This window comes from Pinus tabuliformis, chromosome 4_2 (assembly GCF_031772625.1).
Source record: "Pinus tabuliformis cultivar Carrire ecotype Pingquan chromosome 4_2, CPIR1, whole genome shotgun sequence".
Taxonomy (NCBI): Eukaryota; Viridiplantae; Streptophyta; class Pinopsida; order Pinales; family Pinaceae; genus Pinus; species Pinus tabuliformis.
The window spans coordinates 672,723,866-672,795,954 of record NC_142304.1 but is presented as its reverse complement, the minus strand read 5'-3'; the positions used below and the strand labels follow the sequence as shown (position 1 = coordinate 672,795,954).

The window sequence follows — 72,089 nt, the reverse complement described above, 5'->3', positions numbered from 1 at the left end:
TGAGGAGACAATGGCTCCCATGCAATAAATATAGTCTCGTCCAAGGAGTAGGTTATAATCCAAGGGTCCTTGAACTACCATTACATTCATGCGAACTGTCTTCCCTCTCAATGTTATGGGCACATCGGGAAGGATCCCTAAAGGTCAACAGGTTCCTTTATCAAAGCCTGTCATATTTCTCATCTCAGGCAAAAGCGATGGCGAACCAAGCGCTTTCCAAGCAGTAGAGGAAAGGATACTCACAGAAGCCCCCTCATCTATGATGGTACCAGCCATGACCATTCTATATATTTGAATGATAATTCGGAATGGTACACTCGCTGGTAAACGGGGTCTGCCTAGTTGATTCCAGTCGAAGGAGACAACTAGGTTGCTTGGAGGTGGGACCGAGTAGACGGCCGGGTATGGCTCTGACGAACTTCCTTCCTGCGGTAAAGGAACGGGTGGATTGCCCCCATGTTCGTCGGAGTCTGTGTTGATGAAGAGAATTTGGACGGTGTCATCCTTGTTCTCTTCAGTGACTGTATCATCCGAAGATAAAACCTCTGAAGGCAAGACCGAGTCAACTGCCGCCTCGACCTTTTGACTTTCGTCTGGTATGGATTCAGTTGGTTTATCTTCAATGATAGGCGCTTCAGCCGACCACCTGAGCGGGCCAGCTGGATTCTCAACTAGTGACGGACTCGACAAGAGTTTTTTATATCCAGGAGGGAGTCGTAACGGTGAAACCGGACGATCATCCAAAACTCTTTTAGCTTCGTCTAAGAAGGGACAATGGTGGAGGGCATGATTTCCTTCGCACAGTTTACAAGGAAATCTAGCTTTCCCTTTTTGTCCTGGGGTTTCACTTTCACTAGTTGACGTTGTGCTTTCAACATGATCACCAGAGGTTGATGACACCGGATTATGCAAACGAGGAGACCAATCCCTTAGTATCCGAGGGATGCAAGGACAATCTCTGTGAAAGTGGTCTCCTTTGCAAATGACACATGGCGATTTAGGCCTAGTCGGTGCTGTGTGTGGATTTTCATTAGACGACACTCGTTTTCCCCCATTCGCCTTTGGCTCCTTCTTCTTTTTCTCTTTCTTCTTATTTTCCTTCTTCTCCTTAGGAACTTGGCTTTTAGCTTTACCAGTTCCATCAAGCGAAGAGGAAGGAGGAGAGGAAGAATTAGAGGAAGTAGAAGGCTGGTGGGCAACTCTGGACTCGTCTAATTGTTGATTCGATTGTTCAGGAATAGTGGTGTTCTGAACGACATTGGTTGAGAAGAGCCATACTGGCAAGCCAATTGTTAGTCCTGGAAGCGACAATGTGGCTATATGGGGCGCACCAACATCTCCCCAAGAGGAGAAGGGACTAGGATTTCCACCAAGGGGAATTCCTTGGTTGGTAGGCTCCATTTTCTCAACCCAAAGATCAACATAGGAAAAGGGTATGAATATTCCGTTCAAAATAAATTTTAACACGCTTTGACACAACTTGTTTTTTCAGTTTTTAAGAGTCGAGAAAAAACAAAACATGACTCTAGTCTCCTTCGATTTTTAATGAGCCTAAAGTGACAAGTGCTCAGACGGACCTTTTCTGTTAAGGAGTCTGACAAGGAATGAAAGGGACTGCTCTGGAGGTCTAGGTAGAGGGAGTACCAAACCAATCGCAAAACTGCAGAATACTTTTTACGGTACAACAGTCAATCTTCCCGAATGCTGTGTTCGGTGCATTGCGATCAGTAGGGCAGCCGACACGGCTTCCTATGGATAAAGGTTTTAAGCCTATAGGGGTCTCCCAATATATACTCGACGGTACGTGGGAGCACAAGTCCGTACTGGAACTTATCGTCTCAAAGTGAAGGAATCACCCAACCATCAGTGAGGACAACAGTTACCAGGCTTTACGACGCCGGAATACGTCTCTAGCCTAGACCTCTAAATGTTGTGCGTTAAGTTCCAAAGCATTGTTAAGTTCATTGAGTTTATTTTAAGTTGATCTTTCTTATGAAGTTTGCCTTTTGGGATCAGCACGAGATGTAGATGTAATTCCTAAAATGCAATCTAAAGATGATAAACAAACTTTTATCTCTTTTCAGCAATGAAAATCCTAGCTACTAAGGGAAAAGAAAGACACAATCTTTTCGCAAAGAGCAAAGAGCACACTGTAAATGCACTTTTTCTAAATCAAGCCAAACAGACTGCCAATATGCAAATGCACATGCATGTGTTTTGTTTTTCACTTTCTTAATATTGATGCCTAAAAAGAAAGTTGTTGTACAAATCTGAATTTGCTTTCAAGTGACAAACACAAAGAAGCTTCTTTTCGAAATCAAAAGGTAGAGATGATTACGACACTTTATGATTTTGAAATAAATACTCGTTTCAACACTAGAAAGTCACAAATTCAAGCCAAAGGCAAAAGTAAAAGCATAATCGACTATCAACAGCAAATAAATTTTCTCCTATGATCAAAATCGACACTTGCAGCAGATCTAAATCAAAGGATGACAGTACGACTATTATACTTTTGCAATGGAAAACTGTAAACGACGCAACAAACACATAAAAAACATCTACAATTTCTTTTGTACAACTGAGGCAGAATATCAGTAAAGAAAAGGGGTTTGAAACAGTGAAATACTGATCACAGGCTGCAAAAATCAGAGACAAAAGTGAAAAATGAAGCAAAGAACCTCAGCTGCACAAGGCTAGGCTGATCAGCGCACCTGTTACACAGAGAAACTGCATTGCAGCGCAGGTAGCCCTCTCGAGAAGTGCGTTGAAATGCAGAACCTCTTCACAAAGCCTGCGCTGGGGCAGAAACGAGAATTCTATCCGGGTTCTGGGTCACAGTTTGCAGTTTAGTCTATGGTTTTTGGCCGGGTAAAAGCAATTAGAAATGCACAATCAGAGGTAGATCTAAGGGGGGTTCTAAGAGCTATCACAAGGGTGATTAGTTAGTTTATGAATCAGCTGTTCAAATCATAAACAGATCCAGTGAGTGGATTAAGGCAGCAAATGTCTACTTTGCATTTGTCAATGGCAAATGCAGTTCGATTGCTACTTCTAAGTTTATGAAACAAACAACAAGAGAAACACAAACAAACTAACTAGACACGTTCCCCAGTGGAGTCGCCAATTTGTTATCGGGAAAAGGGTCCATTTAGATCTACTCTATCCCACTAAGGTGTGACAGCTACCTTAGAAACAAATAGAGAAAACTACTTTTGTATTCTTCTTTATGAACTATAAACAAAGAGGAATTGGATGAACCAACCTGTGTCTTGCGCTAGTCCTTCGATCCAATCTCTCTCCTCTTTGACAGCTTCCAGCTACTTGCTCCCTTACTTGCCCAGCTTCACCAAGTACCTGCAAGATCACAGAAGAAGGAAACTATACAAAGACATGGGTTTATATTCATAAATAACTTAGGGTCAGATTTAAGTTAACCATACAAATGTAACAAGCATCAATGAAACACAAGCATGGAGAAGAAACTCAAATAGTTTTATTGATAAGAAGATCTAGGAGGAGTTACAACCGATGATTCCTGACCCAGCATCAACCTCCCAGCAAAGAAATCCCTTCTTCAACCCCAACAAAGCATAGATCACCCAATTCTCTGATATGTATCTCGAAACCAACAACAATTCCTTACAATGTGCAAAATTCCAGCCTCTGGATCTCTGGGATGAGGGATCCATATATAGATGTATGCAAGGAGGATGAGTCAGCTCATGAATTGATTAGTGGCTTCTCTCTGTCAGTTCTTGCTTCCACTTGGAGACTGAGGGCCTCTTACTCATCCTTGGTCGAATTCAGTGAGGCAAGTGTCATTGGAGAAGATTCTGGAAGCTTCCATTATCTCTCCACCTCGTGGAATGACTCTGCCACTTGTCATTTCCCGCTCAACGCACCCTGGTAGTGCATTTAGGTGCGTTGCAATGCACCTAGCTAGTGGACTTAGGTGCTATGCAACACACTTGGCTAGTGGAGCAGCTGAAATGATCCTGATTTGACTTATTCTGAGCAGTTTCTGGTGGAGAATTTCTGGGAGAAGCTGTATTTTGTTGACCTTGTTCCTTTAGGAGTTAGAACAACACTTTTAGGGACTTAGGAGCCCTTGGTTTATGGACATTTCATGCTTAGAGCTGTAAGGCACAAAAATGTCTATAACAGGCACCTACAAACAAGGCTTATGTTAGCCTATGATGTGAAAGAAGGAAAAATGCAAATGACATTTGTGAAACCTACCACTCAGCAACCAAGAATAGTAGCAGACTTCAAAAAGATAGATTTTGAAATACTGGAAAAGGACATACATCCTATTGACCAAATTGAGCTGCACAAGCAAATAGGGGAGATGATTTACTCCACCTTGACAGGGAAAGCCATTGTAGCTCACCAATTGCAAAATTGCCTAAATAACATATCAGCTCAATTCCAATTGGAGAAGGCCTCTTCCCAGGAAAAAGACACCAGAATCAAGTTCTTAGAGGACTTAATCATTGAGTTGGGACACGATCTCAAAGATGTAAAGGCCACCGAAAGACTGATAAAGAAGAAGAACGATGACATAGCTGCTTTGAAGAAGCAACTCAAGATTACACCCTACATCACCCACAAATAGCAAAAGTCCTGGAGACAAAAAAAGGACAAGAAGAGCGTATGGACTTGGTCCTTAAGCTAAATGACCAGTTCAAAGAAACAGAGAAGAAGCCGGACATATTGATTTAATCCAAACAAAGTGACTTGGCCACCACTTCTAGGAATGTCATTCCCACTGTTTCTACTGTAGTTCCTTCAACATTGGCAGCATCACTGGCACCCAGAGCTCCACCTACCACACCACTGCCTATTACTACTGAATCTACAACAACAGGTGCTTCAACATAAAAGACAACAGAGCTGGTAAAGGCCATGGAGGATATGTCAATCCAGGCAACAGAGCTTAAAAGGCTTAAGGAGAAAGTGGCAAGCTTAGAAACGAACTGTAAGCTTGCCCAAATACAGCAGAGAGAAGAAACACAGAAAGCCCTAAGGATGGGTGAGAAGATCAAGGTATTATAAAAAGATTTAACTCTGCAAAAGCCACTAGGACAGACCAAGGATATGCTCTGGGCCAATATCATTGACTCTGTCAATGATATTTTTCCATCAATTAAAGTAATATTTGAGCAAACTGAATTGGTAAAAGTGGCCACTGAAGCAATTCAAAAGGTAAAGGAAGACTTAGGAGACCAACCTGAGGATGCTAATCGACTCATCCACTTCTTGAACAACAAGAACAAACATGAGCTTAATGAGATGGGTGTAGAGGATAGAACTAAAGCTATCATAGAAGTTAAAAAGGTTCCTTCCAAAAGAAACCTTATGGTCAACTTAGAGGGAAAATGCCATAACATGCAAGTAGGCATTGACAGATTCATGGCCAAATTTCAAATTTTGAGGGATAAAGGCCTTCCCAGTCCTATGGCCATCCATGACAAAATTATGACCCAATTGGACTACACTGACAGATTAAGGAAGTTGGCCAAGGAACAAGCAAGCACCTCAAGTATCAAAGCCTTGCCAACAGGGAAAGTATTGTATGATACTTTAGAGAATCTGTTTTTCCTAGAGCATGAGGTGAAACATCTATTTGTCACTGAGCCTAATTTTTCCAAATACACAAAGGCAGACGATATCTATAGAATAATTCTTAAAGTAAAATTACCTGAGGATGAATGGTGGGAAAAAATTACAGATTTACTATAAGTTACCACAGTAAATCTGAAGGCAACCAGATGAAACAGGTGAGAGACAGATTAACAAGGTCAAAGAGTAGGAAGTTAAGAGTATCAGTAAAAGATTAAAGATAAAGATGACTCCATCGTACAAATATCAACCAGCTTAAAGGGCTCAAATTCAACTGCAATAGCCAGCACTACCACAATAAGAGGGATAGCATGATGCAGTTTTCCATCTATCTTTATCTTCATGCTTGAAGATATTTTTATTTCCTTAATTAAATCTCAAACTGTTATGAGATATTTTGTAATATTTTTTGTATAAATACTTCACATTTCTAAGTATTTAGTGTGGATTCAAAGAAATTTCTGTATACTTTTATCTAAAATCAAAGTGCTATTGTATCAAAACTGGATTGGCTTGCTGGATCATGGAATAAAGCCCAGATATTTTTCAGGATTCTTGTGTAAAGCGAAAATCAAATAAGTATTCTCTCATGTGTATTATTATTTTTCCTTATGTTTCTTAATAATCATGTGTTGCTATGAAATCTGAATGGTAAACTAGGAATGATATTTCAAAACTTGCTTTAATGCACTCTATCTTGACTGTTTACATTCTTAATGTTTTCTGCTAAACTATATTAGTTAGGGAATTCTTAAATGCTCCCTTACTTCCGTAGTTTCCCCTGTTGGTCTATAGCAAAAGATTCTTGATTGCCCTTTGTTCATGATCACCTATTTTCTTTCATTCTAATCTCGGTCTAAGGATTCTTCATTGCCCTTTCATCCTGGTTAGAACCATCTCATCCATCAAACCTAAAGATTTGCCTTTTGCTTTTCTAGCCTACCCTGTGAACATTCCCTTTAATGATCTGGTCCAGTTAAGCTATCCTTTGATTGACTCCATAGCCCAATGGCTTGAAGACCTAGCTCTATCCATCTATTCCAAGAATTCGACCACTCAACTTTCAGTCAAAATAAAAATCCTCATGAACACTAAGAACTAGCCTAAAATATAATAGAAACAAAGTTAAATTATAAAGAGAGAGCTCTCTCTAGACTTAGGTTGGCTAGAACCTGAGTCTAAAAGATTTGGTTTGTGGTTACCTCATATTTTTCCTTCTTTTGATAACTTCTAGGGAAAACTTTTGAGTGATAATAGTACGCACCAAGGAAGCTTTGAGGACTGGCGCGAATATAGGAGAATGATGCGCATGAACTTTGGGAAACTTTAGATGTGACTAACAGACAAGAATGATGGACGGGATGATCTGCGCACACATATGTCCAGGTGGGTACAGGCATATGGTAAACAACCTATGTGGATGCACATGGACTTCGCATTCGGGAACACAGTCAATAAGGAGGTGTTGGCGAGGAAATTGCGCGAACGGTCCCTCCAGTTGGGACGACGAAGTGTGGAAAGAATGAGTGTGTAGAAGGCTACCCACACAGAAGCCTTTAACGAAGTGTGTGAAACACTGAACAGGGTATATAGTGTGCAATGAAGTGATTGGGACCTACGCGTACCAGTAGTTCTATGGGCTTATAGGACAACGTGCAAAAAAATGATGGGGCACACGCCTTCTAGGGTGGCCTATGGAGAAAACATTGTAGTCCCAATAGAGTATAGTATGCCTAGTCCGCGCATAGCAGCGCCGGTAGATATAATGGTTCATGGAGCCTTGGAAGAAGGGATCAGGTAGCTGAACGAAGCAGAACACTTGGGACCTGAGGAAGAAATCCAACATGGCGATCTTAGGCTCCAAGAACTCATGAAAGAAAGGGTACGGTTAAGGGAGAAAAGTGCTCTGGTGGAAGCGGAAGTCAAGAAGCTTGAGGAAGAAATAAAGAAGGATTTTCTCGATAAGAAAACTGGGGTGATAAAACAAGGTGCGCACGATTTCATTGACAAAATTTGGGACTACCTCCGAAAGTTGATTAGCTTTATGCCTTGGATTGAACCGTATATTACTAGAGGGATCACCCATGGTGGTGTGATGCTAATGGTAAAGTGCACGACGCAGATAGTAAAAATAAAAGGCGTATTTTTTCCAGTAAAAGTGATGGATGACCAGTTCAAACCCTATACAGGTGGCGCAGCCACCTAAATAGCCATTGGAAGTACAGTCTTAGCACTCCAAGCAATTGAGAGGAGGCACAAGACTATAAACTACTTTTCTCGAGAGTTGTGCGATGTCGGGGTTGCATGTAGGAGAAAACTGTCACAAGGTCCGCGACCGCACAAGGGGGGCTGCGTTGCCACGTGAGTTGGCTGGAAAGTGACCGTTGTAGTTACTATTCACGATGTGATGCTTGACTTGAGACCAAATGGAGTGGGTGGCAAGAATTTAAGACAAGCTTTATGGGCAAGATTTGGGAAAATCTTCCGCCAAGGGAGCATTAATGGACCGGATTTGGGGGGAATGGTCGAATTCATATTCAAAAGGCGCTATAAATTACAAAGGGTTGCCCAGTAAACAACACTTGGTCATTTGTGAATTGAGCTATCATGAGCCCTGAGTATTCTGAACCGAGACCTGTTTGTCCTATGGACAGTGTTGGTTGAGCACCTAATTGAACAGTTGAGATATTTCTAGACGAACAAGAAGGCGGCATCTGAAGAAGCTCGGGAAATCGTAGAGATGACCGTTGAAGAAGCCACGCAAGCCATGACCATAGAATATGCCCCTAAGAGTGTCGTGATTGTTGCAGAAATCCCTAAATCATCATGCACGCCGAGACCAAAGAAAGATAAACAACCCATGATTCCCATGTGTGTGTCCCCTCGAAACCCGCTGCGAACCAGATTAATAATGGATGAAAAAGGGAAAGCGATTAACTTGGAAACTAATGAGGAGGAAGAAGACCTTGAGGATATCATAATTGAAGAGGATGAGGATGAGGGCATGGAGGAAGAAATCGAGGGCGCGGTCCCTCTAACTAAGCTACTCGTGTATGTCCCTCCGCAGAAGGGGAAGGCGAAGGTGCCCAAGGACCTCGATGATAGTAAGAGCTCTCTGCAGACTCCGCTCCTCTTGGACAATATCATCTTTGATGGAACACACTTGGGAAGGGTGCCAAGCTTAAAATTTGAAGACTAGGATTTCACTGACCATGATAAATTCCCTCACTTGGCGACCGTGCACCTCATGAAGCCAAAGAAACACACCGTGGCGAGAGTTATAGAGTTGGAGCCACGCAAGTGGTTACGCGAAATCGAAAAGACAGTGTTTTTGAACCTGCTCTGGGTGCCGCATTACCATCGCACCCCAGTGACTATCTTCATCATCAGGCAGCTGCTCTTCATTTTGCATGGTGGGTGTTTGTGGCTGGAGGAGCCCTTCCCCATCACAGACCACCTAATCCATCGAATTACCTGACTCTCGTGTAAAGGAGAAGACCCCGCAGACATTTCGGAGGGTAAAAGCAGTGATTTTGCCATCGTGGAGGCCATGAAAAAGAAATACAAGATGGAGAAGAAAAAGAGGGGCTACGCAATCTCTAGTATCAACAACAAGGCAGTCAAAGTTGCGACCTAGATACTGGCAAGTAAGGTCACGCAGAAGTGTCGCGCAGATGAGGTGCCTGCACTGGTAGTGGCACTTGCTAAACAGTGCGTAGAGGGGGTCCAGTTTAACTAGTCTGAATTCTTGTTCAAGGAGTTCCTGGAGAATTGCCGCGAGGCATAGGAACAAGGGAAAACCTTCCATTATGCATGGCTCCTATTGTCCATAGTGCTGGTGGCTGGGGAATTGCCTAAGGATAGCTAGTTACCCACAATTGCAAGGGATCTCCCGGAGGCCGCGAAGCACACTTCGTTGTGGGCCACTAAATACACGAATCAGATCCGCGACAGTAAAATATTATGGGTGTTCATGGAGATGAACATTAGAATGGGGATTAACCACAAGTCGTTGTTATCACCCACTGTCTACAATAGCCTGCAATGTTTTGCAGAGTTTAAAGTGGACTTTCATCACATCTACCTCAGGGCGTGCAAGGACCCTACAAACAAGTGGAATGAACTACCTTATATAGCCACAAATGATGTGATCCTCAATGTACTTCAGACGTGGCCGCCAGAATGGTGTGCTCCAGAAATATCTGCAGTGGAAAAGTTTGCTGCGCAGAAGAAGGAGGAGGAGGAAAAATTGTGCGTGGCATAGTTGGTGGAAAAAAGAATGAAAGAAGCAGCAACAGTAAAGGTGCAGGAGGCGTGAGATGCTGTGCAGATAGCAGCAGAACAACAAAAGGCCACAGGAGCAACACAGAAGGTGTGCGACGGCCATAAGTCACCTTCGCCTAAGCAGGAGCAAGAGATGGAAACAGAGGTAGAGGAGCACGGTGCAGAATCACAGACAACGTCCAAACAATTGAAGTGCCAACACCCGAGAGAGTAGATGGGGTCACGAAAGAAGGTAAAAGCGTCTAAGCTGTCTATCGACCCGATCACACTTACTGAGGGGGATATGCATGATATAGGAGAGACAGTGCAAGACATCACCACAGAGGTCCTCCAGAACTTTGCGGAGGAGATTCAGATTGAGTTGGGGGCCATCCAAGCACAGATTCAGGAGTTTCAAGTGTGCACTCCTTAGGCTGGTACTCTCTCGACCAGCCTCGCAATAGGAACAACCGCAGCTAAGTAAATGTTGCACGCTCGAACGACCAACACAATAGTGTTGCCAGAAGGGGTACTAGTTACAGAAAATGAGGCCGACAGGCCTACGATCAGTACATTGAAAGGCATAGCGATCAACACGGCTGTGCTCAATCAGGAGACGCTCTATGTTCTATAGGATGGGATTACTGCAGAACTACGGGCTAGGGAGAGTCGCGCACTGCAGGTATTTAGTGAACAGAGGATCAACATGGAGCAGTTGAGCTTGTAACATGATGAGGTCGTGTCTCAGAATAGTCAGATGGTACAGGTAATTGAAGAAGCCTGCCAAATGGCCCCTGAGCTGACCATCCCAGCAAACGCACCAGCAGAGGCGCACATCCAAATATTAGTAGTAGGGGTGCACGAGGCATGAGAAGAAATGGCCACGGCTCAGCTGGAGCTAAACCTTCAGATAGTAGAGTTGTGGTTGAAGGCGCCAACTTCAACTCCTCAAGAATTAAGGGAAAAATGTGCCAATGCCATTACATGGGGGATGGAGGAGATCAGCAGTGCAGTAAGGGACTGCACCAGAATGTTGGAAGAATCATTCGAGATCCACACAAATCTATAGGAGGACCCGAACATATAGCGCTTAGAAACATAGGTGCGTAAGTTACAACGGGAATATGACAACATCAAAGGCACCATGTAGACGATGGCCCTCACTCAGAGGCTCACGCAAATGCAATAGGCCAAAGTGCTTAAAGAGCAAGTAGACGCAGCGTGACACAAAGAATTAGTTTTGAAAGTGTGTGTTCAGCCTTGGATCGACGAGGCCTTCGTAATCACAACAACAATTGAAGGCAAGCTCGCGCAAATGCAGGGGATGCAAGAACAGATACAGGGGAGTAGTTCCGACACTGTGGTCTTAGAACAATGTGTACAAGAGATATAGCAGGCAGCCACTCAGTGCGCTACCAACCTTGCAGCCATTCGAGCATAGTTGGGAGGTCTCCACGCGAATATCTTTGCATCGACAGAGTGACTCGAGGGCGAGTCACGATGTTTGTGTTGGGGGCTTGTTGGGTGTGGGATCCCCCCAAGGCAAGTTTTGGGGCTTAAAGCCCAAGCTTTGACTAAGTCCATTGTAAAGACTCCGCGATTTGTGGGCGCGGAGCGTGAATTTGTAATGGAGTTATAGGGTTGTCTGCCCTTACTTTTGTAAATATAGTGTCAGCTTGAGAGATCTTCCCATGGTCCGTGGACCATGGGATTGTATAAATAAAGCGAGGCTCTAAGTGTAAAGGAGACATAAGGAATAGAAGATAGAAGATCTAATGAGGGAGCAATGAGTCTAAGTGTAGAGTTGTGTCTTTGGGTCGTAGAGTAGGAGAAGGCTCTGCAGCTGAGTGCGCAGAAGCCTAGCATTCCGTAGGTGAGTGCGTGGACCATTGGTTGACCATTGCAGCTAAGTGCACAAGGCAGGTTGAGTCGGTAACCATTGGAAGCATTAATAAAGAGAAGTTTTACCATATTTCTGTGTATCTTTTCTTGTTTTACGCATTGAAGTATATTGGGTATGAATTGCAAGTTTATTGTTTATTTACTGCGCGAATTTATAAGAATGTGCTGAATAAGTGAATATAATATAAGGTATCTGTTTATGTGAAGATAACTAACTATTATAAGAAGATAAGTAAGATCCATGGGGTGAATTGGGAAAATAGTGCAGATCGCTACTCTAGCAGCACGAAAGATCCTCAACCCCTGGTTAGGGTTGCACGAAGGCCTCGCAGGTCGAGAAAATGAATGAGGTAACCTACACGAAGGTATTCACAGTTAGACTAAATCAACCCCTCAAACATCTCAAAGGTGTGAAAACCTGGTTCCAGCATCCCCCCATACTGCTTTGGGTGAGACTTCAGTCTACGCTCCGCGGAATATTGCCGAAGGGGCTAGTAGTACAGGGATTTGTTTGGCTAATTAACTCCCAACTTAGGTCAGGCCCCAACAAGCCAACAAAAATCATCCATATAGACTTCCACACAATCATGAATTAGATTAGATAAAATGCCTAAAACTACCATTTGGAATGTTGTAGGTGCATTAAATAACCCAAAAGGAAGTACTTGGTAGGCATAGGTTGCTCATGGACAGGTAAACATGGTTTTATCTTAATCTTCTGCAGCTACTTGGATCTGGTTATATCCACTAAAACCATCCAAGAATGAGAAATATTTCTTTCCTGCCAGTGTATCTAAAACTTGATCTATAAAAGGAAGTGGAAAATTATCTTTTAAAATGGATTTATTCAATTCCCTATAGTTAATGCATACTCTCCATTTTCCATTATTTTTAGGAACAATTACCAATGGTGAAACCCACTGGCTATCTGATATTAGATAAATGAAATTCACATTTAACAATTTTTGTAGTTCCTCTGTAATAATTTCCCTTAAATTTGGATTAATTATTCTTTGAGGTTGTCAGATTGGTTTGGAATTTTCTTCAATATAGATATGATGTATGCAAGTATTGAAATCAATTCCTTTCATTTCAGTATATTCCCATGCATAAGTAGAGGAATGTTCTTGTAACATTTTTATTAATTCTTTCTTTTGAAATTCTTCCATATTATTATTGATATTCAAAGTTTTTTCTCGAAATATTTCTATTAAAGAATTTCCAAAATTTTCCATATAATGTAAAGACAATTAACGAGATGATAAATATTCAATATTACATTATTCTTGAAAACTTTGATTAGATTCACAATATGAGGAAGACTCCTTATTTTCCATTAAATTGAAAATCTGATCTTCTTCATCTATTTGTGAAGTAACAAAGATTGGCCATATATCAATATCATCATCTGTCTATTCTTCACTTTCTACCTCTACTATTAATTTTGTAAGAGGATATAATGTGAATTTCTTTTTTGAACTTCCATCAGAAATAAACATGTAACCAGATCTACAACTTATAAAAGCATCAGTTTTAGTTAACCATGGTCTTCCTAGAATCAATGGATGTCCCCCTAAATTATTCTTGGGTGTTAGAATCATAAAGTCAACATGATACTCCCAAGAATCTAAGGATACAAATATGTCTTCTAATACACCATCATGTTTGATAACATATCTATCTGCTAATTGCAATAATGTAGGTGTATATTGAAGATTAGGAAGTTTCAATTGATTCATAGTTTGTTTACTCATGATGTTTATAGCTGCTCCTAAATCAATCAATGTATTTGGAATTTCGACACCATTGATGTGTGTTTTCACAATGGGACTTCCTGGATCAAGATATTTTTGAATTGTTGTTTTTCCCATCATGATATCTGCAATTTTCCAACTAACTGAATTCTTTTAACTTATTTCCTCTTTCTTCCTGGTCTTTTAATACTTAACTCCCTGATTATCTTTGCAAATATTGGTATTTCTTTGATAGCTTGTAACAAAGGAATTTTTATGCAAACATTATTCAGTTCATCTATCATATCATAATCAAGCAACATAATTTGTTTTACCTTTATCAATTTTCAATCTTTCAAGAAAAGGTGGTGTTTGAATAGAAACTGAAGGTTGTTTTATGATGGGAGTTGATTTTATTGGGATATCATTAGAATGTGCAAGGGTGGTTTTTTTTAGATTTTTCCTCTTGATTAATAGATTTTCTTTTTCAGATTCCTGAATAACAACGCATGGTGACTTCTTTTCCAATACTCTACCATATCTAAGTTAGACATTGTTTATATATAATTGAGTTATCATGTTAGTTTGGAAATTTTGTCCTTGCACATTGTAAACAGGTTGTGAATTTTTATTATTATTCGGGTTTGGAAGTGGTTGAGCAGGCAGTTGATTTGGTCTTTGAGGAAAAGGTAATGAAAGTTGTGGATTTGGATTCTGAGGTTGAGTCAGTTGAATAGGCTGAGGAAAATATTGTGGTGGAAAAATAGGATAGGGTTGTTGATATTGAGGATATTAAGGGTACTTGCCATAAGGATTTTTCCATACTTGTGCCCAAGGTTGAGGCCAATATTTCCAAGGCATGGGTGCAATCCAATTGCTTTGTGATGGTTGTGCAAATGTTTGAGTGTTAAAACCTTGAGTCATATTTGGTTGTGATTTTTGTCATGGTCTCTTAGGAATAAAACATATGGGCTCTACTTGATTTGTTATTACTTCCTCTTGATAGAAAACTTTAAGACCTAGTACTAAAGGACATTCCTTTGTATCATGATTTTTTGCACATATAACACAGGTTTCTACACTTTTTAAGTCAAGAGGTCATTCTCTCAAAGCATGCTTATTTCTACATTTTGGACAAACGATAGATAATGCAGCATTTTCATCCTTCTTCTTGTTTTGTACTTTAAGGGTATCTATTTTTTCACTAGGACTCCCCAAAATATCTGTTTTAAATTGCCAAGAAAATTTCCTAATTCAGCCCTACTTATTGTCCTAGCTGAAGATTTATTAATCCTAGACATGACAGGGTCTCTTGGATTTTTCCCAGTTCTTTCTTTACCTCTTGCAATGTGTATTCATAACTCACAAATATCTCCAAATGATAACTGAGAAATATCTCCCTTACCCATTAAATTGAGAAGATCAATCCACTCATCTCTGATGGATTTTAATAAGAGAGCTTTCAAAGTTTCTTCATCTAGATTATGCATTTTAGCCCTTTTAACATTATAAGCAAATATTTCAATGAAATCTTCAAGATTTTCATCTTCTTTTTGCATCATTTAAAATACTTCATCCTTAATATCATAGGACATACGATAATGTTTATATTTATCTAAGAACATAGTTTTCATTTGTTCCCATGTTCTTATAGAATGTGCTTCTAATCCCATGAACCATTTTAATGTTACTGAAGAAACCACTCAGCCATATTAAACACACACAGAAAATTAACACACAATAATCAAAAGACAAATTGGCGAAAAAGGCAGAAAGCCATCATGTGGTCTCTCATGCTCATGTATTTCTCTCTCTTATTCAAATAATTTAATAATACATTTAAATACATGAGAAAGTGGTCTTAAGATAGTGCGTCTATCTTAGACTCACTTAGTTGAGACATTTTCTCAACTTACACACTAATTTAGGAGAACTAGTTGGAGAGAATCTCTCCTCCTAACTAAACTCCTTAGTTTGAGAAACTAACTCTCATGATTTAATTTAATTAATTATTTTATTTGGATTTATAATTTTTTTTAGGAGAGTGAGGCTAACATTCCCCCCCTCAATGATAAATTGAAAAATAACAGGGAACCATCTTCCGAGTTCTCAAGTTGCTCCTCAAAAATCATTTGCCTAAAAAAAATGCCAAATCTGGATGCTAAAGAAACTGCAATATGAAGAGACAATGAGTTAGCCGCATGATTGATTCATCTCTAAATGACGCTTGACAACTCCATCATATTCCAAGCCGCAAAAAGATCCAACTGTCCTTTTCTTGAAAACAGCATCCGGTGTCCACTGACACAATTTGATGAACATCCACTGGCATATTTGTTGATGATGATCGCCCACTAGCTAAAGATGTCGAAAAACAACTCAATGTTGCTTTTTCTATGATGAAAGTTGCTCATTGCTGCTTTTGTTGTCGACCGCCCACTGGCAAATTTGATGATGCTCACTACTAATGAAAAATGCCCACTGGATACTTCGCTGATGTTGTCGAGACTTTTAGTTTGACAACCACTTGTCATTTTCATTGACATTTCCCCCCTTTGTCAGCTGAAAGGAGAGACAATCTTCTTCAAATTATTTCTGAATTCTAAACTCCCCCCCTTCAGGTGTAGGAGAGTTTCACTGTTGTACTCCCCCATTCAACTGCACAAGAGTACCATCTTCATTTGACTGTTGGCTGCAATATGTGTGAGTGAATTCGATTGTAAAACTTGTACAATCTTCTGCCTGTGGATGACCATTCCCATGGATCAATCCATGAATAATCAATCTTTAATCTGGAAATTTGGTCTTGTTTGCAACATTTCTCTGATGAATGATTTTGCTTACCACAATGGTGACAAGGATGAAGATCAAAACACTGATCTTCCAGATGATCGATTCTTTGACAATGAGAACATTTCGGTTAGTCTGCAACTAGAGTTTGCATGCATTTCTGTTTGTCTGCACTTTCAGTTTGTGTGCATTGATGTCTGTCTGCAACTTGTGGAGAACTTGCTGAGGTGATATGTTCTAGTAATCCGGCACTGACGAACTGAATGGGCTGTGAATAATCAAGGATATGTAAGTTGTCGTCATCTTCGACATACCCTAAGCCGCGTCGATTTCGATTACTTTGAATTTCTTCCCATGGCTTGATGATGGGTTTGGAAGAAAGTTGAATTTGATCATGAACAACTTCGACACTTGAAGTTGTTTGGATGAGTGATTTGGAATCAACATCTTTATCTTCATCTGTATGGTTGAATGACTTGGAAGAAGCACTCTTCTGTTGCAGCTCATCTCTTTGTGATCAGGGGCTCAAGACCAAGTGTCGAAAAATGCTTATAAATAAAAGTGCTTAGAACTGGTTCAAACCTGAATGACTAGATAGATCTCATCTTCCTGATTCCAATGCTACAAATGATTTTAAAAACGGACTCTGTATGCAGAAGTTATTCCAATTTTAAAATCGCCCAATATCATCCATTTTTTGAATTTAAAATAAAATATTCCCCAAAATATTCCATTTCTGATAGCCAATAGAAGAGTGCCACATGGCAAACCCGAAGGTCGCCACATGACCCCAAGGTGGACGAAGGATTGAAAATTTAAAATTTTGTGGCAAATATGTGTCTCGAACCCACGACCTACCCGTAACAAGTGCAACAACTTACCGTTATACCATAGCATCCAGACATAAAATGGAATGGGCCAAACTTATATATAACGTTTAAATTGATTCCGAGCGGGCCCAAAAAGGGGCTCACAATCCTAGGCCCACTAACCATCCATGTGACCATGCACTGCAGTTCAAACCAGTGGTCAAGGCTAGATTGGTAGGAGGTTTGGCGGTGGCGCCAATTTGGCGAACTTAACTGCAGTTAACTAAAGTTAGCCGGAGTGGTTTTAGGGGCAAACTGGCAGTCTGAGTAAATGTGCCATAACTTTGACTAGGAAAGGCCTTTTAAGATTATTTTTTTTATTTATTTTGGGTCTCTTCGACATTCTGAATACATTGGCATAGGTTTCATAGCCAACAGAGGTCATCTTCAAGTGTTTTTGCTTCACGGAATTTCCAAGAGCCACTAGGGCCTGTTCAGTGTTGGTGCTGCATTGGGTTGAGTGCAGCCATTGAATGTGAAACAAAGGTCATTCCTGACTGTATTCAGTGTTTTGAGTCCATTTCTATAACTATTTTTTCCTGTTGAGGCATTCTTCACCTCGAATTTCTTCACGGAAGCTTTCAGGGCCACTAGGGCCATTTCAGTGCTTGAGTTGTTTGGGAGCTGTATTCATTCATTTTCGGTGATTCAAAAGCCTAATTCTTATGTTTTTAACATTCCGAGTCCATTGGCAGAGGTTTCAAAACCATTGGAGGTCATCTTCATCTCAAATTTCTTCATAGAATTTTAAAGGGCCACTAGGGCCATTTGGAGAAAGCATTGTTTAAGGTACAATTTCACTGTTTAGTGCTTGGGGAAGAGCATTCTTAGCTATTTCCTATCTTCTGATTCTATTTTTATAGTCAAATTTTCCTTTAGAGGCGCTTATTTACTTGTATTAGCCTTTACAACTTTCTTAATACAAGAGGACAAGCCCATTTTGGGAGGCTTGGTCCAGCAAATGTAACCCAGGAGGGGTGAACTGCTTCATCATCTTTGTGTCAATATTTGTTGAAGATATCATGTTAAACAAATCTGATATAATGGGTTAAACAATAAATTTACATAACTTGCCTTCTCACATAAACACCTAAACATCTGCTCAAACTTATTTGTTATATTCCGCAAGACATCAAGCTTCAAGCATGAGTATTTTAATGACATCTGAGTGTTTACTTCTATTATTTCTTTAGGCAAAGCCTGTAGAGGGCTAGGTAGCCTCTTCATCTCATCCTCTCTTTAGAGGTGACATATTCGGTAAATGCCCCTACAGTCTATATCTGTATTAGAAATAAGAAGTTCTCACGTTTTCTTAGTTAACCTTGGAGTTGTTTTCACATTTAAAATTATTGGAAATGGATACCTTGCACCCTTTATTCAAGTACATTCCATTTTCAAATCATATGGTATCAGAGCAGGTTTTTTATGTTTATATGCTCTAAGAAAAGTTATATAAACTATAAACAAAGTCTGAAGCAAGCCAGGAAGCCTTCGATCCGCTTTTGTTATACAATTGCGTAGTAGATAAATGCTACTTCAGTCAATCTCTGGTTTAGTTTATATTTTTATCATTTGTGCAATCAACCTTGACTATTTTATTGTGTGCATGAGTTTGCTTGAGCTCATTTGGGATAGCTAGCATTAACCCTCTCCAAGAGTTGAAGGCATTTGGTCGACAACTTGTCATTGTTGAAAGCTTTGAGAACTCTGTTGAAGTTCCTTTTGTTATCTGACCATTTACATGATGTTAATTTCTTCTGCAAGTGAAGTTTCCTCCTTCACAAGGTCCTTCGATGAGGATATGAAACGTGAATTCCTTATATTGAAGGATATTGTGCAAATCGTGTTTAAGGATAGAAGAGAAAGCACGGAGCTTCGTAAGAAATTGTTGGCCATGAAGCAGGAGAAGGAAGAAATTCTTCAAAGATTGCATGATATGGATTTGCAGCTTCGTCAAGCGCAAGAGGCTTTGACCAAGAACATGCGTGAGAAAGAGGTAATCCATTCTGATTTCTCTTCAGTTTCCTCTTTAGAAAGATGTGTTGGATCTTTCGAAAAGCATACAAGGGGAGTAGAATCCAAATTAATGATTAAGATGGGTTATGAAGGAAAAGGATTAGGAAAGCATGCACAAGGCATGATTGAACCCCTTTCTGTTGAGGAATGACCCAAGAATGTTGCTCTTGGATATAAGTAGTCTAATGGCGAAGCATTGATCACATGCATTCAAGAATGTGATGCAAATTTGAAGAGAACATTTCTCCCAAGTTCTCAATTGGATCAATGCCATGATGGAAATCTTCCTTACCATTGTTTGAAGCCTTTGTTGCAGCAAGAAGATGGTAGACATGCAGCTTATGGAAAGCATGAAATTTTAGGCAGTTTTTAAGACAAGAATGATGATTCTAGTCTGCAATTGAAAATTGGAGCCTCTACTAGTTCATCTCCTCATGGAGGCAAAAAGGATGAACATGCAAAGCAGCACAAGAGGTATACATCTTCCCATGATCAATTTGATTGTGTTTCTGCAAGGCATGAAACTTTTACATGCTTTAATGGAAGAAGGTTTTCTTTTACATATTGTGGTCAATTTAACCATCATGTTTCGAGATGCTAGATGAGGAAGAAAGCACACAAGAAACAGATGAAGCAAAGACTACCTTCAAAGAAGGTGCATAAGATTTGCACCTTTTCCCAAAAGAAGGGACATGTTGTCTCTCATTGTTGGAATTTACATCCAACTCGTCGTCCCACATATATGCAGCAAGAGGACAAAAAGATTGGCAAAGGTGAAACCACAGATTCCATTATTGATGTGGAAAGGGAAGTTTCACATGAGGAAAAGTTGCAGCAGCAAAAGTCACCATGGAAGTGGCTTGGTGAGAAGTGGATGGACTTCTTGACACAGTAAGACGTACTCCTTTTGTACATGTACAAACTTTGGGAGTATGCATGTTTTTTTATGTTGTTGCCAAATTTCTCCATGGAGGTAAAAGATGAGTATGGTACTCACTATTATTGCAGCAATTTCTTTCATTTCAGCTCTTTGTCACCCACATGTTGTTTTTTGGGTTGATGTACTTGTTGGTCTTTGGAAAAAAGAGTTGATGTTGCACCCGTACATAGAGATTGTAGGTGTATTTGTTGAACTGTATATAGTTCATTGTACATGATGCATGCATATGTGTTTGTAAATGTATCTTGTTTTTGGTCGACTAGTGTCACTTGTGAGCACAATTTTTACATTGTCGATTGTGTCACACAATGCTTATTGACTTGTGTCGATTATGTCACACCTTGATTATCGACTTGTGTTGATTGTGTTGCATATGTTTTGTCAACTTGTGTTGGTTGTGTACACACTTGCTACATTTATGGTTGAGTCATTGTTAACCACATTTTAGGTCAACTTGTCATTGATGATTGTCTTGTTGCACAAGGTACCTTTGGTGTCATTTAGTGCAGGGAACGAAATTGGTGCAAAGTAGTGCACAATTCCATGAGCTGGAAAAGCATGCAAGCAAAGAGGCCTCAAATTTCAGCATGGGTCTCTACTTGGTTCATTATGGTTTTCTTACTTTTATTGTTCGTGAATAGAACCATTATACTTCTTTTTGAGAAGTTTTTGCAGCATGTATCCCAAGATTTTGAGATGAGAATTTGCATTACTTTTAGCATGCTACATCCAGTACAAGCATTCTTCTACAGCTACTTCATTTTTGGAAGTTTGTTGTGGGTATTGGCCTAAGTCACCTTCAATTTTCCTTTTGGAGAGGGAGGATGCCATTGATGGGCATAGTGACATTGGAAAGCCTGCATATTCAGTGGGAGAATTCAGCTCATACATCAGCAAGTGTCATTGCTGGTTTCTACAATTTTCAGATTTGTCTGAGGAGAAAACCTGCTGGAGATTCGACAAGTACTTGGCTTATTCAGCAAAAAATCGCCATAACGACAATTGGCAGGGCAGGAGATTTTGGTTCTCTTTCTGCTCATTTGGCTGAATGGAAGAGGATGTTTTTATTCTCTCATTTGCTGTACAGTTCAATTCAGCGTTTTCAGTAAGCTTTTGGGGTCCAAAATCCTCTCATTTGGGAGGTGTGATCAAGAGCTCAAGACCAAGTGTCGAAAAATGCTCAAAAATGAAAGTATTCAAAACTGGTTCAAACCTAAACGACTGGATAGGTCTTGTCTTCCTGATTCTGACGCCACAAATGGTTCGAAAAACGAACTTCGTATGCAGAAGTTATTCCAATTTTAAAATCGCCCAATATCCTCCATTTTTTGAATTAAAAAAAAAAAATATATATATATATATATATATATATATATTCCACAAAATATTCCTTTGAAATATTTCAGGAAATATTCTTTAGAATATTCTTAGAAATATTCCAAAAATATTCCACTTTTGGCAACCAATAGAAAGGTGCCACGTGGCCTCAAGGTCGACGAAGGATTGGTAATTTAAAATTTTGTGGCGGATATATGGGTCGAACCCATGACCTACCCGTAACAAGCACAACAACTTACCGTTATACCACAGCAACCGGACTTGAAATGGAACGAGCCAAACTTATATATAACGTTTCGGGCGGGCCCAGAAAGGGGTGTGCAATTCGAGGCCCACTAACCGTCCATGTGACCACGCACTGCAGTTCAAACCGGTGGTCAAGGCTAGATTGGCGGGATTTTTTTCCAGTGACGCCAATTTTGGCAGTCCTGCCAACTTTGGCGGACTTAACTACAGTTAACTAAAGTTAGCTGGAGTGGTTTTAGGGGCAAACTGGCAGTCTAAGTAAATGTGCCATAACTTTGGCTAGGAAAAGCCTTTTGAGATGAATTGTTTTTGGATTTTGGGTCTCTTAAACATTCTAAATCCGTTGGCATAGGTTTCACAACCAACAGAGGTCATCTTCAGGTGTTTTTTCTTTGGGGAAGTTCCAGGAGCCACTAGGGCCTGTTCAGTGTTGGCGCTGCATTGGGTTGTGTGCAGCCATTGAATGTGAAATGAAGGTCATTCCTGACTGTATTCATTGTTGTAAGTCCATTTCTATATCTCTTTTTTCCTTTTGAGGCATTCTTCACCTCGAATTTCTTCAGGGAAGCTTTTAGGGCCACTAGGGCCATTTTAGTGCTTGAGCTATTTGGGGGTTGTATTCATTCATTTTCGGTGATTCAAAAGCCTACTTCTGCTATTTTCAACCTTCTGAGTCCATTGGCAGAGGTTTTAGAACCATTGGAGGTCATATTCACCTCGAATTTCTTCATAGAATTTTAAAGGGCCACTAGGGCCATTTGGAGAATCACTGTTTAAGGTACAATTTCACTGTTTAGTGCTTGGGGAAGAGAATTCTTAGTTGTTTCCAATCTTTTGATTCTTCTCTTACAGTCAGATTTGCCTTTAGAGGCACTTATTTATGTGTATTAGCCTTTGCAGCTTTCTTAATACAAGAGGACAAGCCCATTTGGGAGGCTTGGTCCAGCAGATGTAACCCAGGAGGGGTGAACTGCTTCATCATCTTTGTGTCAATATTTGTTGAAGATATCATGTTAAACACATCTAATATAATTGGTTAAACAACAAATTTACATAACTTTCCTTCTCACATAAACACCTGAACAGCTGCTCAAATTTATTTTTTATATTCCGCAAGACATCAAGCTTCAAGCATGAGTATTTTAATGACATCTGAGTGTTTACTTCTATTATTTCTTTAGGCAGAGCCTATAGAGGGGCAGGTAGCCTCTGCATCTCATCGTCTCTTTAGAGGTCATATATTCGGTAAATACCCCTACAGTCTATCTCTATAATAGAAATAAGAAGTTCTCACATTTTCAGAGTTAACCTTGGAGTTGTTTGCACATTTAGAATTATTGGAAATGGATACCTTGCACCCTTTATTCAAGTACATTCCATTTTCAGATCACTTTGTAGTTGCGACTCTAGTTGAAGGAACTCAATTGTTTCATGTGCATTTTGAATATGCACTTGAATGTCAGCTAGAGTTGCTTTGCTGATTTGTACCATATCGCCAGCTGATGATAACATCAAATTGTGAAGAATTTGAGACAACTGAATGTGTGTCGCTATGTTGCCTTGCTTACTTTGAAGTCAGGCCCGCTTTTCGTAGAAGTCATGCTTGAAAAATGTGCTCTTAAGTTGATGACAGAAATGGCACGCTCGCTTGTATTGTTGTTGAAGCTTTTAAACACTTTCTTGAACTGTTGATTTGATGCTCGCTTGATGACGATTTCTTTGCTTGAATGAAACTTTTTGAATGCTTTTACACAGGCTCACTTGTTGTGCGTTGAATCGTCGCACTTGATTTGGTTACTTGACACGCTCACTTGATCTTAGTGCGCTTGCTGTAGACACATGCTTGTTTTGATGCTTACTTGAAGATTAGAAGTCACGCTCGTTTGATGATGATTGGCTACTTGATTATTTTATGAACACACTCGCTTACTTTATTGTTTTTACTTGAAATAATTGTTTGCTTGATTGTTTTTATTGACACGCTCGCTTGTTGATGATTGTTGTACTTGCTTTAAACACATGTTGTCTTGAACTCTTGGTTGACTGTTGCACTTAGTGATGCACTGAATGTGCTGAAAAATGATGGGTGTCGAACACTGTTGAAAATGCACCCAAATGACAAATGATAAATTCAATGTTCGAGTAACAACTGACTTGACTTAATGATGCACTTTACCAAATCAAATGAGGGTATCGATTACAACCGAAAATGCACCCATACAACATTGCAAGTGATACAAAAAGTGTTCATAATGTTGATGTCGTTTGGACTTGAAATTCTTGAGTGTGTGGCGTCCTTAACTTGATGGCATGAATTAGTTGTTGTGAAATGTTGTTGCAGAAGATTGTTTTTATCAAGTCGATGATGTTACGCTTTGTGTTTATGAACTTAAGTGATTACAAGGGTGTTGATTTCAGGAGCTTAATCGATGACTTGTATATGTAAACTTTTCTTATGTGCATGTAGTTATTTTGTTGAAGCATAAGAAAAAGAGCATTTTACAAAATCGACACAAGTCATGCACACGCATACACACGGTGTTCCTAAGATCCCCTTATTCAATTTCGGGCGGATCTAGGACACAAGCACCACAAAAATTATGTCTTTATTAAATATTGAAGTACATCAATTTTCACCTTCCTTCATCATGAAATAAATTGCGCAAACAATGAAAATGCTACGCTCCTTGAATCTTCTGGAAACACTAACTTTAGACAATAGATTGTCAATCTCAACATATCTACACTTTTTTTAAAATCACTCATGTCTCCCATCTGCAACAATAAAACACAAACATATTCCTTCTCTTCACGCTCTCTATGAATATTGTGTCTCTCTCAACTCTATACGCAAAATTCTCTTCATCTAAGCTCTCTGGCCAGTCTTTGAGAATTGATCGAATTCATGGCTTGGCAGATGCAATTACTTATGAGCGTAATTGTGAGGCTCTAATGCTTCTTCAGAAAGAAGGTTTGAAAAAAAAATATGCAGCGCCTATTGTCACTACTCTTTTTGAAGCAGGTCAAGATATCTATTGGCCTGCAAAAAATAATTTGCAAAATGATGCAGAAGAGGATTTGGGTGAAATTCTACAAAAATATTTCTTTGACGATTCTCAAAAAAGAGCCATTGCCTTAGGATTAAATAGACAACGAGCAGTCTTGGTCATTCAAGGTCCCCCAGGTACAGGAAAGACAGTTGTTCTTACTGAACTAATTCGTATAGCTACCGGAAAAGGTGAAAGAGTGCTGGTGACAACACCTTCAAATTATGCTGTAGATAACGTGGTGGAAAGACTTGTTGATCTGGTGGCACTTTCTCCCGCTGCAACACTAATACGAGCACTCAAAAGTTCAGAATGCAGGTGTGATCATAGGAATCAAACATGAAAACCAACAAAATGAAATTCCAGAAGAAAATTTTCCAGGGTGTGTTTGTTGGGGTCGTGGTGCTAATGTTGCCTTTGTTGCATCCTCGTCTCTTCACTCTACTCGGGAACACAATGCCTTCAATTTTCTCGGAATGGAATGCCCCTAAAGCTAGACACCCTGCTTTGTTGGAAGCTACTTCAAAGTCTCGCGTCATGGATAAAGAACCTTCTGATATTTGTGCTGGGTGTGGAGCCTGATTATCTTCAATATTCGAAGGTATTGCCACATTGGACCCCAGTTCTAAATGGGGGCGGCAACGCCGCCCGTAAAATATTCGCTGCAGGGGGGGTCCGGGGGGGGCCGGCTGCGACCTTCGGGAGCCCCCCCCTGGCGGGGGTTTCGGGGGCAGCTCCCCCGAAGCTAAAAACAGCTGTAAATTTGCCTTGTAAAAGTATAGTAATTTCTAGTCAATCTGGGCCGTTCATTAGGCGGATGATGTGACGATAGAACTTATGTTTAGTTTAGGGTTTTTTGCCCTAGAAGGCAACCCCTCTCTTTGTATGAGGGCATTGTATTTGAGATTGTGTGATATATGTGTATTCTGTGAGCGGGAAATAGAGAGGTGAGACTGTGAGAGAAAACAGAGGATATTACAGCGAATCTGCTGTAGGTTGTGTCTCTTCATTTTGTTGGATAATAGAAAGGAAGGACTGGCTGTTCGGGGTGGACGTAGCCCAAACTGGGTGAACCACATATATCTGTGTCTCTCTTGTTTTATGCGCTTTCTGTGTTTATATTTCTGCAATATTTTATGTGTTCCATTGCTACATAATATATAATTTTATAACACTTTGGAGTCCATTTCCAAATCAAGGCTGGCAACCTTGCATTGAGAGTTTTCCTTTATCCATACCTCATGGAAAGTCTAGGGGATATGTCCAAGTATTCCTGGAAGGGGGGCTCAACCAGCAACGAATGGGGATATGTGATGCAGTTGTTGTTTCAAAAGTTTTGAATGCAACACTAGATGTTCCTCAATTCGATATGAACCTTGTTTGGCAAGATTCAAGCTCATTTGCAGATATATTTGATGTGGATCACTTCATACAAATTCTAAAGCATGATGTAACTATAGTGAAAGATGTACCAAGGGAATTTTACTGGAGCACTCGACAATACTATGCAACATGGATTCGACCTACAAGTGTGAAGACAACATCTGTCCATGCTCCAGTAGCTTGGTATTTTGAAAATGCACTGCTTGTGTTGGAGAGTTATGAAATTGTTGCCATTGCTCCCTTTTCTCACTGGCTGGCTTTTGATAACATACCTATAGAAATCCAATGACTATGTTGTAAAGTTAATTTTTAGGCATTGGTTTTTGTTCCTTACATACGTTCTATTGGAGATGCTCTTGTCAGTCATCTCAAATCACCTTCTTATAGCATTCAGGAAACAGATCAAAGAAAATTCCAAACAGAATCAAATGGAGATCTTTATAAAGGGTCTGGAAAATTTGTGGTCTTACATCTTCGATTTGACAAGGAAATGTATGTTCATTCTGTAATATGTCATCGCTATCCCTGTAACAACAAATTGAATCAAAAATCTAGGATAAAAAATCTCTGAGAAAGCATTCAATAGGAAATCACAATCATTCACTGAGAAAGCGATCAATAGTTTGAATCAGATCCCATTGTTTTAGGTGGTGCTGGTGGCACAACACTTAAAGGCGTAAAGTATTTCAGATTCAACACAGAATAATGGTGCGTTAGTTCCAACAAACTTCTCTCTTGTTTTTTCTTGATGATGGCCCTCCACACGGGAAGATCCACAACACGGACCCAAAAGTCCTGGAGATTAACAACAAAAATGTATAGAAAATTTCCCTGTGGGCTAATATTCGTGAATCACTAAATTTCTCGTTACTAAATCAATTCATTCACTGAATCTGTTCTGTGCCAGCAAGACAGTGTAACTAGGATGAAAAGATCTTATAAGAGTAACTGGATGGGAGATGCTGAGGGCTCCCATTGAGGGCTTTGAATGCAGGCTCCCGTTGAAGGCTTTGAATGCAGCCTCCTCCCTAGCAATATCTCTCACACGGTTCTCACACCAATACAAGTACACAGCCTCACGTAGCTCTCCGGCAGTCAATATAGGTATGCAACCTCACACAGGTCTCACGTAGCTCTGATATCACATGAAGAAACCACACAGCCATATTAAACACACACAGAAAATTAACACACAATAATCAAAATACAAACTGGCGGAAAAGGCAGAGAACCATCATGTGGTCTCTCAAGCTCATGTATTTATCTCTCTTATTCAAATAATTTAATAATACATTTAAATACATGAGCAAGTGGTCTTAAGATAGTGTGTCTATCTTAGACTCACTTGGTTGAGACATTTTCTCAACTTACACACTAATTTAGGAGAACTAGTTGGAAAGAATCTCTCCTCCTAACTAAACTCCTTAGTTTGAGAAACTAACTCTCATGGTTTAATTTAATTAATTATTTTATTTGGATTTATAATTGCTTTTAAGAGAGTGTGGCTAACAGTTACATCCTTAAGAGTTGTTGGAAACAATTTCAACTTTTGAGTGCAAGAAACTAGTCATAAGATCTACACAAGACTTTGAATTCAAAATGTTTCAGGATCTTCCCTCAATCCATAAAATTTTGGAAGGATAGAGCGTGAGATATTTATCATTGTGGTTGTGGTATATTCATCGAGGATGGGAAATCCAAAAGGTTCTAGATCTCCTCTACCACCTCCTCTTCCTCTTCCTCCACCTCTTCCACCTCCAATCCTAGGTTGTTCACCATTCACGTTATGTACCTCTCCTTCCCCTTCTCCAACCATTGTAAATTCTTCAGAACTAATATAAGGTTCCAAAATTGTATTTCTAATTCCTCTTCTAGTTATTCTGGTTCTTCTATCAATAGAAGGTTAAAATAAGTTTCTTCCTCTTCTTCTTCATTATCGATTTCTAGTTCTTGTCCTAGAAGTTTCTCTCTAGTTGAATATAGAACAATTAATCCTTCTGTTGGGGATGTAGGATCTTATTCTTCTATTTCAGCTTCAGTTGATGAATTTGGTGAATCTCTATGTTGAATTTCAGATCTAAGTACCTCAGGAAGTTTGTGTTTTCCTACAGTAGATGGAATATGAGTTTGGGTGGATGGTGTGGCACTACGAGGTCGTGGTGGGGTGAGTGATGATGTTGGAATTAAACTTCTACCTCTACCTACAAATATACCTCTAGAATCTCTTTCTCTATGCATATCATTTTTGTTTTTTTTTAATTAAAAAGGAAAAGAAAAAGACTCTTATATACACTTCCCCAGCAATGGCACCAAAATGTTTGGTAACTTAATTGACCTTAAATTACTTACATGAATTATCAACCAGGGCTAGTAAACTGATGAAGTGTATGTGCTTGAAATATTTTATTACTCACACAAGTTATAAATTAAATTGAGTTTTTGAGATGCACATGTCCTCTATGAGTAAATTAGTTATTCCTAAAAAATAAGATTAACTCTACAATGATGATCACACTCTCTTGCTTTCAAACAAAACTACTTTTGCTTATAAAATTCCACACTTTGCTTTGAAATAAAAATCTCACACTTCTGCATAAATATAAATAATTCCCACACTTTGTATAAATGAAAATTATATACACACTCATTTGTAGAAATGAAATTACTCTTAATCTCATACTTAAACAAAATCATACATTTTCATAACACACTTGCATGAAAATAAAATGAAACAAACTCTTGCTTTAAACACACTCACATCTGCTTAAATTAAAGATCACACATGTTTGAATTTAACAATTAATTATGCGAATGAATCTACTATTTATAAGAAAGATGAAATTCTATCTATTTGATTGAAATGTGAAACTATGTCACTGCTTCTATGCTCTATCCATGTGCATTTGAAATAAAAATAGTAGAAATTATTATCAAAATGATCTTGACTCAAACATAAAAGAAATCGAAAACGTAAATACTCAATTTAATAAACACAAACCTATGAAGCTAATTACTAACTGAAAAAAATGAAAATCCTTATTTTCTTGAGGGGGGCCTCCACAAGAAGCAGGCAATCACTACATTATCGATCAAGCACTTAACCACACATGAATGCTTATTGAGAAAATGAATTGATTCTTTAAAAACAAAGTATCAATAACAAAATTTTAGTCTTATTGTCACATCGTTACTATTGTTTTCATTTCTGTCAAAAGGCATATTTATAGAGCTTGTGGCAATTAATTATTTAGAGCTATATGCCTAATCCCTATCAACAAAAACTAAATTTAACTTACAAATATAACATCATATAATTTTCTCATGATTTTCTATCATCGAATAAAATCATGAGGCACAAATCTCATTCTCGCTCACCTGTTGTCAGCTACGGAGGTTGACTTCACCTTTAATTGCATTACTAGGACATGTTTCCATCGTTCTGGCTCATGAGAGTAGGAGGAAATCGTTGAGTGCATCAATTTCCACCTACCCATATATTTCACTTCCCGGCTGGCACCTTGGAACCTGTGAAACCATAGACTTGGTTGTAGAATCATGTATTAGCTACAGAATCATTGTAATTTGGTAGCTAAAGTAAACATTAAACTAAATAATAAATAACATTATCATTTTATGAAATAAAAGGCAATTGTATACCCACCATGTCATAATTCTTGTAACTTAATGCCCAATGTGTTATTATGAAGATCATAAAGAAATAGATGAGGTGAAAAAGGATCTCAAAAAGAAGCAATTGTGAGGTTCAGCACATATATTTTTATTATAATTAAAAGGACCTAATATTTGAGACACAAATTCAATAGTTTGGGGAAGGGAGATTACTTGAGGAAGTTGGGATATTTAATTTGAGCATGGAGGTTGATCTACCTTCCTTAAATGGGTTAAGCATGCAATTAACTACGCTAGTAAAATAAGGATGAATCCCATATTTCTCTTTCGAAACATCTGCAAGAAAGAGGGGAAAAATTAAATAGAATTATGGTTATGCTGGAAGGTAAGCAAAGCAGGCTGAGGAGTGGCATAAGGAGCAAGCGTAAAAACATCCCCATGACCCCAAATGAAATTAAACCATCGGTCAAAGATTGACAGGTGTGGGAAAGAGTGCAAGCACACTATCCCACAACCAACATATGATTACAAAAGGAAGTGGAGGATGGGAATCCCTGGGAGATGATGGATTCACGATTGAGGATTGAATCAATCATCATAGGGAATGGGAAAAGAGGGGGGTCAAGAGCTCCTAGTGATTAAGCTTGTTCACTAAGATGGAAGAAAAGGATATTGGGATTGAGATTATTCAGGGAGAGGGTAAGCTCTGATGATAGCACAACTGAGAAACCCATGAGGCTTGTTGGATGATAATCACATAGCATAACTCTGATGATAGCCAAACTAAGAAACCCATCATTTTTGTTGGTTGATGATCATAGAGTAAGATTAAATGATAATCCATCTGATAAACCCATGAGGCTTGATGGATTATACTCATCAAGTGGTGGTTGTGCCTTACAGGATTGAATAAATCCACTAGATATTGTGCTATTTAAAAACTTCTAAGAGGTGGAGGCACTCGAGGCTAGTGGGATGATAACACCTTATGGTAGTTCCAATGGGTTGGGCTGAGAACACAGGTGGAAGTTTCAATAAGAATTTGTTGGAGAGTGCACTGTTATTGATAAAACCTCCCTACCATTAACCTTATCTCTCTCTCTCCACACCTAAATTGAGACTCTTTGTGTTTAAATCCCCAGAGAAGTTGGATATTGTAGTATAAGTCCCTATGTATAAAGGAATTGTTCCCTGTTTTATGTGAAATTTATTTTATAGCTAGTGGGTGGAGGTGAGGTAGCCTCGAGACACCTTGTTCATGGCTAAAGATATTAGTGTTTTCATATTATATGATTTTATTAGCTAGTGGGTAAAGGTGGGCTACATTTGGAAACCTTGTTTCAACTGGAAGCATTTCCTTTACTTCATTCAATGATCCTCCTCAAGCTCTGGAATCTACCTTGGGGGAGACAAATACAAGAAATACTTGTCTTCATTTTTTATGGTTGGGTAGACAGTTGTAGTCCCAATCTCGGTTGCCAAACTTCCTATTATAAGATAAGTAATTGTCATGTTTATTATGTGCGATGAATTAAATGATTATATTGTTAAGATAATTGCATACAAGATGAATGTAAGAAGAACAATTCTTACATGGTTGGAAATTTTTTACTCTAGCAATAAGTGTAATAGATTTTATTTTTAAGTTCATTGAATTGTTAGTATGACACTGGATGTGCAAGCATGATTTCTTATGTGTTTGGGTTCCTGATGTTTTGATAGATTTATGAAAAGGTGTAATGGATACCATATCTTCAATTACCAAGTTAATGATCCGGATTGGATTATTATATTGTTATTCATCCATCTCGATGCATTTGGAGTGGAAAAATTGGAAGAATCAGTGCACAGGACCGTTTTTACTAGCAGGACCTAGTTTGGCAAAATGAGGTCTGAAATGTTCTAGGAGATTTTTGAGGCATCAAACACCATTTTTTACAGGTAAACACTTTTCACTTTAGCACTACACCATGTCATGTTATTCTACATACATATATCTTTCCAACGTCACAAGAAGTGTGTCAATCAGAGTCTGTATGCAAAATTTATGCCACTCAGAAGTTGACCTTCCTGTTTTCACACCTATAGTTCAGAAGGATGCTGCATCAACCCCCATTATTCATGGATAAGGGGATAACCACGTCTTTTTGATGTAAAATACTCTAGAAATATTGTAACTCTAGTTAAGGGTTGATGTAGTTAAAATTAATCATTAGTAGGCTATCAGGTTGTGTTATAACCTGGCCACTAGGAGGAAGAGGAATTCCATTCTTTCGAGGGAATTTTGTTCCATACTTGATCAAAGATAGCCAAGAGAGATAGAGGTATAGCACACAGAGAGGATTTGTGCACTGTAGTAGCCCATGTGCCACAAGCATTACTTCTTTTTACCTGCATCCATATTTCCAGACAGAGAAAAAGAGTGAAGCGTCCTCACCTTCCAGTTGGGTTTTCTCCCAAAAGGGTTTCCTAGAGATCATATCTTCTGTCTTATGTGTGTGTGTAAACTTATTTTTTCATTCTCTACTTTTTTTCATAATTTACATTCGCATGCATGCACTAATTATAGTTAAATATACAAATCTTAAAGTTTATATAAATTGTAATAGTTTAGAATCTCATATTTTTAATATAATATTAGAAGATCTATTGTGATGGATTGTCCAGTGGAATATTCATGGCAGTTTATGGATCATTTGGTATCAGAGCATGTTTCTTTGGGTATTGGTGGATATTTGTAGGGGATCTATGTCGGCAGGGTCAAAAATTGTAAAACCCTAATCATGGCTAACAAATATGTAAACAAACCATGTGATCCTGCAGAAGTGAGGTTTTCACAGCTCGAAAAACAAGTCGCAGATATAAAGTACAATGTAAACCTCCTCATGATGGCCCTAAGCAATAAGCTGGAGATATTTGGAGAAGATGGGGATTCGAATGCAAAAGATAAATCCGAAGGGGGATCGAGAGATCGAAAAGACATGGATAACCAGCAAAAGAAAGAACCCATAAAATATCAACCCATTTCAAGTGTCATGAATCAATCCCTATTTAAATGGAAGAAAAAATTGATATCAAATCGTACCATGGTGAGATTGACGCTCTAAATATGAACCACTAGTTGCAACAACTTGAAGCTTATTTCAGTGTCCATCAGATCAAGGAAGGGAAAAAGATCTCATTCATGCAGCTAAAATTAGAGGGTCATGACTGACTTGGTGGGAGATCCACACGGAAACCCTGTGGTTGGAGGGAGAACCTCTAGTGACTAAGTGGGAAAATTTCAAAACTATCATTAAGTCACAGTTTTATCCCATTGGTTATGTGGAGGACCAGTGGATCTAGTGACATTACTTCAAGCAAAAGTCAAGCCAAAGTAGGCACGAGTACACGACAAAATTCATAAAGTGGTTATAATGTTGGGTATCTCTCCAAAGAACCCAGATGTACTCCTCAAGTATTTGGGGTAACTGGGCTAGGAAGTGAATGATGGCCCTATTCCTTCCTCTTCCTCAGTTGTATGGCCACTAGTGCAAGTGGCTTGTGAACTAGGACAGGAACCCTCTCAAACTCTTCATCACTTTCCTACAAAGTATTCTTATGGAAGAGGAAGAAGTCTCCTTGCTCAGTCTTTTGCGTGGTGATACCTGGTGAGCTTTCTCTCCCTTCCCAGAATACTCGTGCCTCAGGTACGTAGGGAAATGGGCTCACCTCTATGTGGCCCCAACCTTCCATGATTGGTCTGAAATATTTGTTGTCCCTCGTGGCTTCAAACTTCACCCATTTCTTATAGTGATTGATGATTATGGTCAAGAACCTTTGGTATTGGGTTCCCTTGACCATCCGGTTTTCACCACCATCTATGTGAACAAGTGATGTTGTTCAAGCCTAAATTGGTGGACGAGGCTTGTGTACAGGCACAATACTTGGAAAACATAAGCATAAAAAGAACAAAATCAAGTGGATCGAAGCAAAAGGAGCATCACGAAGCTTCTAATGAGGGGAAGAAGAAGCAAAAAGGGGGAAATATAAAAATATAGTGGCCACAACACACTAGTAAAAATATCCTAGCAACCATTGCAACATTGATGGCCATACAGAGGACACATGTTGGAAGTTGTATCTATAGCTAAACTCAAAGAACAAGAAGAAGAATCTCATGGCCACTGATTCGAGCAACCAAGTTGAAAGAAGCTCGGATGTGAATGAGAATATCATCCTTACATTAGTACATAAGGAGGTGAATCTGAGTAGCCTTCAGCAACAGGAAGAGAAAGAAATGACCAAACTCTTCTATATAAAGATACAGGTCAGGAAGACAAATATTGATGCTCTATTTGATTCAAGATCGTAGGCAAATCTTGTTGCAACAAAGCTGGTCAAGAAGTTGGGGTTGGAATTTTGTGATCATCCAAACCCATATCCATTGGGATGGGTAAATAAGGATGCAGAGTTGAAGGTAACTAAACAATGCAAAATTAGCTTTGCTATCAGTGTTGATCTTATTGATGAAGTAGATCTAGATGTGGTTCCCATTGATGTATGCGGAGTCGTGTTTGGTATTCCATACATGTACATGTGAGATGCAATATTCATGAGGAGAGCCAACCAATACCAGCTTGTCAAGGATGGAAAATCGTTCATCGTCAATGTGAATAAAGAAAAGTCAAAAATTTCACTAGTAAGTGCTAACCAAGCTAATAAATTGATTATTTCTAGAAAGATGTATGTTTTATTGTTTTTAAGAGAAAGCCAGTTCGAAGAGGAGTCAATAAGAGGCAAGACATCCCTGGAGGGGTGTACTAAGAAACAAAAACAATAATTGCAGTAGTTTTTATAGGCATACAAGGATGTGTTCTGAGAGCGTAAAGGGTTACGACCTAAGAGAGAAGTGGAGCATGAGATCTAGCTATTGCCAGACTCCCCATTGCCAAATATTGGGATGTACAGACAGTCTGTTATAGAATTAAGTGATGTGAAGAAATAGTTGCAACAGTTATTGGAACAAGGTGTCATTTGACTGATTACGCCACCATGTGGGTCACCCATCATTATTGTGCCAAAGAAGGATGGTATTTGGTGAATGTGTATAGATTATAGAGCGTTGAAAAAAATCGCACTCAATAACATATACCCTCTTCCCAAGATAGATGAGTTTTTGGATCATCTACAACAAGAAAAATACTTCAAAAAATTGGACTTGAAATTTGGATATCACTATGTTTGAGTCAAAGAAGAAGATACCTAGAAGACTTCCTTCAAAACCAGGCAAGGTTTGTATGAGTGGTTAGCCATGCCATTTGGCCTATGTAGTGCACCAACTACATTTATGAGATTAATGAATGATATATTGCACCCTTTTATAGATTCATTTTTAATTTTCTATTTGGATGATATATAGGCATATAGTGGTTCCTGGAAGGAGCATATGTCACATTAGATGCAAGTGCTGGAAACATTGAAGAAGCAACAATTGCTAGAAAATCTCAAGAAGCATGAGTTTGCGCAGCATTTTTTGGTGTATCTGGGGTATGTGATCAATGTAGGAGAGCTGAAGATATATCCTTATAAGATGGAGGCCATCATGAAATGGTCGATGCCTACTAATGTTTCTGAGGTCAGGAGTTTCATTGGGGCAACACAATACCTGAGTAAATTCATAGCCTCATTTTTAGTGGTAGTGGTACCGCTCCATGCCATAATAGCAAGTGACAAGAGTTTCCAGTGGGGAAAAGGTTAGCAAAGGGATTTCAAAGAGTTAAAGAATAAGATCAGCCAAGCACTAGTTCTGGCATTACCAAACTTGCAACAACCCTTTTATGTGGAAACAGGTTCTATATCATCCCTTACCTATACCTACTCATCCTTGGGAAAGAATTTCCATGGACTTTATGGGAGGTTTACCGACAACCAGGAAGGGACATGACTACCTATTCGTGGTAGTTGACAGGTTCAGCAATATGTGTGTTCTGATGCCCTGTAAAAATACCATCAGTGAGGAAGAAACAATAAACTTGTTCTTTGGACAAGTCTGGGTGCACTTTGGGATGCCAAGGAGCATCATTTCAGAAAGGGATACAAGATTTCTCAGTGCATTTTAGACTACATTATTGGGTAATACGGACACAAATTTGAAGAGATATACATCATTCCATCCACATACAAATGGGTAGAAAGAAGTAGTCAACAGGAATTTGGTGTAGCTTCTGAGGGGATACAGCCAAAAGTATTTGAAGACCTAGGATGAAAATATGGTATCTATACAACATTCATACAACATAGCACTCCACGCTTCTATAGGAAAGTACCCATTCAAGACTTGTTTTGGATATTTTCCACCTTCACCTTTTGATATTACATATGGCCAACAAGGAGGAGTGAGGGAAGATCTTACAGGAGATGCTTTGAGGGATTAAAAAATTATAGATAAGATCAGGCAGATCCATCTATAGGCATAAGAAACACTACATAAGTCACAGGAGAATTATAGGGCTAGGCATGATCAACACAGAAAAGATAAGTCATTCAAGGTGGGAGACAGAGTATGGTTATAGTTGAACAAGGGAGGCTACAGGGGCCTAGTAAGAAAATCAGGGCTCTGAGGTATGGTCCCTTTAAGATACTAGAAAATGTGGGTGATAATTCCTAACGACTCAATTTACCACCATATATGTGCATTTATTCAGTTGTGAATGTGGAGAATTTAAAACTCTATGAGCCTTCTGTTCTATATTAGGAAGACAAAGAGGTCCTACCTTTTGTGGAGGATTTGGCACCAGATACTCAGGCAGAGTTTACAGAAGATATAGTTTTGCAAAATAATTCAAGAACTACAAGACAAGGGCAGTATCATCTTTGGCAGATTGGATTAAAGGTACAACTTCCAGGAAAAGTTAAATGGTACACCATAGAGAAGGTGGAGGAAAAATTTCCTCACCTCATTCAGTAGAAGCGTTTGGGGACCAAAAGCCTCCCAAAATGGGGAGGTGTGATCCAGATTGGATCATTATATAGTTTTTCATCCATATCAATGTATTTTGAGTGGAAAAAGAAGAGGAATCAGCTCATGGGACCGTTTTTATCGGCGGGACCCAATTTGGAAAAATGGGGTCTGAAACCTTCCAAGAGCATTTTGAGGCATCAAACAATGTCTTTTGGGGGTAAAACTTTGTTTCTTTAGCTCCACACCATTTTATGTTATTCTACACACATAGATATTTCCAACAATGCAAGAAGTGTGTCAACCAAAGTCTGTATGCAAAAGCCATGCCACTCAGAAATTGACCTTCCTATTTTCACACCTATAGTTCAGGAGGATGTCGCATTAGCCCCCATTATTCATGGAAAATGGGCTAGACACATGTTTTTGATGTAAAATACTCTATAAGAGTCTATATTTTAACTCTAGTTAATATTTCATGTAGTTAAAATTAACCACTAATAGGCTATCGGGTTGTGTTATAACAGGGCCACTAGGAGGAAAAGGCATTCCATTCTTTTGAGAGAATTTTATTCCATAGCTAAGAAAAGATATCTAGGAGATATATGAGGTAGAGCACTAAGAGAGGCTCTATGCACTATAGCAGCCCAAAAGCCACAAGCATTACTTCTTGTACCTATAGCTATATTTCCAGATAGAGCAAGAGAGTGAAGTTACCTCACCTTCCAGTTGGGTTTTCTCTCGAAAGGGTTTCCCAAAGAGAATATATTGTGTCTTGTGTGTGTGTGAGCTTATTTTTTCATTCTCTACTTTTCTGCATAATTTTCATTCACATGAATGCACTAATTATATTTAAATCTACAAATATTAAAGTTTAATAAAACTGTAATAGTGTAGAATCTCATATTTTTAATATAATATTATCATATCTATTGTGACGAATTGTCCAGAGGAATATCCATGGAAGTTTATAGATTAGTTAATGATATGCCTCCAGCATGCACTATATAGCAATTCATATGAAAAAATTGGTGTATTTGATTCTATTTATTCTCAGTACAAGAACAAATGTATGGCAGATGTACACCATCACAATATTGTATTAGTAAACCTGTATAGTTGAAGGAGCGTCCACAACCTTATGTGTTGAAATCCTGCACACTAGGATATATATATATATATATATATATCTATATATATATATATATATATATATATATATAGATATATATATATATATAGATATATATATATATATATTCTGATGAAATATCTGGGCAGATCCACCCAAAGGGATCACTTCCCGTCAACTTATTAGCAGAGCCTAACCCCGAGGGCGTCGAGGAGAATTGACCCCCTGGCCTCCCATTAGCAATGTGCTTTAGTGATGGGAACTCAACCAATTGAGCTAACCCTTGGGACTATATATATGTGTGTGTGTTTGTGTGTGCGTGTGTGTCCATGGACATGTCATGCAAGTTGGAAATGGGAATTCCAATGGGTTGGGCTTAAAGCCATAGCCCATATGAAGGAGATGTGTATATGCATAGTGCTAAAGGTTTTCGCCCTTCGTTATGCATAGGAGGAATACTGGAGAGTTGGTATGACCCATGGTTGTTATGTGTGTGTGTGTGTGTGTGTCCATGGACATGTTGCATAGGTTGGAAATGGGAAGTCCAAAGGGCTATACTTAAACCCATAACCCATATGACAGAGCTAGGAATTAAAAATCTCCACAGAAAAGGGGTTATATGGCCATGAGTCGGGACCAGGGATTGGGAACCCAAGCATTAGCATAGACCTATGGTTGTGGGCCATTGATTAGATAATGCATATGAAATGTGAACCCTCTCTCTCTCTCTCTCTCTCTCTCTCTCTCTCTCTCTCTCTCTCTCTCTCTCTCTCTCTCTCTCTCTATATATATATATATATATATATATATATATATATATATATATATATATATATCTATCTATATATATATATATATATATATTCACATGGGGGTTGGAAATTCAAAAGCTCCACATAAATGGGGCTATATGGCCAAGATTCATGACCAAGGGTTGGCACCCCAAGCATTGGCATAGATGTGTGGTTGTGAGCCATTGATCAAATGTCGCATATGAAATGAACTCCCCCCCCCCCCCCGATGTTAGTGAGGAGGAGGGGGCTCTGCATTAAAACTCCATCGACGGATCAGTTATGGTGATATCATGAAGATGGAGACCATTAGATGAAGATGGCAGAACCGTGTTCCGAAACCAATAATGTGGACATCCCCTTGTGATGTGGCAGAGAGGGGGGAGTCCACATTGCACCCTAGTTGTTGATTTGTGGTGTACACTATCATTGTTGGATTGACTGTGTGTGCGAGCCCACAATTGTGCGTGCATGTGTGTGTGTGTGTGTGTGTGTGTGTGTGTGTGTATTCAACATATGGAAACTTGGAAAATGAAATTTTTAAGGGATTGTGAACCTTTGGTGGGACCCATGGCACCATGGTGTATGCCATGTGTAAATAATTATGTGGTGCCATGGTGGAAAGCTATGTGGCAGCCTATTTTTTCCTTTGGAGGGACCCAATCGTCTAAGAATAAGTGACATGTGGCACACCTGGAGGTGGTCATGCGGATCGTGTGATGACAACATGATTTCACTCCTTGGTCGGGAGGTTGGAAGTTTAGTACTCGGCAGAGTAGTAACTCCTGAGATAGTTCAGGAGTTGGGTAGGTCATTTGTTAAGACTAGTAGGAGGTCGGGTGACACTGGCCCAGTGAGATCAGCCAGGTTGTAGTCGTGTCCTAGCGCAAGTTTCTATTTTCGCATTTTATTGAGTGGGATAACTGCTCAGCTTCCTACTTATGTGACAGTATGAGAGCATTCCTTCCACATGGAATTTACCTCAGTGGCAGGGTAACCATATACACATTGCATGGGTGCCACGTGGATGCCACATGGATATGTTGATGAAGTGTCAATTAGTTTTAGCCAAAAACTTTAAATGATCATATATTTTGATTCATATATCAGACTAAGGTAAATCTTATATCTTTGAAAATGTCTTGACAAGATGAACACAATGGCACTTTTTATTTTGGGTTTTAAGAAGTTTGAAAAAAGATTGAGATTTTATGACCCAATTTCCATAACTAAACTTTGGATATTGGGTCATCATAGTAAATTCCTCCTTCTACCTTTAGTATGATTTATGGGTGGTAAGGGGGTGTATTACAAATGTAGGCTTGATTTTTCCCCGAAAATAGTGCCAATAGTGTTGCTACAAAATATAGCAAGCCTCAGAGATAGAGACCCTAAAAGGCATAGACTACATGAAGAGAAAACAATGGGGTAGTGACCCACTATCACCACAGCCAAAACCCCCTACTCCTAATGGAATTTCATTGATAGGAGAAGTCCAGGTCAGAACGAGAGCAATTATGATAGATATTATAAGGTTAATATGTAATATGACCTCACTAAGATCTCTTCAAGAAAGGTACAATTTAGGCTCAAGGCTCCACAAGTAGATAATTCACCTTATATTATGAGACCTCGGAAAGAAGGTACAAGACCTAGGGTTTGGTAAATATGATGAGTGTTAAAGTTTCCAAAGGTCAAGGCAAGGAGAAAAGGTTTCTAGCAATGTAGATTAGCAAGGCTAAGGCACATGTAACCTTCAAGAAACCCCCAAGTTGAAGGAAGACAAAAATATGGTTTCCCTCTTAGAGAAAACAACTAGGGAAAAAAAAATTATGAATGAAATTGAAGTGAATATCCACCAAAAGGACAAATTTTGTGGAAAATACTATCTCCTTGATGTTTATTCTCTCCAACCATTTAAACTCTACTTTCCTAAGGATTCAAACCAAGCCCTATTTTCCTAGCTTGACCTTGAAGGGGCCAAAATTTAAAGGGGAGATCAAATGGATAAGAAGTTGAAATGATCACCAAACAATTGGTCCAATCCCTTGTCCCCTTGGAGAATGGAGCCCAGGATAAAATTTATTAGCCAAAAATGTTTTAAAGGACGCTGAGATTTGATTCCCTAGCAACAAAATTTCAAGCATTTACCTATGCAATGGAATTTAAATGGTTTCATGGGAGAGCTTATAGGAGTTCACCACTAGGACAATTCATTAAATGTTATTTATGAGTAATGCATGCAATATTCATCTAGATAGCAATTCCAATATTCTTCAAAAAAGTAGGGCACAATTTAGCATAACCTAGAATCAATCATTCCATGCATGAGACATTAAGAAATGAATATTCAACAATTAAGTTCGCTTATAAGATAACATGAAAGATTTCCAACCATTAGACCTAATAATAACTCCAAATAATATTCAAGATCTACTCCTATTATCAAAATACATCCAAGATATCCAATTCTTCCATAAGAGAACAAATTTGAATTCCTCTAATAAGGCTGAAAATCTAAAGGCACGATGATGAGAATATATAATGACAAGTTATTCTACTTAAATGAGGCATACCAATGCCTAATTATCTAACTAGCCCCTCCAAATCATAAAGTAATGGGCAAATACTAGTTTAGGTCACAAGATGACCTAGTAACCTTTGTGAAATAAATTAAATCTCCATATGTGCAAACTGAAATGTTGATGACATTCTAGCATATATCTCCTTAGTTCTTGCGTTGAGGACCTTAAGTACCTTGATCTGCGTAGAAGCCCTCTAAATTTAACTTCCAGGGGTTGGCCCCTAGATCTTTGTCAAAATCATCCTATGGACCCTATTTTTCGGTTTGGGGCACAAAATCGGTCTCATGGGTCTCCCTAGGGTCAATTTTCCTGACTCTACACCAATGTTTGGGTCACTATAGATGGTGTTAGCACTCCCATGTCTCAAGGTATGAGACAAACCTCATTTGGGCCATGGATCAACTACCTAACCCTGTAGTACTACTAAGTTGGTTGGGGACATGTTGGTCTAGGTGCATCATACCATAAATAATATAGGGAAAAGTGAAGGAGCTTTGTGGGTGTTGAAGGTACCCATGAATACAAGTGATTCTCTATACTTTTCCGGAGGCCCATGGCTCTTAACACCTCACCTGTGGGCGTCAATATGCCCCTCCAGTGGACCTGGACCCCTGTTAAGCTTCCCAGACCTATAGATGGAACAACTTTCAACTACACACAATATCTAGCACTGCAACGTTCACTAGTAGGTACATTTAATCATTATTTCATCTAAGTGAACCAACCTCAATGAAGGAAATGGGAAAATTAACACTCCATATAAGGATTTTCTTCCAAAATTTGGGGCCTTAGTTACACAATGATGTTACCTCCCTAGGTAGAAGTGGTTAATAAATGATCCTATCAGGTTTTCTCAACCCCCAAGGGGAAATGACATGTCCTTGGTCCACCCTTTAATCAATAGATGTTATTTGAATAATGATGGAACGAAGGGGGAAAGAATTCATGACAAAGTGCCATGGTCAAGGGGACCAACTATGATGGAGTACCTTATCTTTGGTGTATAGATGTGAGGAGGGAACAATCGTGGATGCATGAGTTACCTTGACCTTTTTTTTCCCACCCCTTCAAATTCCTTTTACCTTTTCATGATTCTTCTTTATATTATTATTCATAGCTCAAGGAATGAGAACTTGCTTTGTATGAAGTATAAAAATTATTACCCCCCTTTAGGATGGGGCATTCCATTTCCCATTAGGGGTTGGTACATGCAAGGGTTTCTTGTCTGCTATGAGATAGGGCAATGTTAGCTCAAGAACTGGGTGATGGCCAAATGAGTGAAGTAGAGCTCATGCTTGGTGATGAGCCCCAATTTTTGGTATAATTTGGGCTCATTTGGCCTACTTGCTTTGCTCAGACCATTCACTTTTTACTGCTTATGCATGCATTCCTTAGTTTATTCGTGTTGTTTGTAGGAAGAAGGGTAGACATTTTATCTACGTGACTAATGCATGATGCTTTCAGGATTTTGGCATTAAAAGGGAGAAAAAGACAACGAAAAAGGAGACAAGGAGACAATGAGGTGGCACTGCTGGTTTTTAGGAGAGGATGTCCACGGTCTTGGGGACCTTCCTTGTGATTCCCACCAAGAACTCCGAGCTCCAATCCAGCTCCCCACCGAGCTTAGAAGCAGCCAGCTGTTCTACAGGAACAGCAGTTATAACTGTTCTACAGGAACAGTAGTTATGACTGTCCTACAGGATCAGCAGTTAAACTTTAGTTGGACAGCCGAGCTCCTAAAAACAAGGACACCTGTTGGATGATCGTTTTTGCATAGATACTGAGGCCGTAGCCTTGTAGAGAGGCTTTTTGAACCTTGGCATTACTCTTGTAATTGAAAAGTACGAGCTAGAGCTCAGTTTTTGTTCCTTTTTGTAAGCCAATTTCGCATGACATCAGATTATGAATAAAGAAGGTAGATTTTGATCTAGTTCTGAGTTTTCTCAAGGAGCTATAGCTCTCAGGTTAGGGCCCAACCTGAGAGCAATAGATCTCCTCAGTGTTGTAATGTGTTTGCATTTCATTCTAGCACTTTGAGTTTGTTTATTTTCACATGCAATTCGAATTTACAGGTTGTTAATTTAGTCGTTTTCATGAGCATAGATAGGACTAGTTTATGGTGATTTGCTTTCAGTTGCTTAAGTTGATAAGAGGATAGATATAATCTCTTGGAGCTCCAGCAAAAAGGTTGTAAAGGCTCACTGCCATCTCTCTGTTAGGGATTGGGGTGCAGTCCATGACCAACCACCCAAAAAGAAACGCAGTTCTTCTCATCTCCATGCAAGCTGCAACATAAACGTTTTCATTGAAGATCCATCCATGCATTTTTGACATCGAACCATACTTCAACATTTCACTTCCACGCATAGGTTTCATTTCTTGTTCATAGGTTTCATGGCACAAGTTATCATAGGTTAATGAATTTCTCGTTTTGATGCATAAGTCATTTGTTTCATTTACGCTGCTCCTTCTCAATCCACTTTCTTCTTCTTCTTCTTGATCTATCCTCAAGTCCTATTTAACCTCTGTCTTACTCGTTTACCCTCCAACTCTCTCATTTCCCACATAGCTCCATCTCCTTCAACTTTCGTTGATCCCATCCTTCCAATCATCAAACCACTGCATACACTCCTCCTCCATCTGATTCCTCTGCTCCTGAGCCATCACCAGCTCCATCTCCATCTCACCCATCCTTCCACACCACTCCAACCCTTCTCCATCTTCCAAAACTTCCACGGCCAATCATCCTGTAGAATTGCACAGCCTTCCTGTAGAAACCCCTGAGTTTCCTGTAGGATCCCCTGCAGACTTCTTGTAGAAGTCTGCAAACTCGGTTGCCGAGCATCCGAACGTGGTAGACTTCTGGGGATTGATGCTGGAGACCCTCTGGGACCTCCCATAGCCATTCTGACCTTGCCCATGCTTTCCTTCCATTCCAACCGCTCCTGCACAACCAAACCCTAATTAAAAGCATCATCACAATAAGTCCAACCACTTAATGAAAAAGTACAAAAACATGATTTTCCAGATGCAAGTAGCTTAGATGCATGTATTTCAGTTCACTGCAAGCAATGGCATTATTGGTAGTTGTTCCATTCACAGTTTTGCATAGTTAGGGCCTAGCTAGTCAAATTAGGGTTTCCTAGGGTTTCCATGCTTTATTGGTTTACAGTTTCCTTCTGCAATTAGACTAGCCTCCTTTGAGTTAGCTTTCGTCCATCATTGATAAAGCTTCTTCTGTGAGCCTATAGAAGTTGGCTTGAGCCCTAGCAGACTTGTGCCAGCTGACCAAGTGATAGCTGCGACAAGAGCTAGTACTTGTGCATACAGCACCGTCGCTTCCAAGTTTGTACGAACTACCGGGTTGATAAAATTAAGAGACAGGAAGCTCCAGGAGTTGTAGCATTATTGCTACAATACTGGAGTCCACCATATTTTTGGCGTCGTTGCCGGGGAAGCGTCAGAGTATTAGCAATTGTTGCTTTTCTTCTATTTTCTTACTCTTACCTTCTGCTAAGTAGTTTACTTCATTTCCATTCTGCAAAAGTAGCATAGAATTTTCCTGCTTTCATAGCTTAGCATTTCCTGCTTTCATAGATTAGCATTTCCTTTCTGCAAGCGTAGACTAGCATTTCCTTTCTGCAATTTCATTTGAGCAAAGTAGATTAGTCCTTTCCTGCTTTCAGTTAATTTTGCATCTTTCATAGATAGTTGTAGATCAATCTGTCTCAGTTTTGCAGGTACCAAAAGAAAAGCAAAGCAAAAGCAATCAAAGAGAAAAAGAAATTCTTTTCCATTTCATGCCTCGTAGGAACCGAGATAGATCAGGAAAATTCCTACCAAACACCCCCACCACATCACTGAGTCACCCTTCTCTCCTCTTTGGTGACAGTGACCCAGAAGAACCTATAGGTGAACATCCTGAGATATCCAAAGATCCTATAGTAGAAGAAGAGTTAGAGACTACTCCATTTGAAGCTATGGCTGATAATAGAAGAGAAGATGAGAGAATAGAAGGTGCCTTCCCCATCCGAGAGACCAATGGAGAGATGAAAATGAAAAACATTAGCCCCTCCGCCTTACCTCACTTCCATGGGTTGACCACTGAAGATCCAGATACCTTCCTGTTTGAGTTTGCTGTCCTTTATAGAACCTATGACTATACTGAAGATGAGCAGAAGTTGAAACTTTTCCCTTCCACTCTCAAGGATGCAGCACTACGCTGGTTCATGGGTTTACCTGGGAATAGTATCACTACTTGGGCTCAGATGCAGCAAGCTTTCAACACCAAGTACCGGGATTACTGTAGGTCCAAGGAAACAAAGGGGGAAATCTTTCGGATGTCCATGAGAAATGATGAGTCCTTAGAGGATTATGAAGAGAGGTTCCAACTAAGTTATAAGCGGGCCAGGTGCACACTTGACCCTGAATCCCTCAAGTTGGTCCTACTCCGAGGAGCCCCTGAAGACCTCTTAGATACCCTTCACATGTTAGCTGGGGGGGACATTTACCAACTGCCTTATGAGGACATCAAGACTGTGTTTAGAAACCACTCCAGGGCAGCTCGGAAACGAGGTAGAGGAAACCACCTCTCAACTAGTGTCCCTTTCTCCAAACATGAGCTTGCAAACCAATTAGAAGATCTTAAGAGTGAGGTGAGACAAACCATTGCCATGCAGCTTGATACATTCAGGATTCAACAAAAGAAAGAAGAGGCTGAGAGAGCCTTGGCTGTCTTCTGTCCTAGGTGCACAAGGAGGCACCCTAAGAACGAATGTCCATTGCATTCGGTTGAAGTGTGTTTCGTTTGTGAGGAGGACCATCCCACAAATCAGTGTCCAACCTTACCTGGGTTTAAAGCCATGTACCAAGGGACCAAAGCTCCCACAGAGCCTCTCTATTACCTCAACCAGAGGAGGCCACAAGGATCTAGACCTTATCAGCAGGGGATGCAAGGGGCATCTCAAGCTTATTACAACCCCAACCAGTCAACTCCTATGCCTTCCTGGGGTCCCCCTGCTCATCCTTCATGGTCCATGCCTCCTCCATGGTCTTATCCACCTCAGTACCCCACTCAACCTACTTCTCATCCATATCACTCACATACCCAGCCACAGCCTCAATGGAATGCACCTCAGTCGGGGTGGAGGCCCCAATACAACATTCCTCCTGCCATTTTGCCTCCACCACCAGTTCAACCTCAACCATTACCTCCTGCTCCTCCAAGGCAACCTCAAATGCCTGCTCAACCGAACCCGAACCCCAAAAATAGACAGGCCCAGCAGGTATACACTGGGGAAACCTCATGCCCTACCTATGCTGTGGAGATCCAGGAGATCAACCTTCGATCTGGAAAGACTCTACCAGATCGCCAACCTCCTCCCCCAGAGGATGAGGAAGATAAACAGGAAAGTGAACCAAAGGCTATTCCACCCTTTCCTGAGAGACTAACAGTCACCACACAACCTAACCCAGAAGAAGATGATCTTTTGGGTGAGCTCAAGCAGTTGTGTGTAAAAATCCCACTTCTCCAAGCCATCAAGGATGTGCCAATATATAACAAGCTGGTTAAGGAGAAGTGTTTCAAACACCCAGGCAGACGGAAGAAAGATGCTTCAACTATCAATGTCATAGGACAACTGTCTGACCTTATGCTAGGACAAGTCATCTGCCCAAAGTACCTAGATCCTGGAAGTCCTGTAGTAGATGTTCACATCAATGGCACCATTATCCCCCACACCTTGATTGATCTAGGGGTGGCCATCAATGTGATGACCAGGGATACCATGCTTAAACTCAATCTTCAGGGTTCCTTGAGGAAGACCTCGACAGTACTGCAATTAGCAGATCGCTCCACCGTGACTCCCGAAGGGATTGTGGAGGATGTCATGGTCTCCATTGATTCTTGGGAATACCCTGCAGACTTCCTGGTTCTGCAACCAAAGGCCAAGCTTACTGGATATCCTCTCATTTTGGGAAGGCCTTGGTTAGCTACTGCAGATGCTTACATAAGTTGTCGGGCAGGAAACATGACCATCAAAAATGGTCCCATGTCCAAGCAGCTAGTCCTATACCCTCCTGCCCAACCTTCTTTAGAGCATGATTTACCACTCTGGTTGGAAGAAGGAGAAGAAGACGAGGTGTACTCAGCACCTCTGTGCACCTTAGATACCACTAGAAAAGACCCCCCAACCGAGGATGACTTGATCGAGACCTTGATCCAGAATCCACCTTCCAGTGCACTACCCTTAGAGGAATTGGTGGAGGATGCCCAAGCTAGCACCTTAGTGGATCTTTGTACAACCAACCCTGTTACTCCCAGAGTCAAGAATGTGGAGTTTGGCCCTGAGAAAGCATTGAAGATCAGCTCCTCCCTATCTCCTTCCCAGGAAAAGGAGCTGTGTAGTCTGTTGTCCAACCACCTAGATGCTTTTGCTTGGAGCTATAAGGAAATGAAAGGAGTCCATCCTTTGGTCTGTACCCATCATATATACATCAAAGAGGATTGTAAACCGGTTAGGCAACCTCAGGGGAGAATGAATCCAGCCCTTAAAGACATTGTCAAGGAAGAATTGCAGAAACTGTTGGATGCCGGATTCATCTACCCCATCTCAGATAGTGAATGGATGTCCCCTCTAGTGTTGGTTCCCAAGAAAAATGGGAAATGGAGAATTTGTGTGGACTACCGAGAACTGAACAAAGCTACCAAGAAGGACCATTTCCCTCTACCTTTCATAGATCAAGTGTTGGATGGACTGGCAGGAAAGAAGTTATTCTCTTTCCTGGATGGGTTTAGCGGGTACAATCAAATCCAAATCAGCCTGGAAGACCAAGATAAGACCACCTTCACTTGTCCTTGGGGTACCTTTGCCTATCGAGTCCTTCCCTTTGGGCTATGCAATGCTCCTACTACCTTTCAGAGAGCTGTCTTGAGCATCTTCTCGGAGCTGGTCCATGATGCAGTGGAAATATACATGGATGACTTTACTCCTTATGGGGCCAACTTCCAAGAAGCATTTTCCAACCTGGGGAAAGTCCTAACCAAATGCACCGAGATGAACTTGTCCCTTAGTCCTGAAAAATGTGAATTCCTAATGACTGAGGGGACCGTGCTAGGCCATACCATTTCTTCCCAAGGATTGCAGGTGGATCCTAACAAAATTGCTCTCATCAAAAGGGTCCCACCTCCTCAAAAGGTAAGGGATGTCCGGAGTTTCTTGGGATTAGCAGGATACTACCGGAGATTCATTAAAGATTTCAGCAAGCTAGCCTCGCCATTGTTTGGTCTGTTGGCGAAAGATGTGGAGTTTAAATGGACTGACGATTGTCAGAGGGCTTTAAATGAATTGAAGGACAAGTTGGTGTCAGCCCCAATCCTGAGAGGTCCAAACTGGGCCCTACCTTTCCACATCCACACTGATGCCTCGAACAAAGCCATAGGTGCAGCTTTAGGACAAGTTGAGCAGAAACTTCCATATGCCATTTACTTTGTTAGCAAAAACTTGTCCAAGGCTGAGCTGAATTACACTGTAACCGAGAAAGAATTCTTGGCTGTGGTCCATGCATTGAACAAGTTCCGACATTATATTACTGGTTACCAGACCTTTGTACATACTGACCATGCTGCTATTAGATATTTAATGAATAAACCAGATGTGAATGCTCGTATTATTAGATGGTTACTTTTATTGCAGCAGTTTGATCTAACCATTGTTGATAAACCAGGTAGAGAAAATGTTGTTGCTGACTTTTTATCTAGATTGGATTTGTCTGCAGATGAGGACGGAACAGTGGACGATCAGATGCCTGATGAACATCTGTTTGCTATTTCAGTACTCTCTCCATGGTTTGCTGATATAGCAAACTATCTTGTTTCAGCACAGTTCCCTCCACACCTATCTTCCAGAGAGAAGAGCAGAATCATCAGAAAAAGTGCCTCATTCACTTGGATCGGGGGCAATCTGTTCAAGCTTGGCCCCGATCAGATCTTAAGGCGTTGTGTAAGGGAGGAGGAAGTCTTTGATATCCTCCTCACTTGTCATGATGGGCCTTGTGGAGGGCATTTTGCAGCAAAGAGAACTGCCTTCAAGATCCTGCAGGTAGGCTACTATTGGCCCACACTTCATCAAGATGTCAGAAGATATGTCAGTCAGTGTGACCAATGCCAAATAATGGGGAAACCGACCCAAAGGGATGAGATGCCTCTCCAACCTCAAGTGACTCTTGAGCCATTTGAGAAGTGGGGCATGGACTTTGTGGGCCCAATCAACCCCTCTTCGAGGCAAAGGACTTACATCATTGTGTGTACTGACTATTTGACAAAGTGGGCAGAGACCAAAGCAATCAAAGCAGCAACAGAAGAAAAGGTGGCCGAGTTCCTAAGAGAGAACATCTTCTATAAGTTTGGCTATCCAAGAGAGCTGGTCACCGATCAAGGGAGCCAGTTCACCTCCAACCTGGTTGAAGATCTCCTAGCTCATCACAAGATCAAGCACAGGACTTCCACCCCTTATCACCCTCAAGCAAATGGGCAGGTGGAAGTCACCAATAGAGCATTAGAAGGGATCTTGACTAAAGTGGTGAGCAGCAGCAGAAAGGACTGGGCTGATCGCCTGGTAGAAGCCACATGGGCCTACAACACCACTTGGAAGACCACCACCGGTTTCACACCATATGAGCTGGTCTATGGGAAGAAAGCTTTGCTGTCCATTGAGTTTGAATACAACACCTTGAGGATGGCAGCTCAGCTGGACCTAGATCTCAGCCATGCACAACAAGAAAGGTTGTTGCAGCTGAATGGCCTGGAAGAGCACCGCATGCAGGCCCTCCTTCACTCAGAAGTGGTTCAACTTCAGAGGAAGGTGTGGCATGACCAACATCTCCATGACAAGCAATTTCAGCCGGGAGATTGGGCTTTGTTGTATGATTCCAGATACAAAGATTTCAAGGGGAAGTTGAGAACCAGATGGCTAGGACCATATACAGTGGAGAAATGCCATGACAATGGATCTGTCCCCATTTGAACCATTGATGAGGAAGCCATTCCCATGCTTGTCAATGGGCATCGATTGAAGATCTACAGGAGACCTCTCTCAAGACAAGAGTTTATCAAAACTATGGAGAAATCTGTATTAGTCATAGAGAAGGGTTCTGCCTCTGCCTCTGGCACACCCTGAAAAAATATCTAAAAAAAGAAAAAAGAAAAATAAAGAAAAATAAATAAAGATCCTTGGGTGAAAACCTCTCTGAGGCGCCCAAGGCAGGTAGTAGGGGTGAAAACCTCATTGAGGCGCTCCTATTGCTTTTCAAAAAAAAAAAAAAAAAAAAAGGTTGAAAAAGATCCTTGAGTGAAAACCTCTCTGAGGCGCTCAGGGCAGATGGCACGGGTGAAAACCTCCTTGAGGCGCCCCTGTTATCTTTCAAGAAAAAAAAAGAAAAGAAAAAAAAAGGAAAAAAGAAAACACAATAAGCAAGATATGGTAAAAATTGCAGGTTGCAGATGCTCTATGGAGAAGAGGAAGCCCTTCAACTCACAGCCAAGGGTCCTTATCATGCTGTCAAGGAACCTCATCAGTACCTTCTCCAAGAGCACCCATGTTTTTCAAGGTATGTGCAATTTTATCATGGTTTGAATCTTCTACAGGAACCTGCTGTCTTTCTACAGGAAGGCGCAGTCTTTCTACAGGAAGGCGCAGTCTTTCTACAAGAAGGTGCGGATTTTCTACAGGAAAATGCAGACTTTCTACAGGAAGGCTGAACTTTCTACAGGAAGCTCTGTGTCTACAGGAAACTTCCTGTAGGAGTTTTGGACGGCCAGAATTCATCTTAAAAAGAGATTTCGCGACCATGGATTGGTTTGGAGGCATGCAAGCCTCTGTTGGCATCCTTGCACGTTGCTCTCACCATGCTCCACCACCCGTGTCAACATGCGGCCAAGTCCCTGCACAAACAAAGAAAATCGATGAGTTCTCGCGGGAAAGCCATTTCCAAGTTAACAAATGATGGGATCTCATACCACATGCATCAAGAGCTCCGGGATTGTGATCGAGAAGCCAGAACCGCCATCATGTAGCATGCACCCAGGGAGAAAGGACTGTTACGAGACCCCTCGCGGGGATCCTGTAACAGTTCAACCTGCTCGAGTGGATACCATTCACAGCACCGCCATCCGAAATGAAACGCGGGCGCATGCAAGCAAGACCATCCACTCCAGCGTTGGCAGCCTGTAACCACGAGCTTCCGGGTCTGTGTAAGTCGCACGCAGCAGGTAGATCCGCTCACCATCGTCTGAGAACTGGAAAAATCGTGTGCAGCCACGCAGGTAAGTGTCTCCACCCTTCCTTCCATCAAATCACATGAATCTAACTTTGAAATTGTTTGCAAAGCGTAAAATTGAATGGTTGAGCGGCCGTATGGCCAGTCGACTGGCCACGTCGGCTAGTTAAAGTGTAATTGGATGTTTGGGTGGCGGCCACGACAAAGAGAATGAACGGCATGCACGTGGGAACACTCTCGTCAGAAGCATGAGTTTAACAGGAAAGGCGGCGGCAAATCTGTGGGAATGAATGCGGCAGCAAGTGAATACGCAGGCGGAGGATGGATGACGTCGCCCAACGGTCCGGCAGGGACAGCTCATCCCCCGCGCCACGGATTGCGCCGATTCAAAATCCAATCGGCTGAATCATGCGCATGCATTTATCATCCAACACTTCAACTTGGATAGCTATTCTGATCTCCTCTGCACTTTGATACGCCGAGTTGTTGGCTACCAGAACGCTGGTCAAGCACACCGCGAGCGCGGCCAACTACAGTCCTCCCTGAGAATTGCGCGCGGCTTCTACAGGAACGCAGTTCTACAGGAGCGCAGTTCTACAGGAACGCAGTCTACAGGAACGCAGTCATCTATAGGAAAGCGAGTGCCTCGCGAAAAAAGGTGGCCAATTACGGAGGTAACCCTGAAATCTTAATGTAACTGGTTATTAGAAGTGGCAAGACCATCGTCCACGGTCGGGTTATAAAGATATTGGTGGAATTGTTGTTTGCTGTGCCGTTGCTACCATTCTACAAGATGTTGGTATAAGTAGTCTGTGTTGAAATTTTGTATGTGCATGCTCTGTCTTCCTAGACCAAATCCCTTTTGCACCTGCCACCTTTAGTTAAAACGACCGTGTTCATCATGCCGGGTGGGTTTATAAGACGAGAGCCCACTGATTCAACTAACCTAAGGAGAAATCTGGCAGTGGTAGAGCTCTTCACCAGAGCACAATGGATGCCTTTCTGTGATAAGCTGCAGGGCTACGATGATGAAGTAGCCGAGGATTGCAGGCTTTGAAGCCTAAATCCCAGACTCTGGCCACAGTAAACTTCAGAGGTCTAAGCCTCAAACTCACCCCAGAACATATCAGTCGGATCACAGAACTTCCTATGGGTCTGCCGTGGGATAAAGAGGAGAGAAAGCTGAGTCAGCAGGCAAAGAAGGAATTCTTTCCACCTGAGGAAGAATTCTCGGAGGATAAAAACGGGGTGAGAAGAACAAGTCTATCACCACCTTGGAATGAAGTCAGTTTGCAAATCATGAAATATATTACTTGTGAAGGTCGGTTCAGCATCGTGTATGCATATCACTTTCGGCTACTCACTGAGTTGAGGCACCGAATTGACCTTCCTGTAGAGCAAAAACTGAGCATCCCTTATTATCTCCTGCAGTCCCTAATGGAGTGTGCTACAAAGCTAAGAGAGGGCATACCTGATCAGATAGCCCACCATGGGTTAATAAAGCTACTTGTGGAAGATGCATTGCACTCATATAAGGTCCCCCTCTCATGGGAATCCTTCCGCAATTTGACCAAAGATGGGGATATTAAAATGTTGATCGAAGAAACGGGTTCCTCTAGCAGTGAGGAACACGAAGCAGTGGCCGAAGAACAAAGGAAGAAGCATGAGGAAAGGAAGGACCAAGAAAAAGGTGGCACACCTATCGTGTCAGCAAGGGAAAAGAGGATGAAGAGCAGAATGGACAAAGCAGAGGTGGCCCACGTCAGCCCAAGTACCTCAACAGCACCTGCACCCAAAGCAAAAAGCAAAACTCAAGCAGGCAAGCAAGAGGAAGTGGAGACACCTGTGTCTACAGGAAAGCAAAAACAGGCTTCTACAGGAAGCCCGAAAACACAAACTCAGGCTTCTACAGGAAGCCCAAAAATCATTGAAAAACAGGCTTCTACAGGAAGTCCGAAAACAAAGACAAAGGCTTCTACAGGAAGCCCGAAGATCAGTGAGAAACAGGCTTCTACAGGAAGCCCAAAAGCAAAGACCAAGGCTTCTACAGAAAGCCCACAAATCATTAAGACACAAGCTTCTACAGGAAGCCCGAAATTGCAAAAGCAGGCTTCTACAGGAAGCCCCAAAAAGGTAAAACCCAAAGAGAAGAAGGTGGATATTCTGGCACAGGAAGCAGCAGCGGTATTAGCGGGCCTCAGCACGCCACCTAAGCAAAAAGACAAGAGGAAGAGGGAGACCCCTCTGTACTTTAAAGCTCGGAGAAGCGTTAGGATAAAAACGGGCAAGCCACCACCTCAATCCAGCAGCCTGATTGTCATCGAAGATACACTTGCTTCTCCCAAGGAAAAATCACCCTCCAGGATCACAGTTACCTACGAGAAGGGGAGTCCAAAGAAAAATACATGGCAAGAGAAGTTAGAACAAACTCAGCTACAGGAAGCTGAAAATGTTCTACAGGATACTCTGGCCCGGCTACAGGAAACAGAAAAGAGGGAAGGAGAAGGGCCCTCATCACCAAGGGAGGATGAGGCAGAACCGCCTGAAGAAACAGCAAGAGAACATATACCAGAACCTAGCCCTTCGCCCAATCTGAATTCATATTACACCTTTTTAGAGGCGGGCAAGATCATACCACAGAAATTTACTGTACCTCTATTTTTTGAACTAGAGAAAGAAAGAGTCCGCTCCCACACATGGATGCAAATCGCCAAATCAAAGGGGGTGGCGGACATAGGCCCTCTACAGGATCAACTCAGGGAGGTCATGAGTGAATTCACCATGGCTAAACATGTGGCTAGTTGCCAGCAGGCGCTTCTACAGGAAGAAAATCAGAAGTTACGGTTGCAGCTACAAGAACTACAGGCAGGGGCAGGAACATCCTCCAAGGCCATCACAAATGAACAAGAAGGCAAAAAGGAGCTGACCACCAGTCTTGAAGAGCCAATGACACTTCTACAGGAAGCAGAACAACAGACAAGAATTGAAGTGCAAGCCTTAAAGGAACAGCTGCAACAAAAGGAAGCACAACTGGCCTGCATGGCTAGTTGGGCCATGGAAGCAATTCAGTGCAGAACGCCCGCAAAATCCTATGGATTGTTTTTAAAGGATCAATGGCTTCAGTTCCAAATAAACACCTTGGCCCAAAGAGGTATTGCACACATCCAAAACCCGCAACAATTTTCTGAATTATGCACTACTAGTTCGGCAGAAGACAAAGCCAAATTGGCAGAGTTTTACCTCCATAACTTGGCTTTGCCTAATGAAGTCTCATGGGATCCCAACATTGCCTTGGGTGATATGCAATTGATGGCCCTCGCCTCATGGTTAAACCATGAAGATCAAAGAGCAGCTGAAGCAAAATCAGTCATGAACCGAGAAGTGAGCGAACCACTGTTCATTAGGCCGGAACTAGAGGACCCGGTGGCACTCATCTCAACACACCAACAGTTGGCTACGGATCCCACAGCTTCCTTGAGGTTTATGGACCAACAAGCCCAGGCCATAGCTCACTTTGAAGACATGGAAAGGTTGTTGGGAGAAAGTGCTGCCCAGGCTTGTGCACGCAGATGGAATACCATGGCCCACAGCTTGAAAATCCGAGAGTACCATACCCCCATCCGGATGAGAGAAGCTTTGGCAAGGGTTGACCTTTACAAGAAGTCCATGCAAAGCCTCCAGGCCAGCTGGATTGGCCTTAAACTCAACCCACCACTATTGCTAGGATTGACTGAAGGAGATACAAAGGAAGATGACAGTCAACAATGGGAAGTGGTAAACAGAAAAGCAGGGTTTCACATCTACAGAGAGGACACTACCACAGAGCCTTGGGATGCAAGAGAAGCAGTGAAAGCAATGAAAGATGAGGACTTGGACTAAGTTGCTCAGGGATGAGCAAATAGTTTAGCTGGGGGGTGATGATGAGCCCCAATTTTTGGTATAATTTGGGTTCATTTGGCCTACTTGCTTTGCTCAAACCATTCACTTTTTACTGCTTATGCATGCATTCCTTAGTTTATTCGTGTTGTTTGTAGGAAGAAGGGTAGACATTTTATCTACATGACTAATGCATGATGCTTTCAGGATTTTGGCATTAAAAGGGAGAAAAAGACAACGAAAAAGGAGACAAGGAGACAATGAGGTGGCACTGCTGGTTTTTAGGAGAGGATGTCCACGGTCTTGGGGACCTTCCTTGTGATTCCCACCAAGAACTCCGAGCTCCAATCCAGCTCCCCACCGAGCTTAGAAGCAGCCAGCTGTTCTACAGGAACAACAGTTATAACTGTTCTACAGGAACAGTAGTTATGACTGTCCTACAGGATCAGCAGTTAAACTTTAGTTGGATAGCCGAGCTCCTAAAAACAAGGACACCTGTTGGATGATCGTTTTTGCATAAATACTGAGGCCATAGCCTTGCAGAGAGGCTTTTTGAACCTTGGCATTACTCTTGTAATTGAAAAGTACGAGCTAGAGCTCAGTTTTTGTTCCTTTTTGTAAGCCAATTTCGCATGACACCAGATTATGAATAAAGAAGGCAGATTTTGATCTAGTTCTGAGTTTTCTCAAGGAGCTATAGCTCTCAGGTTAGGGCCCAACCTGAGAGCAATAGATCTCCTCAGTGTTGTAATGTGTTTGCATTTCATTCCAGCACTTTGAGTTTGTTTATTTTCACACGCAATTCGAATTTACAGGTTGTTAATTTAGTTGTTTTCATGAGCATAGATAGGACTAGTTTATGGTGATTTGCTTTAAGTTGCTTAAGTTGATAGGATGATAGATATAATCTCTTGGAGCTCCAGCAAAAAGGTTGTAAAGGCTCACTACCATCTCTCTGTTAGGGATTGGGGTGCAGTCCATGACCAACCACCCAAAAAGAAACGCAGTTCTTCTCATCTCCATGCAAGCTGCAACATAAACGTTTTCATTGAAGATCCATCCATGCATTTTTGACATCGAACCATACTTCAACATTTCACTTCCATGCATAGTTTCATTTCTTGTTCATAGGTTTCATGGCACAAGTTATCATAGGTTAATGAATTTCTCGTTTTGATGCATAAGTCATTTGTTTCATTTACGCTGCTCCTTCTCAATCCACTTTCTTCTTCTTCTTCTTGATCTATCCTCAAGTCCTATTTAACCTCTGTCTTACTCGTTTACCCTCCAACTCTCTCATTTCCCACATAGCTCCATCTCCTTCAACTTTCGTTGATCCCATCCTTCCAATCATCAAACCACTGCATACACTCCTCCTCCATCTGATTCCTCTGCTCCTGAGCCATCACCAGCTCCATCTCCATCTCACCCATCCTTCCACACCACTCCAACCCTTCTCCATCTTCCAAAACTTCCACGGCCAATCATCCTGTAGAATTGCACAGCCTTCCTGTAGAAACCCCTGAGTTTCCTGTAGGATCCCCTGCAGACTTCCTGTAGAAGTCTGCAAACTCGGTTGCCGAGCATCCGAACGTGGTAGACTTCTGGGGATTGATGCTGGAGACCCTCTGGGACCTCCCATAGCCATTCTGACCTTGCCCATGGTTTCCTTCCATTTCAACCGCTCCTGCACAACCAAACCCTAATTAAAAGCATCATCACAATAAGTCCAACCACTTAATGAAAAAGTACAAAAGCATGATTTTCCAGATGCAAGTAGCTTAGATGCATGTATTTCAGTTCACTGCAAGCAATGGCATTATTGGTAGTTGTTCCATTCACAGTTTTGCATAGTTAGGGCCTAGCTAGTCAAATTAGGGTTTCCTAGGGTTTCCATGCTTTATTGGTTTTCAGTTTCCTTCTGCAATTAGACTAGCCTCCTTTGAGTTAGCTTTCGTCCATCATTGATAAAGCTTCTTCTGTGAGCCTATAGAAGTTGGCTTGAGCCCTAGCAGACTTGTGCCAGCTGACCAAGTGACAGCTGCGACAAGAGCTAGTACTTGTGCATACAGCACCGTCGCTTCCAAGTTTGTACGAACTACCGGGTTGATAAAATTAAGAGACAGGAAGCTCCAGGAGTTGTAGCATTATTGCTACAATACTGGAGTCCACCACTTGGCTTTTTCCCACAAGCTAATTTGTGAGTCCTGACCATCTTTTGAATTTTTATTTTACTTATGTTTTTCTTGTGCCCAACATATGATATTTTTGTTTCTTTTAATTGTGTCAACCTCCCAGGTTATATTTCTAGGCCCTACCCAGGTATGATGATATGTGGGTGCCAAATCCCAATGAACCAATGGTCAGTTTAACTCAAAGAATGGAGGCAGAATTAGGGCTTGTAATGTAAGATGAAAAGTGGTAAGTATGGAACAACGAGAGATGGGGCTATGTTATATTAATCGTGCCTTTACAAATAGTTCCCCTCCTATACCCATTGGGCCATTAGGGGAGGTCCCACTGGACTAGGATTGAAAAATAACCCCCCATTTAAGGTGAGGGAACAAGATCACGACTGCAACCCTTCTTTCTTCCGAGTTACCCCATAATCTGTGTCGAATGCCTAAATACAAACAAGCATAAGCACTCGCTTTCAAAATGAATAAAGTACCTTTGAGCAGAAGCTTTCAACTTGTTCTCTTGGCAGATGGGTGAAGAACAATGTATGACTTATGCAGGTGGCGGGGATATGAATGGAAAATCAGAATCAACTACTAGTGACTTATTAGTGGCTACTAGTTGGGAGAAAATTTTCTCTTATGGGATCACCCACTTTTGGTGGGTAACACATCCCACAATTATATACATTCTATGAATCAAACAAATATTCCTACATTCAAGAAAATGAAGATCATGACACTTATGTTTTAAGGACATGGGTAAAATATCATGGATAACAAGAGATGATGATTTACCTCATAAGACACATATATATTTGAAGTCAAAGTGTGACCTTTTCTAAACTTGATTATGAGCAGAAGTTTCTTGTAGTACACTCACAAATGGACATTTGAGTAAGTTTGAATATCGTCGTGGCCTACTAGCACTACCTCATCCCTCTCTCTTACTCAAGTAATGGCTAGATACCCTTTCATCAAATTCTATTGGGAAATTAGCTACTTTTAGACTACTTAAAGAACGTGGTCATATGATTTGCACACTCACAAGCCTCTCATTTGATGAATAGAAACTTAAGCTTGAGATCACCAACTTTCTAGAGTAGATTTTTTAGAGCACCATTTAGAAATTGTGTTTCATACTTGATCAATTAGTTTGGTGCCTTGTCCTCCTCCATGTAAACCATTTGGGATTGAAGCTTTTGTTTGATAATAAATTTTGTGCAATTTAACATTCGCATTCCCATTTAACATGTTCAATGACAAATTTATTAAATCGCCTGATGATATTGTTTAATAATAATGGTAACATTGATTTCAGGCTCTTTTTCTTTTATGTTTCATTGGTTTTATCTCTTTTGAAGTCCCATCTTATACAAATCTATAAATTATTTCATAATATTTTAATGGCTGCAAGTTTAAATATTGTTAAATGAATTGTTTTACTCTCTTCGCAACTTTTATCTTTAATTAAATAATTATATGTTTTACTAATTGTCTACCACATCAATCCTCATTGAGTTGGGACATTTTCCTGACATCAATGATCATTATCAAAAATTAGCTTACTTGATCTGAATTTACCATTCCAATGCATTATCTTAACACTTATAATATAATGTGTTTAAATATTTTACTTAAACACAATAAAAATAAAAATAAATCATGATATCTTTAAGAGATATATTAATTTTAGTGATATTTTAATTTTCCTAATAATATGTATTAGTTTCAGATGATAACATCTTCCTGTATAACCCACTTTATGTCCACGTGAGGCAGTTGCAAATGATTATGACATATATTCAACTTGTGGGTGGCAAATTGTAATACTTAAGTTAATGGCCAGTGAATGGAGTCTTGTGACTCACATGTTAGCTTTTGGAAAAATTTGTTGATAAAGATTTCTTCAACTTGTGGTAAGGAAAAAAAAGCTTTACCATTAGCATATTGAATTTCGAAAATTATTTAACGATTTCTCATAAAGAGTTTTTCAACGACTTACAATCCTTGAATTAGAATCAGTGAAATCATCCTACATAATTACAACGCATTTTAGGAATTATTTAACAACTTCTGAGAAGGAATTATTTAACAATTTGTGGGAAAGAGTTTTTGAAAAACTTGTCATAAAGGGAAAGAAGCTTTACATTTAATTTAATTGAGAGTTTTTTAATTTATGAAAAAGGAAAAGTACGTTTTACTTATAATTGGAATTGGGGAATAGGGTATTTGTAAGGCTACAACCATATAAATAGATTTTCGTCCAAAAAAAAGCATAAATGTATTGTCTTCCTTATAAAGTGTTGTTGAGGATTGGAAGTATGAATAGTACTAAAATTAGAAATAATCTTGGAAACAAGGACTAACCTCATCAAATGGAAGAACCTACCACTGGAAGAAGTGACATGAGAAGCTGAGTTGTTCATGTAGAAGCACTCACATATAGTCAAGTGTTGAGGACAATACTTATTTGAATCGTATGGGCATGTTAAGCCCTATATAAGACCCATGTTAGCCCTAAAACCCCTTATTAAGCCCTATATATTGAGTGAATACATTTTTATTGTCATATTGTTATGTAATATAGAACCCCTCTTGGTCTCATTTTATTATAGTTGTGCCCCATGTTTCCTATATATATACTATGGAGACCTAGCCTTAGAATCATCAAATATTGTCTTATACATTATATTTATTGTAAAAGGAGGTTTCCCCCTTGAAGAGGACTATAATTATTGGTTTCTTATCACTTTTAAGCACAAGGTTCATGTAAGAAACTATCGCGTATACCAAATAAGGGGACATGTTATGTCTCTGCAATTCATTTTTGTTACTTTCCACATTGCAGCACAATTTACTCATTCTTGTTAAATGTATCTCCATGTCTTCTACGAAGAATATTTCCAATTCCTAGTACCAAAATTGATATTGGGAATATTCTTGTTACTTAGTGATGAGACATTAGGGGGGATATCACTAAGATAAGTTTGTCATGTTTGAACTAAATCAAATTGAAGTTGTTCTTGTTCTTGTGATATTTCTGAAGATTGTATTGGGTTGTAGATATTGGATGCAACTTGGACACATATTGTAGATATTGGACACATACCAGACTAAATAACTGAATGTAGTCAATTTTTTATAATTGATTACATTCTTATTATTCTCATTTGCCTTCATTCAACATTGTTAGTCACTTTTCATTCGAACAAGGTATTAAAAACACCTACCATTGAAACTTACTTGGGATTTAACACTCTATAAGTCACAACGATTGACTTTGAAGAAAGCTGCTATTAATATTGGAGAGAAAGAGAGACATTGTATGATGTTTACTACAATCGCTCGAGTTAAATATTTGAATGGTCTACGATTTCAACCACCCTTTTCATATGATCAATGTGAAAAAATGACAAAACTAACATGTTTGACAACAATAACAATAGAATAAAATAGTTTGAAATTGGTCACAATGAAGACTATGTGCAATTGACTACATTCTTATTATTCACATTTTATGTCATTCAACACTGTCACATTGTCACTTTGCATTCAATTTTTTTGTTTCATAATTCAAGTTATTAACAATTTCTAATATCTCAACAAACTGAGGCCACTGATAAAATTTAATATTAAAATGACCAAATTAATCTTAGACATATTTATCATATTTAAAATTATCAAAATAATTAAATGTTCAGCAATTTTTTTCATGGTTTCACACAACTGAAACCAACCTAGATCATCTTAACCTTGGATCTATCAAATGCTAAAAGAGATCAAATCTCTCGAGGTGCAAACATTTCCTCAAGTTTTACACTAAAAAAAAAAGATTTCCACAAAATTTAATCTTTCTTGACACTTATAAATTTAGAGTTAAAATAGATCTAAAATAATAATAATATGTATTTAAATATTTTAAATAAACCAAATTTAATAATATGTATTTAAATATTTTACTAAAACAAAATTTTAAAAAATATATCATATTTCATCGTGTCTTAATTTTAGTGATTTCTCAATTTTCATAATAATGTGACATAGTTTGAGAGGATAACATCTTTGTGTTTGATATGGTTTGAGAGCATAACGTCTTCGTGTATAACCTACTTTATGTCCAGGTCAGATAGTTGCAAATGAATATGACATATATTCAACTTGTGTGGGGGCAAATTGTAATACTTAAGTTAATGGCAAGTCAATGGAGTCTTGTGACTCACATGTTCGAAGTTGGAAGTTATTTAAAAATAATTGACAAGGAATTCGTCTTGTGGTAGGGATAAAAAGCTTTACATTTAGCATATAGAATTTCGAAAATTACCTAAGAACGTGTGAAAAGGATTTTTTCAACCACTTACAATCCTTGAATTAGAATCAGTGAAATCATCCTACATAACTACAATGCATTTTAGGAATTATTTAATAACTTGTGAGAAGGAATTATTTAACAACTTGTGAAAGGGGAAGGAACCTTTACATTTAATTGGGAGTTTTTCAACAACTTCTGATTAAGGGGAAAGAAGGCTGGGGGACAAGTTGTTAGAAAAAACAACTTGTGATAAAGGAAAAAGTAAGCTTTACATTTCAATAGGACATGTTGGAGGATGGATGATGAAGCCTAACAAAATCAATTGCAACAGTGGAGGTGGAGGTTATTCTAGAGGTGTAGTGGTGAATTTGAAACTCTCTCCAGGTTCATAATTAAATCGGTCATTATCCTTTGAAAATTACCAGGTCCTGTATAATCGCTCAGTGCAGAAGCTAAAGAATCCATAGAACAGACGAGAAAATTTCAAACAACATTTTTCATTTATTGAACCCAGAGGAAATGGTAATCGAACAGAGGTGGGTAGAGTTGAGGAGGGGGAATGGGTGAGGGGCGCCACTATTGGGGCAGGAGCTTGTGGAACAATCAACCTCGCTATGAGCAGCTCTAATGGCCAATTCTTTGCAGTCAAATCTGCAACAAGTTTTAGTATGGCTTTGGATAATGAGTACCATATTTTTTGGTGTCTCGATTCTCCATACATCGTTCGTTGTCTAGGGCGCGCTTATAGCATCGAGAAAGGTGTAAGGTTGCATAATTTGTTCATGGATACATGCTAGGTGGCAGCGTAGGGGATATGCTGAGTAATTTTGGAGGGCCTCTGGCCGAATCAATCATCAGGGCCTACACTTATGGCATCCTACGTGGAATCTGTTATCTCCACAGCCAGGGGATTGTGTACTGTGGTATCAAGGGAAAGAATGTTCTTGTGGGTGCCAATGGGGTGAAGCTCGCTGACTTTGGTTGTGACAGGAAGGTTCATAATAAAGTGGAAGAGCAAGGGGGCCTGCAATTGAGGGAGACCTTTCTGTGTATGGCTCCAGAGGTGCTGAACCAAGTGGAGCAGGGTCCTGCTTCTGATATTTGGTCCCTGGGCTGCACTGCACTGGAGATGGCCACTGGCAGGCATCCATGGAGCCAAGTTTCCAATCCCCTAGCTGCAGTGTATCAGATTGGATGGATAGAAGAGTTGCCTGAATTTCCTGCTTCGCTTTTGCCTCCGATCCGAGATTTCTTAGAAAAATGTTTTGGGAGAGATCCCAAGAAGAGGTGGACCAGTACAGAGCTATTGAGCCATCCTTTCCTGAATGAGGACTGGTCTGCCATGGAGGAAGAGGGGTCCATTAGGGATCTGGGTTCTCCAACTAGTAATTTGGATTTTATGAAAGAAGTATGGTATTCCTGCTCTTCTCAAGTTACTACCTTTCTTTCACTCAAAATGCCAAGCACAACCAGTGAATGCAATACAAAGCCCTACAATGATAAGTCAAATGAGAAATTGCCAAGGCCTTCCCCCGTGACAGAGTGATGGCACTGGCTGCAGATTGTGAATTCAAAGATGTTCCCAAGAAGCCTAATTGAATTGGGAGTCGTCTAACAAGGTGGACGTGGAGGAATTGTCTAGACGACCAAAAGTGACCGGAATCGGGAAAAAAAATTTCAAAAAATCTTGTCGAGACAGTGTTTGAATTGTGTTTTTCATGGTGGAAATGGATTCAGCACCATCAAAAATGTCTAGGACACCTAAAATTTTGAAGTTTCACAACTATAACTTGGATTTACAAAAATCCTTGCCGGATTTTCTCTAAATATGACCGGAGTTTCCATAACTTTTTGGGCAACTCCTCCGCCTCATTAGACTACGCCATTGAATTGTTGTGAGACCTTCCATAAGATACATCTCCAAGCGATTACTTGGTTAGTTTTGTTTGTGGTGTCGGTGACAATGTGATTGGTTGATTGGTTTGTATTATCAGTGACAATGGTATTATTAAAATAAAAGATGTTTCTTTTTCATAATTATATAGTTTAAGTGAATTTAATGATTAAGATTATGTGTTTTTCCTTAAAAATTATAAGTTCAAAATCAAAATAATAAAGCATATATAGAATTAACAACTAAACACGGGAAAAATATTTAATAATAAACATTTTACAAACCAAATTCCATTACTACTTAAAATCAAGGTAATGAGATGATTCATGAAATGAAAATAGGCAAAAACAACCCAATACAAAGAAATGAAGTAATAGGGAAAGTAATGTAGTCAATATATAATTTTCTTATCAATGATTTATAAACCTTTATAAATTGCTATTATAACCATTTGTCGTAATAAATATGAATGTTAGAGCTTTTGATAATTGAACATTTTATAAAAGTTTGCTGCTAGGTGGTAGGCCATTTAGCTTATAAAAAATCAAGATCTGCTATTGAGGAAATCTCCGGGTTTTAAGGGGGTCCATGTTGCATTCAAATAAGTTCACAAAATGAAATGTGCTAATAAACATATCTATATAAGAAATCTACATGTAACACACTATGTGTAACATTGTATTAATTTCCATGCGACAACTTAGAAGCGTTTTCCTAGAGTTGATGCTTTTTAATAATGCTAACTTTGGTGGAACAAGCTATTGTCACTACTACCATACCAAGTTCTTCTTTGGTGCCACCTTTTCCCACTAGGGATGTATCGTAATGTAATTGTCCTTACACGAAGATGCATGGTTTTTCTTTGGATGGGGTCTCCAACACTAGGAACTTGAGCTGGATGTTGAATTTTGATCTTGATGGTTAAAGAAATTGAGGAATTATTTTAAATAAATGCAAACCAATCTAAACTTTTTCACTAAAAGTTCTATGAGTATCCAACTAAACTTGCATATAGGTGAAAATCAAAGCAACCACTTTTTTGGGTAGCTACATAGGTGAAGTTTACCCCTAGGACTGTATTTCCTCTCTAAAAAATAGATAAGATCTATAGTAGGTATGCATTCTATGAGTATCCAACTAAACTTGCATATAGGTGAAAATCAAAGCAACCACTTTTTTGGGTAGCTACATAGGTGAAGTTTACCCCTAGGACTGTATTTCCTCTCTAAAAAATAGATAAGATCTATAGTAGGTATTCATATGCATAGTTTGGAAGATCAATATATTATAAAAGTCGGAAGAATCTTATATATTATAACCTTATTACTAATAAGATTGTAATGTTATTCTCTTTCCTTTCTAGTTTCTCATTTGTTTACAATACAAGCCACTGTATATATGTTCAAATTTTTATTTTTCATTTCTTATATAATATTTTAATCAGTTTTTTAAAAGAATCCAAATTTAAGTGTTTTATGATGTTGAAGAGAAGTATATATTGACTTATAGTATAGCTAGAACCCTTAAGAGATTTTCCTTTTTGATTTGGCAAAGTTAAATGTAAGAATTTTTTTTATAAAAAATTTACATGTGATAAATTATATGTAATGTTACATTATTTTCTATGTTAGATATCTAATCCTTGGGGATTGGGTGAATGTTTTGTAAATATGTAAATAAGAGAAATATGAACAGTTAGAAAAGAATTGGCTTTGGAATATGAAGAGTCTTTTTTGCAATAGTACATAACTCTATTCACATCAATACAAATTAATCTAATTTGGGAGTTAGCCCTTCGACTGACATGGTATCAGAGCCAAATTTAGGCACTCTTCCCACTCTTGTAACTCCATTCTATGTTCATTCCCTACCATCCCTTCTTTCCAAGTCATAGACTTCCACTAAGTCATTTTGTTCCCTATTAGCTCTACATCTTTGACTATTTCATCCAATGCCTTTGTGTTCCTACAAGGGTTTTTTATTTTCACAACAAATTCCCCCTAATGCCAAATACCTCTGCAACTCCCACCATTAGAGAACATGACCATTAGATGTACAGTCTACAATATTATTTTTGAAGTTGTTAATGATAGTGGAGGTTGAGGTTAGGATTATGCATCAAATATTTGGTAGGCTTGAGACTTGCTCTATTTTTCCTTTCTCCCTAGCATGTTTCTAAGGCCATGATTTTTTTACTGACATTAAATCCTATAATTTTATGGTAGATCTTGATTGTGGATATACCCTCCTTCTCATCTCTAGGACGTGCACTTGGAAGACTAAGAGTTGGTCACTTCAACTCCAATGTTGAACATCAACATTGTTCAATGATTTGTTTTACTGACGTTAAATCCTCTAATTTTATGGTAGATATTGATTGTGGAGATACCCTCCTTCTCATCTTTAGTACTTACACTTGGAAGACTAAGAGTTGGTCACTTCAACTCCAATGTTGAACATCGACATTGTAATTTAGTAGTGTTTGAAACCTTCCCACTAGAAATTCATGGAAAAATGCCTCATACCAACCTTACCAAAGTAGTCAAGATGGTATTTGTTGAAGAAAATTCGATGTATGGCAGTCTAGCCATGGCCATGATCAAGTAGCCAAGTACAATCTACCACTAGGAATATTTCTCTTTAATGAACGGAACAAAATGGAAGGGGAAGGGTGCATCACATATTTCTGTGTTTTTTTGTGATGTGATGTATGGTAGTTCGGCTAGCACTAGGAGTAGAACAAAGTGAAAGTGGAAGGATGCATCACATGACATAAATGCCAACATTAGGGAGTGATGAAGTTCTATTTCAATTGACATATTCAAGTTACAGATTGAGTCATGATTTGAGGCCAACATTGATAGGTACATATTTATCTTCAATCAGATGCACCTTTTTTTTGGATTCATTTTCAATGTATCCTCCAAGTTATCCTTTGTGAGATGTGAAAATAATATTTTTGAAACACATCCTTCCCTTGGCTCCCCTATCAATTCCATCCTCTACCTCAACGTCTGTGTCAAATTTTTTGAGGAAATAACCATATATCATGAGGAAGGAAGAGGTATTGTGAGGTACTATGAAGATGCATTCTCTCATCTCCATTGTCAAAGTAGTACTGACTATAAAATAAAACTACAAAGAATGGTAAAGAAGGATCATGAATACTCTCATTTTTAATGAATTATGGAGAGGTATATGAGAAGGAGAGGATGACAATGCACTTGTGAATCCCACATTAGGTAAGGAGCTAGCCATTTGGTAGAATAAGGAAAAAAATCATATGCCCTGATTGTTGCTTTTGTAAGTGAAGAGGTGAGTCACAATATATTTTCAATTAAAAATTATTATGTTTCATTGAATAAATTGAAAGATCTATATGACTCACATAGATAATTTGAAGTTGTTTAGTTGATGGTCAAACTATTGAACCTTGTTTTGAAAGATGATAACCCCTTGGGCCTATCCTCTAAAATGAGAGCCATCATGCATGATGACGTTCCATTGGAGTTAATATGGGAATTCCTCTCACAACCTTTTTCAAGGGCCTCTATCCTACATAATCTAATTATCTTTAATTCGTGCAAGTCAGTGAGCAACTTAAATCCATTACTTTGACACCTTGGTGGAGAAGTTTGAAAAACAAGAGAAAGCATTCATAAAAATGAAGACAACAACTCACTCCTAAAGAAGTAGTGTGCCTTGCTCAAAAAGGAAAGAATCAATCACATGATTTTCCTAAAATAAGTGGTGGCAGAAGAGAACATGGAAGAAATAATTTCAGAGACAAAAGGGTAAACACCATCAAGGAGAAAGATCTAATATTTATTGAATTTACTGTGATAGAGATGGGCATGATACGTCCACATCTAGGATCCCCTGGTAGAGAATCAAACAAGACCGTAAATATTATATAGGTAAAGCACCAGATTCAACAAAAGTTAGAGCACCTGAATCTTCCCATTGCGTTTTTGCTCATTGCAATATCAAGGTAACTGAATATTTGTTTCATACTTCATTTACTTCTTGGATAGATGTATGATTTCTTGATATAGGTGCAACCTACCATATGGCCTTTTGGAAAGAATTATTTGAAGACATAAGTGCCAATGTAGATGGAATAGTTTATTTTGTAGACAATTCAAGCCTCAATTCATCTAGACTTGGCACCATCAAGATTAAAGTGCCTAGACTTCTTGCTTTTCTTTTTCATGATGTACTCTACCTTCAAAAGCTTTGAAAAAATATGTTTTTCCCTTGTTCATATTCGCCAACAAGGCCACTATATGCAGTCATATGTTTGATGGCAAAGTAGAGATAAGGAAAGCATATGAAAACATAGTTGTCATGACTAGAATAGAAGAAGAAAGACCATTGAAGCTGCGAGGATCATTTGCTCATGCATATAAATCTACAAACTTTGCTTAGTACAATGAAGGTACATGTCCATCCAATCTTCAATGGCATGCAAGATTTGGACATCTTAATTATGACAGTCATTATTTTCTAAAAAGGAAATTGAAGTAATGTGATGCTTGTATCCTAGGAAAACACAACAAACCTTTTCACAATTCTACTTCTAGAGCACATAGAAAACTTACACTAATTCATTCTTATTTGTGGGTCCCTATGCATGTTTCTTTTCAAAATAATAATAGATATATGATGACTTGTATTGTACACTAGGATTTGTTATGTATACTTATTGAAAAACAAATAAAAAACTTTTGAACCTTTCACAAATTTTCATGCATGGATTGAAACTGATGCACAATCACGCATTATCTCCCTTCATACTAATAATGGAAAATAATACACTTCTAATGAATTTGAAAACCATCTCCCTAACATAGGATTCAACATCGAAATATCATTCCATATAATCCTTAACAAAAGGGTGTAAATGAAAGGATGAACAAGACTATCTTAAGTATAGTTCACTTGATCCAAATCTATGCAGGAATGAAATGAAATTGAAATATTAACTAAAACATAGAGATATAGCGAACATGGAACTTCAATTCATTAATAACAAAGTACTGAAAACTGTTTACATGCATAATGGAATAAACTAGGTCAGGTGATGGTAGCTTATCTCTTAGAAGAGATGTAGCAGCTACATGCCTTCTAAATGGTGTTATAATGAGGCCGGAAGCCTTATTTATTATTGAGAATCAATAGAAAACTCTAAACATCCAAAAACCTAACCCTAGGAGATGAAGTGCCAAAACTATGTGGGTCGTGTTGGGGTAAATTGGTACATTACTTCCCAGGGTCATAACTTTGGCATATGATCTCTATTTGACACGTATGATACCTCATTAGAAATATCTATATGAAGACTACAAATTTAAACTGCAAAGTTTTATTGTAGGCAATGGATTTCCCATTTCCAAAAAAAAAACATCGTTTAGGGCCTCAAAACAACTCTGGAAGTTCAGGACCCAAAAAACTACCAAAAGTAGTAAACTTTTATAAATTAAAGAAACTGAAAGAAACAATGGTGGGGGTCCAAGTGGAATAGGTGGGTGGCCACCAATATCCACCTAGAATAGTCCTACCCCCTTAGGAAGCAATGGTCCTTATTGCATTGATTGTCTCCATGAGATGGGGAAACTTCTATTGAACTTGGTCCCGGTGACAACTAATCAGATCATGGACAACCCGATATAATTGGATCTTCTACTAGCGAGCATTCTTGATTTGCTGTCCATGATCTAATTAGTTGTGGCTTGTTTCATGTAGTCTAAGTTTAACTCTATTGGTGTGAGTTGTTATGCAATGTTTGATGTGTCCAATAATGGTGGAAAGTATGGCCGAAGGTGATCCACATTGAATACTGGGTGTAGGCCAATGAATGGGGGAATGTTGAGCTCAAAATCATTGTCTCCCATAGCCTTGGTGATTGTGTAAGGCCCGTACCAGAGTGGTATGAGCTTCCGGTGGACTCTGGTAAGGTGTTCTTTCTGCAAATACAACCAAACTTTATCGCCCGCCTGAAACTTGTGTGGCACCCAATGTTGATCGTGTCGTTTCTTGTACTTGGCATTGGAATTCTCCAAGATGCCATGAACCTACTAGGGGATTTGATGGATGTGTTCAATAAATATAGTTGCTTTATAGACCTCAGACTGTACATGTGTGGATTATGTTTGTGTAGTCACGTGAGGCATGGCAACATCAATCAGACACAATGGTTGAAATCCAAAACCAACTTGAAAGGGACTACGACTAGTCGAGCTATGGAGAGATCTATTATAATTGTGCTACACATAGGGAAGGCTCTCATCCTAGGTTTGTGGATGCTTGGAGTTGTACATGCGCAATATGTGCATTATCATCATGTTAACGACTTATGTCTGGTCATCAATCTGGGGATGGAATGCAGTCGACTTGGTGGGCTTGGTGGCCAATAGTGTCCAAAGGCTCGACCAGAATGTGCTCAGGAACATGCTATCCCAATCTGATATAATGGTTTGCGGGATCCCAAAATGTACCCACACTGGTTCAAAGAAGAGTTTGGCAATCCCCTTTGCTGTGATACTCTTCTTGCAGGTCGTTAATATAGCCATCTTAGAAAATTTGTCCATGACCACAAATACATAGTCATTACCATGCTTGGTAGAAGGGTTGCCAGATAGATAGTCTATGGATATGGATTCATAGGGCTGGCTGGGAGTAGGCAAAGGAGGGTACAAGCCTTACTTCTTTATGGTTGGCTTGGTGATGGCACAAGCAGTGTAGGATCTAATATATTTTCCAACATCCTGTCGGAACTTTGGCCAATAAAAGTACTTATGGAGTATGGCCATAGTTTTCTCCACACCAAAGTGCCCTATGACCCAACTATAGTGCACCTCCCAAATCAGCATGCCACACTTTCTTGAAGGAATATAAAGGTGTCTCAGGTAGCATAATAATGCATCCTATATGTGGAAATTGGGAACTTCATTTCCATCCACTAGCATCTGGTATGTGGTGGCAAGCTCTAGATCATTTTTGTACAGTTGCGGCCATCTAGAGGTCTTGTGGCCACAAGAGCTGAGAAAAATAGTCATTGTTGAAACTAGGGTCCAGCTGAGGCAATTGGCAGCATGATTGGTGCTGCTCTTTTTGTATTTAACGTTCAAGTGGAATTGTTGCAGATATGTAGACCACTTCTAATGGCGATTGTTCTACAACTTCCCTTGTGTCTACATAAACTTAAGAGGTTGGTGATCGATGTGGATGATTGTCTCCTTCCCCAGAATGTAATGCCTCGATTGCCAACACACCTGCATGATAGAATACATCTCTTTATCATAGGTGGGGTACTTCCGAATTGTATGAGAAAGTGTCTCACTGTGATAGGCCACTGGATGCCCATGTTGGGTAAGGATTGCACCAATAACATAGTTGGAGGCGTTTGTCTCAATTTCAAATGGTTTTTGCAGGTTTGGAAATGTGAGTATAGGTACATATCAGAGGCAGTGTTTTAGTTCAATGAACACCTTATATTGGGACTCAGACTAGGAAAACTTTTCTTTCACTCCACCCTTGGTAATTTGACTCAAAGGCCAGGTGATATGTGAGAATCCCCACACGAACCTTTGATAAAAATTTGCAAGGCCCAAAAGGATGTGAAGCTCTGTTAGAGTGGTTAGGGCTAGCTAATCCCGAATGAATTAGATCTTAGTCGGATCCACATGCATGCCTTTCTCATCTATGATGTAACCTAGATACTGGACATGACGCATACGAAAGGCGCATTTCTCCAAGTTGGCACACATTTGTGCTGCCGAAAGGTTTGAAGCAACTGTCAATTGTGTTGTAAGTTCTCCTCCCAACTCTTTCTGCAGATGAGGATATTGTCCAGATAAACAACCAAAAATGATTTGGTGAAGGGCCGCAAGATGTCATCCATCAACCTCATAAAAGTAGTAAGGGGATTTTTCAACCTTAAATGCATGATCAGACATTTAAAAAGGCTTCCTTGGATTTGAAGGTGGTCTTCCATACATCTATGGGCTCTATTGGAACTTAGTGATATCTAGACTTCAAATCAATCTTGTTGAAATACTTATCCCCCTTGAGCTGGTCCAGAAGGTCATCAATCTATGTGATTGGATACCTGTTCCTGACAATGATTTTTTTTAGTGCTCGATAATCAATGCAAAGCCTCCAGGTACCATCGTTCTTCTATACAAATATAATCGAGCTCCCACGGGGTGAGAAACTTGGTCGATTGTTCCATTTTTGCAGCAATTCCTGGATCTTCTGCTTGATCTCTTCATTTTCTATAATGGAGTGATAGTATATTGGCCCATTGGATAGTGGTTCTCTAAG

The 72,089-nt window shown here is 39.7% G+C and overlaps 1 pseudogene; it reads left to right on the top strand.

Annotated features, from left to right (window-relative positions):
- Positions 1 to 25,108: 25,108 nt before the first annotated feature.
- Positions 25,109 to 63,416, top strand: LOC149171223 (O-fucosyltransferase 31 pseudogene; annotated as a pseudogene).
- Positions 63,417 to 72,089: the final 8,673 nt, after the last annotated feature.